The following is a 72,089-nucleotide window of genomic DNA, read 5'->3' as shown; positions in this document are numbered from 1 at the left end:
GAGCAGTTTACTTACTGTAATCACTAAGAAAGGGAGAGATTTCAGACTTAAGTAACAGTGGAGATAATTGATGGGTCAGGTCCTTAAAGAGGCTAGAAGGGAAGAGATCTTTAGGTGAAGGAATTAGTTTTGGAAATGAGAAAAGATATCGTCCTCTGAGACTAGAGATAAATAGCTGAGGATGGTTGAGAAGATAATGTAATTAAGTCTAGAGTTTTATTACAAAAATTGAGGAAGTTATACTGCCAAGAAAACATTCTCACCAGGTTTTGATGTAGGATGCTCAGTGCCAGGAATTAAAGAATGAGTCCAATACTATGGGCAGAATCAGAATACTTCTTGGAGGCATCTTGGGAGGTCTCCAAGATGAGCATTCCCAGCTTATCTTTTCAATTCTCTGTGTCCCAGGCTCCTTAGTGGTATCTTTCTCCCTACTCCTTGTTTCATTATAGCTATGAGATAAAGTGAATTGGGATCCAAGAAAATTTATCAAGTAGACAGTGTCCAGAGAAACACAACAGCAAGAACTGGGCTCTGTGGTAGCCTGCTCCCGCATTGAATGGCTTGAGGTCATCTAGCCATAAGCAAGAATAATGGGTGTCATGGGGGAGAGCCAAGATCGTGAAAAACAAAGAATGGCCAAGCACACACTGAGGTCAAGAAATTGTCCATGCTTTATTTGTAACAGATTGATCTGTGCCTTTTTAATGTTATCCCAGGTTCTCAAGATATCACCTTTACAGGTGGTGGCACGAAAAGGAGAATAGTTGTTTTACTGCATTGACCAAATCAACCATACATTTTACTTTCATGTATCTGTGACCATTGATGTCAGGTCAACCAGATTTGCTAAATAACATGGCTAAATAACTTGTACACTTCACCCTATGCCTTTATGACTGATCGCATTCACAGGAGCAAGTGGAAAAATGTGGTGTTGGAATTAGGCTAGTCATATTCAACTGTATTGTGAGTCCTTCATTCTCTGCTCCTTCTTCTATGTTCTGTTTCTACTCTTTTCAGCTAATTAGAGGGCTCATTCCTAGGCACATGGGTTAGTCCATTTGTGCTGCTATGACAAAATACCTGAGACTGGGTAATTTAAAAAGAACGCAAATTTATTTTTCACTATTTTGAAGGCTAGGAGGTTCCAGATCAAGGTGCTGGCAGGTTTGATCGTCTGATAAGGGCTGCTCTCTGCTTTCAAGACAGCACCTTGTTGCTGCACCCTCCAGAGAGAAGACATGCTGTGTCCTCACATGGCAGGAAACAGTGAACTGAATGCTGTGTGAAGCCTCTTTTATAAAGGCTTTAATGCCATTCACAAGGGAAGGAAGCCTCACGACCTAATCACCTCTTCAAGGTCCCACCTCTTAATACCGTCATGATGGCATTTAAGTTTCAACATCTGAATTTTGGAGGGTACACATTCAAACCATAGTATTTCCCCTTTTCATAGCCATCAGGACTATTCAAAAATGACTCGACAGAGTTTGACATGGTACATATTAAGTCTTCTGGAGCTGATGTAAACTAATTCAACCTTTTTGGAGCTCTTCCTGTGTGAAAAGCTCCACCCTAGGTACTGGGGGGCAGAAGAAGATTGGATGAGATGTCTGCTCTCTAGGAGGTCACAACATCTCACTGAGAAGGCAAGCATAGATGTGGTAGGCACAAGGTAGATAATGAGTGCTATCTTAGCAGTAGAGTTCCTCCTCATGGATTCAAGTACATTTTTAGTTAATTTTTTCAGATTTGTTTTCCTAAAGGCAGAGGACATGTTCAAAGGTCTTAGAACTACATTTTTACAATCACACACTTTAAAGATAACATAGATAACCTCTTACAGTAATCTTACCCTTTTGTATCAGCAATATTCTTTTTTTCAAAAAAAAAAAAACTTTGTTTTTTAAAGAAGTTTTAGGTTCAGAGCAAAACTGAGAGGAAGGTATAGAGACTTCCCATATACCTCTGCCACCACAGACACACCTTCCCCATTATCCATGTGCCCCACCAGAACGGTAGGTTTGTTACAACTGATGAATCTACACTGACGCATTATAATTACCCAAATGTTTCTTTCAAACAAAGAATCATATCCCTCATTACTTTTTATACCTTCTTAGAGATGAAATTTTGAATAATGCAGGGATTTATCAGATGTTCTTTGGAGATGAATGTGACCATTTAGTAGATTCATGGAAAGGTGAGTGACCCCAATCCCTATATGATACCTTGCTTACTGTCTGACTTAAAATCTGGTTTATGGTCACCAAAGCATCCCTTTGCAAGAAAAGTTGCTGGTATGTAGAGACCTCTGTGCAAATTGCTTTTTGTTGAGCTTCCAGTAAAATACACTCTGTGTTTTGTTTTTTTTTTTTTTTTGAGTATTTTTGAGCTACATTCCAAGTTCAATGAACTATGGCAAGCCTAGGCATGTTTATTTAAATGGATTTTGTTGAAATGTAATACTATATTTCTAACACCTGTTTGCATTTTCATAGATACTCAATAGAAAGGAAGTGCTGTTCTTATGCTGAACATACAGAATAATATCCCAATTTTTCTGCCTCTGATTGAGGTAGGAGGGGCAAGTTGTCTTTATCTTTCTTTTATCATTTATTCATTCACTTAATCTTTCATTCATCCATCATATTTTAGGCACTTGCTCTTTACCAGACCCTGTACATAGTCACTGATTATACAAAGATGACTAATCATACAATAGGTGACGAAAGTCAAATTAGTGAAAGGCTTTATTTCTTTCAAAATTATCAACCATAATGGCCATTGCTGGATTTCAGCTATTTTTTTTCTAAGTGACTTATTCTGTATCGAACATTTACAGAGAAATTGCTGTATTCTAATAATTAAGAGTGTGGACTCATACTGTTTATATTCAAAACAGAGTTCTGAGAATTATTAGCTGTTACCTTGTAAAGTAGCTAAATTTTCTTACCTATAAAATGGAGACAACAATAATTGTATCTACCTCAGAGGATTTTTGAGAAGACCAATGTCTCTAGCAGATAGCAAGCATTCAAGAAACATGAATTTGCTCTTGTTTTTATTTTTTGTGCAGACCTGACATAGCATTTTTGTATATTTGACATATCTGAGTGTGTGTTGTATTTTTGTGTATGGACATATTTTGTGTATTTTTTGAAGATGGTCAAAATAAGGCGGTTTATCCTACTTCTTGCCATCTTGCATCTCATTTCAAGTGCCTCTAGACAGATTCCAGGAAGAAGTCTTGAATTGCAGATGGAGCGAGGAACCCATGATAGTTAAAAGAAGTCCTAGGAGGACTAGCAAGGCAACTGGATCAGAATCACAGGCCGTGAGGTGTTAGCATTCAAAATATCCCATGAAATCCTCTAGCCTAAAACCCTCCCTTTTCAGATGATGAAATATTACTAGAGAGGGTGGTCTTACAGATAATGACCGATATATTTGGGACTTGTGGTTCTTTCCACAAATTGAAGATTCAGAGTTACATAATGATGTAACAGAGAGGTAGGACTAGAGAAAAAGACTAAAAGCTGGTTTCTATCACTTTCTTGGTGGTGGTCTGCTTGCCTCATTTCTTTTTACTCTCTACTTTTTCTTTATCTGTAGCTTATATACTGGCTCTGAAGGCCCCCACCTGTGTTCATCTTTTGGTTTTAGTCAGTGTAAAGCCATCGAGTTGACATGACTCCTGGTTTGCCTTCCTGAGTAACTGAGAAATCCTGTATAGGGTAGACAAATCACTTCAACTAAAACATAAACATTGGATAGAAAAGAAAATTAATGATGTCAGAAGCTTTAGTTATGAGTTTTCACTTAATCCTTATACCAACTCTATGAAGTAAGTATTATACTGTTGGGAACCTTCCAAGGCACAAAGCCCAGTGACCTGCTCAACATCCTACAGCTAGTTAAGTCAAAACTAGGTCTGACCCTGAGAAAATGTTCATGAGTTCTTGATAAGTGAAAAAAATGAAATTATCAAACAGAATAATCCTAGCTTTATTTGAATGAACTACCTTATATATGAAATTATAAAAAAAAAATCTACCAAGTATTATAAGTGTTTATCTGTGGGTGAAGTGAATATAAGTGATTTTTATCTTTCTCTATTATAAGAATTATTTTCAAATTTTCTACAATAGGAAAATTTGCTTTTATAGTAAAATGATAAATATCATCCTGAAAAAGAAATTATGTCTGCAAATGTAGCATTAAACAAAGAGTTCAATGGTAAGAATGTAGGGGTCAACTAGTCTTAATTTTTCTCAAAGTCAAACGGCTAAATTTAATTAACTGGCCTATGTAAAAGCCCTTATATCTTCCACTTAGCTTCAAAAATACAAGACAAAAGACTTCTCATCTAAATTATCTTCAAACACACAAGCGTTAAAATTTTATCTGCCCCACATTTATTCTATATCTAGTCACTAAATCCCATTTAATTTCAGTGCAAACATTTAATCTCAGTGCAAAGGAACTTGCTATCACCTTGATTTTCTCACCTTAATTGTCACAGAGGACTCTCCCTTGATTTTATAGTAAAACATAATTTAATGTAAAGGGTAAGATCATGGATATCACTAAACAAAAACTACAAACTCATGACTTTTAAAAAAAAGATCATTTGCATGGGTTCCATTTCTCCAACTTCCAGAGATCAGCCGTGAGACCTTGACAGAGCAGCACAGCCTCTCTGGGCCTAAGTTACCTAACCTGTGAAATCAGGAGGTTAGACTAGATTGGCACTGTCCACATCAGCTATTGAAATTGAAACTGAAATTAATTATAACTAAATACATTAAAAATTCAGTTCCTCAGTCATACCACATTTGAAGTGCTCAATATCTACATGTAGTCAGTGACTAATGGCTTGAATATTGGATAGTAATATACTACATTATACAACATTTTCACCCTCACAGAATGTTCTATTGGGCAGTGTAAGAATGACAAATGCTAACTTTATGGAGCATTTTACAGGTGCGCATGTAAATCTCATGTGATTCCCTTTACAGCAGATCTTTTACAAGAAAACGATGATAATCCTATTTTATAGATAGGAACTGAAGTCCAGAGAGGCAAAAGGTGACTTGCCCAAGGTCACACAGAACTCAAACAAACATCCTCTTTCAATTCCAAGTCTTTCCTGTATTTTCCACTCCACTATCCTGCCTTCTAAAACTAAATATCCCTAATCCTGACACTGCTTAGGGAGGCCATTGATGTTCACTGCTACCTACAGATTCTGAGGACCCTCAGGAAAGGTTGCCAAATTTGATCAAGCAACAAACAGCAGCTACCTTCTCTGCACCTGACATTGCAGTATAGGTACCATAGAGGACAGAGTACCCCTAGATCTTTGCACCTCAGGATCTTGCAATCGGGTTGAGAGCACAAGTTTTGTGAATAAAAAAATAGATAAGCAGAAGTTTCTAATCCAGACTTGAACATGATATATTACTAAATATAAAAAAAATAGGTAAAAAAAGCAAAAGTATATGCTTTTGATTATCAGGTATCAAGACGTGGGGAGAGGGGGCAGAGAACCGCCGTTTTTCAGTAATTACTATTTGCTTTTTAAAATTAAGTATATGCATTACTTTGATTAAGAGAGAAATTATACAAAAGAAGAAAATCATGGGGGCTTTTATGACTTTATGACATTATATATTAACCTTCCCCTCTATAGATCAAATAATCTCGGTTCTAAAACTATTCCTTCTAAATTTGTCATTTTTCAATTTTTATTCTTTTTATTCCCCTATGTATTCCCAAAGAAAGTCTCAGTCCAACTAAAATACTTCCCACTAGGACCCTCAAATATATGTAATCTAAGCAACTCTTTCCTTAACTTTTAGCTATTTACCATGTCTTTCTTGGTATTTACCATTAACGTCTAATTTAAATGTGTAAAATCAGGACTATACCTAGCATAGAGTAGGCACTTGAACAGTATTTGTTAAGTGAATATGTAAATATGTACTCAAGCTAACAATACACCTAGGCATTGAGGAGGTATTCTGGTGAATAACAAACAGAGTTAATGTAACCCAGAAAAACAAAAGGTGAGAGAAAAAAGCTGTTGGAACTAAGTAGGAGATCTTGCAATCTGGTTGAGAAAACAAGTTTTGCAAATAAAAAATAGATAACCCCAAACAGTTTTTGATGCAGACTTGAGAATGACTCTTTACCCTGTCCCATGCTTATTTCTCCCACCTAAGCTTCTTTTTAGTCTAACTCTATGGTTTTACAAATGGTGAAGTAACTTGCTTCAGATCGCATTTTCTCTAAGCCAAAGATTTTTCTCCTTATATCAGGATGTTTCCCATTAGAATGTAAGGCCATGTGTTACTTCCATTGGGAGAAAGAAAGAAACAAATAGCTGGTCCCTGATTTTAAGAGGCTTACAATCTAGTTGAAGTGATCAGACGTGAAAACATTAAATAACGGATCTGGACGTGCCAACTACCATCCACAAGTAAGTAAATAATTAAGGTAGCTGCTGCCGCCCCCAGTCTCACAATCTTTTGTTTGACAAACAAGATCTAATCTCTGTGTGTGAGCACATGTGCGTGTTTGTGTGATTGTCCTGTCACATCACTATCAAGGAGAGCCCTTCCCTTCATTAACTGCATCCCTAAATTTCAACATTTAATACATGATCAATCAATGTCTCTTCTTTCTGAACAGTCCCAAAACTACAAATTCTGGCATGGATGCAGAGAGATAGGAACACTCATACACTGCTGGTGGAACTGCAAACAAGTATAACCTCTATGGAAAGTAATATGGAGATACCTCAAAGAGCTAAAAGTAGAACTACCATTTGATCCAGCAATCCCATTACTGGGCATCTACCCAAAGGAACAAAAGACATTCTATAAAAAAGACATCTGCACTAGAATGTTTATAGCAGCACAATTCACAATTGCAAAGATGTGGAAACAACCCAAGTGCCCATCAATACATGAGTGGATTAATAAAATGTGGTATATGTATACCATGGAGTTCTACTCAGCCACAAAAAACAATGGTGAACTAGCACTTCTTGCTTGTATTATCCTGGATGGAGCTGGAGCCCATTCTACTAAGTGAAGTATAAAAATGGAAAAACAAGCACCACAGGTAGGTACTCACCATCAAATTGGTACTAACTGATCAACACTTATGTGCACATACAGTAGTAACATTTATTGGGTGTCAGGCAGGTGGGAAGGGGGCAAAGGGGATGGGTATATTCACATCTAATGGGTTCAGTGTGCACTGTCTGGGGGATGAGCATGCTTGTAGCTCTGATTCAGGCAGGGCAAAGGCAATATATGTACCCTAAACATTTGTACTCCCGTAATATTCTGAAATTTAAAAAAAAAAAGAGTAAAGAAAGCTGAGACAGGGTCAAATGACTTTTTCCCACTCAGAAGAGAAGTACAGTAGTCCCCAAGCTTTGAAAAAACATGATGTTATCCTATTCAAAGCTGAATCTGCCCTGTCCTTTAACAGTCAGGATATTCCTTTTCTCCGACAATCTCCAGCACAGATTTTCCCCCTCCTCTCACAGTACAGGGTGGAATGTCAAACCATGTTGGTCAAAATGCTCAAAAAAAAAAAAGATATAGACAACTTAAATTATGGAAGGCAAGCACTGGGATAACCACATTTGTAGGAGTTGTCTTGCCATGGTGATCCTAAGAAAAGAATTTTTCTTAATAACTGGCATTCTCAAATACCTCTGATTCCAAATTATTGTTCAGCCTCAGAAACTCCATTTGCCTGATGTCAAGTCTCTGTGATTTAAGCCTATAAACTCCCTGGAATTCAGAGGGAAGGTGGTTGCTTTTCAATCTTTCTACCTGCCTGTATATCCTGGCACGTGTGTGTTAGTAATGATGAACCAATGGTGTTTCTGTGCATCTCTGTAATCCTTCAGTATAATGGAAAAGCCAATCTGAGCTCTGTACTCTAAATCAAATTCTGAATATTAACATTTACTTGGTCAATCTTGTTTCTTCCACGTTTCCCTCATGGAGAAAAGTAAGCCACCCAACTAAATTATAAATCATTATATTGTATAAATACTTTGGAGGTGCCATGAACTAGCTAATATTGACTGGGCCCAGTAGAATGGCAAATAAGTGTTATAACAATAACAACAATATTCAACAACAGGATCTATCAGAGGTCTGTTTAACAAATATTCCTCAAGACTAAACCTTTTATAGATTTTACTATGTGTGAAAACTCTCTTGATCTCACACCACTCTACCCATCAATTTTTTGCCATTTTTAGGGAGTGAGTTCTCCTGTACTGGAGAACCAAGTGAGAACTGATGGATATGACTCTTGGAGAAAGGCTATATATTCTAATATTCGGAAACATAGCTGGCCCTTTTAAGAATACCCATCACTCAATCAAGAATGATTTTGTTTTTGTTTTATATGGTTCTGAAACAGGAGAGGACAGCAAAAATCCATTCTTCAGAAACTGAAGGCATTGATGTTGGTGAAGGTCTAAATTACTTTACTGCTTGTTATGTGCTTAGGGACTTGCTCTAAAATATAAAACCAAACAACTAGTAGTGCTATAAAATCACAGAAATCATCAAATCTTATAGTTAGTAGGGCCATTGAGAGGTCATCAAGTTTATTCTCTTTTCAAATAAAAATATGAGTCTTTTTAATTTAAGAAGACATTAAACTAAGAAGGTACTCAATAAATGTTAACTGATTTATACCAATGAAAGGGATCCTTCAATTTTGCAGCCCAGCAAAGCATTCCTATAATTAGCAAACCTCATTGCTAAGAAATTATTTCATTTATTCACTTAGGAAATATTTTAAAGGACCTACTATGTGCCTGGTATTGATATAAGGTGCTATTTAATTATTTGACCCTTATTCTACCTATAGTGGAGAACAAGAAGAGGTTTTCATTTTCTTTGAAATAGTTCCTTACGTAAAGTCCACTCTAACTGTTTTACCGAAAGGTGCTCAGTTAATGATTATTAACTCCATTTGGCTTTTTTCATGCATGCAGATAGGAATGCATATACCATCTCACTGAACAAAGGATACGAGGTGTCTTAGTTGTTTCATGCTGCTATAAAAAATTCCTTGCGACTGGGTCATTTATAGAAAAAGAAATTTATTTTCTTACAGTTCTAGAGCCTGGGCAAGATCAAGGCATTGGCAGGTTTGGTTGTCTGGTGAGGGTTGCTCTCTGCTTCCCAGATAGCACCTAACTGCTTCAGTCCTCAACCCCCAGGTACCAGTCTCCAGCCTGTTAGGAACTGGGCCACACAGCAGGAGGTGAGCTGCCAGGGAGAGAGGGAAGCTTCACCTGTATTTACAGCTGCTTCTCCATCACTTCATCGCTTGCATCACCACCTGAGCTCTCCCCCCTGTACCCCCATCTGTGGAAACATTGTCTTCCATGAAACCGGTCTCTGGTGCCAAAAAGGTTGGGGACCGCTCCTCTAGAAGGAAGGAATGCTATGTCCTCAAATGGTGGAATGCAGAGGGAAAGAAAGTCTAACCTGGCATGAAACCTCTTTTATAAGGGCCTTAATCCTGTTCACCAGGGAGGAGCCCTCACCATCTAATCACCTGTTAAAGGCCCACCTCTTAATACCATCCCATTGACCTTTAAGTTTGAATACCTGAATTTTGGAAGAGACATATTCAAACCATAGACTGAGGCATCTTGAAAAAAAAACCTTATGCAAAATGTTTGAACTCAAAGATAGCGAAGATATAAGAACATAAATTTATGAACAGGAGATGAAAGAAAAAGCCTATAATTTATAAATATTTAGTTAAAAATCTCACATTTGATTGTGAGCTTTCTGGAAGCCTAGGTGCAAAGTGAGGCATAGTAAATTGTATAGTTTATACGGGGCAGGATATTTACTCTTCAGGAGAAGCAAAGATTTTCTGAGAAATTGAAGGCAAAAATAATTTCTGTAGAGACTTATGTGTTGAGTGTTTTCCTTAACAACCTTCTTACAGCAATGGCAGAAATGAGTTTCTCAAGAGGAGACTGTTTCTTGCAATGTACCTAACGTCTCATTCAGCTTGGTAGAATGTCTGTCATGTAGTGTAGGTGTTGAAAATGTGAGTGAACAATAATAAAGAGAAAACAAAAACACTCCTCAGCATATACAAATCTATCCTGGAGGATGAGCCAAGGCAGAGAGAATTAAGAACAAGAATCTTGAAATTATGGCAGACAGACATGTGCTTTTACTTCTATTATTTCTTAAAATACACCTGAAATCACAGTAATGATTAAAATGATTTTAAAGGAAAGATCGAGCAGCATGGGCTAAGAGATCTCAGCAAAAAAATTCATGAAAGCAACAAAGCAGATGATTTTGAGCAGTTCAATTAGAGGGCCAAAGAGAGCTGAAAACTATACCTGGAGTTCTTCTGGAGACCCAGAAGCTGGCAATTCACATTGCAGAATCTAGGAAAACTCAGGAACTGGAAATATCAGGAATCTATGAGAGTAGGAGTGTGGGTGGGCTTGAAAATAGAATTAATTTAAAGTCTATATATGAAGAAGTTCTCTTTCCAGATCCTCTCTCCAACCCACACAGCAAGGAACTGCCCCTTCCCCCAACCCTGGAAGATGCCAGGTTAAGGATTTGGACAGGTCTGAAACAAAGCTATTCTTATCAGTGGCTGGTATATCAAAATGTAGCGATAAGTAAGGCAAGAAGCTAGAAAAAGGAGTATTGAGTAAGACCTGACACCACCAGATCTCTTCCTCTTCTGGACTCCTCACTACTTGGCTCCTTCAAGCATTGGCAGCCAGGCAGGAGAATGGAGGATACTTTTCTAGAGAAACGGACAGGACCAAGAGATTCTGGCACCCAGTAGTCATTCGAGAAAATGGCGAGGCTCCTACCTGATAGCCCTGAAGTGAAGCCCACCAATCCATATCTGTCTAAATATGGAGACAGAATTTCCAATCAGATGAACAGTCCCTCATTCTTAAATATGAATGACTACTCATGAATCACTAGACATTTGAGGAAAACATCTAACATAAAAGACAGAAAACAAAACAGACAAACATAACAGAGGAAACTGAAGGAAACACAGACTATGTGAGGAGAGAAGAAAAGTAAAAATATATATAACTGTAGCTCTCAGATTAATGAAAGAAGATGGAACACAAGGAAGGCACAAACATAGAAACACACCAAATTCAAAAACTTAAAGTTTGGAAATTGGAATTAAAATATGATAGCAGAAATGAAAAAAAAATCCAGTAGAATATTTACAATATAAAATTGAGGAAATCGCCTAGAAATTAGGGGAAAAAGTCAGAGATAGAAAGTAGATGAGAAAACATAAGAAACAAGAGGCATCATGTAACACATGAAAGATAAGATTTCCAGGAAAAAAAATATAGAAAATGAAGGGGAGAAATTTATTCAACAATGCAAGAAAATTTTCTAAGAATTAAAGAACATGAGACTACAAATTCAAAGGGCTCAGTGAATGAGCACCACAACGGACACATACCAAGGAATGGACACATACCAAGGTAGATGACTGAAGTTTCAATACCTCGGGCCAACATAACTGAGAACAAGATAAAGATCCTCTGAGCTTCCAGGAAAAAAAAAAAAATATATATATATATATATATATTTTAGAGGAATGAGGAATCTGAATGGCAGTTGACTTTTCAACCACTCTACTGAAAAACGAAAAGAACAAAGTAAGATTCCCAAAATTCTGATAACCAACACAAAATTCCATGACCCATCAAATGATTAATCAACTATGAGAATGGAAAAAATAGCATTTTCAGACATGCTAGTTCTCAAAAAAAAAAAAAAAATTACTTTTCATGAGCCCTTTCATAGAAAGCTACTGCAGAAGGTATTGTACCAAATGGTGCAGTAAACTAAAACAGAGAAAGGCATAGGATCCAAGAACCAGAGGCTCTAACAAAAGATTCAAGTGAAAGGAATCCCAAAGATAGTGGTAAAAGGAGAGCATCACAATAGCTGTAGAACAAGTCTACAAACTAGGAATAGAAGGAAACTACCTCAACATAATAAAGGTCAAATATAAGAAAAAAGAACACAGCTAACATGCTACTTAATGGTGAAAGACTGAAATCTTTTCTTCTACTATATGGAGTAAGACAAGGATGCCTGCTTCTTCTGTTTAACATAGTCCTGGATGTCTAGTTAAATCAATTAGGTAAGAAAAAGACAGAATGTTCTTTTTCTAATTTTCTAATTCAAATTAGAAAATGTTGCGGTAGTTTCCTTATATTCCTAGTTTGTTAATCATTTTTATCATAAAGGGTCTACAATTTTGTCAAGTGCTTTTTCTGTATCAATTGAAATGATCATCTATTTTTTATTCGATTATTGTGAAGTGGTTACATTGATTAATTTTCATTTATTGAACTATTGCATTCTAGAAGAAAGCACAGTTGGTCATGGTTTATAATCTTTTTAATATGCTGTTCAATTCAGTTTGCTAGTATTTTGTTGAGGATTTTTGTGTCAATATTCATCAGAAATATTGGTCTTTAGTTTTCTTGCATTGTCTTTGTCTGGCTTTTGTAACAGGTTAATGCTGGCCTCATAGAGTGAGTTTGAAAGTGTTCCCTCCTCTTCGATGTTTTAGAAGAGTGAGGAGAATTGGTGTTAATTCTTTTCTCAATGGTTGGTAGACTTTACCAGTGAAGTCATCTGGTTCTGGGCTTTATCTTTTGTTGTTGCTGGGAGGTTTTTGTTCACTCAACCAATCTCCTTACCAGTTACAGGTCTGTTCAGACTTTTCTGTTTCTTCATGATTCCATCCTGGTAGGGTGTGTATTTCTAGGAATTTATCCATTTCCTCTAGGTTATCCAATTTGTTGGTGTACAATTGCTCATAGTTTTCTCTTGTAATTATTTTTTATTTCTGTGACATCAGTTGTAATCTGCTGTTAGTTACTTGAATTTTCTGGGTTTTTTTTCTTCAGCTAATCTAGCTAAAGGTTTGTTAATTTTGTTGATCTTTTCAAACAACCAACTCTTAGGTTTGTTTATTTTCTATATATTTTTTATGCTCTATTTTTAAAATATCTGCTCTAATATTCACTATTTCCTTCATTTTGCTTTGGGTTAAGATTGTTCTTTTTTTAATAGATCCTTAAGGTGTAAACCTAGGTTGTTGATTTGAGATTTTTCTTCTCTTTTAATGTAAACATTTACTGCTATAAATTTCCCTCTTAGAACTATGTTCATTGCATCTCACAAGTTTTGGTATGTTGTGTTTCTATTTTCATTTATCTGAAAATATTTTCAAATTTCCCTTGTGATTTCTTCTTTGATCTATTGGTTATTTAAGAGTATGTTATTGAATATCCAGATATGTATAGATTTTCCAGTTTTTCTTCTGGTATTATTTCTAGTTTCATTCCACTGTGATCAGAAAAAAAATACTTTGTATGATTTAATATTTTTAAATTTTTTAAGACTTATTTTGTGGTCTAACATATGTTCTATCCTGGAGCATGTTCCACGTGCACTTGAGAAAAATGCATATTCTGCTGTTATTGGGTAGAATGTTCTTTATATGTCTATTAGGTCCAATTGCCCTATAGCATCGATGAAGTCCTTTACTTCCTTATTTCTTCTGTCTCATTGTCCTATCCATTATTGGAATTGGGTCTTGAAGACTCTTACTATTATTGTAGTATCTATTTCTCACTTCAATTCTTTCAATATTTGCTTCATATATTTTGGAACTCTGATGTTTGGTGCCTATACACTTATAATTGCTAAATCTTCTTGGCAAATTGGCCCATGTTTGATGATATAATATCTTTCTTTGCCTCTTGTGATAATTTTGGAACTAAATTTTATTTTTTCTGATGTTAGTATAATGACCACTGCTCTCTTTTGGTTACTATTTGTGTGAAATACCTTTTTTTACCCTTTCATTTTCAACATCTATATGTCCTAGATTTAATATGAGCCTCTTGGGGAAAACATGGTAGCTCATGCTTATCATCCCAGCACTTTGAGAGGTCGCAATGGGAGAATCACTTGAGCTCAGAAGTTCAAGACCAGCCTGGGCAACATAGCAAGACCTCCTTCTCTACAAAATAAATAAATACATAAAAAAAAATAGCCAGGCATATTGGTGTGCACCTGTAGTCCCAGCTACTTAGAAGGCTGAGGCAGGAGGATCTACTTGAGCCCAGGAGCTCAAGGCTGCAGTGAGCTATGATCACACCACTGCACTTCAGCCTGAGTGACAGAGCAAGACCCTGTCTCTAAAAATATCTATCTTTTAATTAAAAAATAAAACATAAAATGAGTATCTTATAGTGTAGACAGCATATTGTTCGATCCTGTTATTTTATTCATTTAACCACTATATATATTTTAATTGGGAAGTTCAATTCATTTACATTTAAAGTAATTACTGATAGGGAAGGACTTACTATTGTCAATTTTTTAAATTGTTTTCTGTATGTCTTATAGCTTTTTTGTACCTTATTTTTTCCCTTCCTTCCTTTTTTGTGTTTAGTTAATTTTTTTGTAGTGACATGCTTTGACTTCCTTCTTATTTCCTTTTGTATATAATCTGTAGATATTTTCATTGTGGTTACCATGGGGATTACATACAACATCTTAAGGTTATAAAAATTTATTTTAAACCAATAACAACTTAACTTCAACTGCATACTAAAATGCTATTTCCATATAGTTCTGCTCCCCCGCTTGTAATAAATTATATCTTTATATATGTAATATGTGCCCATTCACATAGATTTATAATTTTTTAATGCTTTTTTCTTTTAAACTCTACAAAAGATTAAAATTTAATGTGACACAGGCATGATATTCAGTGATGTTGGTATGAAGAAGTTGACCTCCAGGGCATAATAATTTTAAAAACTGGGTAAAAATATAAATAATACAATTATTTGAAGGCACTGGAAGATGATCAATGGCAGGCAGACAATGGAGAAGAGTATACTCATGACAGACTTTTTAGTGCTTTGAGTGAGAACTGTGATTTTGTGGCTTTGCTGCCTAAATATCTTTTCAAACCCCCATCCCAGCTCTGGGGACAGAAAATTGTAGCCTTGTCAACTTGTGGTGGCAAACAACAAAGTTCAGATCATCAGAGCAGTAGGAAATTTAAAGGAGCAATTTTTGGAAGTGAAAGAGGCCCAGAAAAGCTGAATTCCAAAATACAAGGATACACTCTGCCCAAGTCCCTGGCTGACTGCTAAACTACACATGTACACAAGAGACCCCAGGGAGCTCAATGAAAAAAAAACAAAAACAAAACAAAACAAACAAACAAACAAACAAAAAAACAGGCAGAAACTAAAGGATTTTCTACAATGGAAAGACAATACTATTCCTGATGAGATTTGTAAATTTTCTATGCCTTTGACTGAGTGCATTCCCTACACACATACAGTTTGAGTGGCAAAAGGTGGAGGCTTTCCAGGCTTAAGATGTCAGAGGGAAGAACTCTGGGTTGAAGAAGGAAGTAGAAATTTAGGAGGAACCACAGAGGCAAGGGAATTATAAAGAGAATGAGCCCCAAAGTCTTAGTGTAAATCTGCCCAAATTCCTGATTGTTCTTGACTGACTGCTAAACTATGCAAGAGGTGGAGAGATAACTAAGGGGGCAGGGGAGCAGCTTAAAAACCATCAGCAGATGGAAGCTGGAAAAAAAAAAAACAGTTGTACATGAGAATTCAGATTTTGTAATTTGAGTCTAGGTAAGGTAACTGTATATTAGAACAAAAATCCCAATTATCTTCAGAACAGTATAGAATCCAGAATCACTATAGTATATTATTTATAATGTTCAGTTTTCCACCAAAAATCACTAGAGATGCAAAGAAACAAGAAAGACTGACTCATATCAAGGAAGGAGGGAATAAATACAGACATCAAGTGGCCCTAGAAAAGCCACTTTTATTTATCAGAAAATAGTTTAAATCAGATACTATAAATATGTTCAAAAATTCAAAGAAAATATGGCATTAATGAGTGAAATCTCAACAAAGAAATGGAAACTACATATAAAAAAAGAACCAAGTAGAAATTCTAGAGCTGAAGAGTACAATAACTTAGATAAAAAATTCACTAGATAGTCTCAACAGAAGATTTGTGATTTCAAAAAAAAAAAAAATAGTATGGAGATACCTCACAGAACTAAAAGTAGAACTACCATTTTATCCAGCAATCTCACTACTATTTACCTACCCAAAGGAAAAAAAAAACACATTCTATAAAAAAGGAAACTTCACTCAAATGTTTATAGCAGCACAATTCACAATTGCAAAGATGTGGAAACAACCCAAGTGCCCATTAATATATGAATGGATTAATAAAAGGTGGTATATGTACACAATGGAGTACTACTCGGCCATAAAAAACAATGGTGAACTACCTATTGTATTATCCTGGATGGAGCTGGACCCCATTCTTTTAAGTGAAATATCACAAGAATGGAAAAACAAACACCACATGTACTCACCATTAAATTGGAACTAATCAATCAACACTTATATGCACATATGTAAATAACATTCATCGGAAATCAAGAAGGTAGGGGGGAAGGAAGGGATAGGTAAATTCACATCTAATAGGTACAACGTACACTATCTGGAGGATGGGCACATTGTAGCTCTGACTTGGGCGGTGCAGAGGCAATTTATGTAACCAAAGTATTTGCACCCCTGTAATACTGTGAAATTTTTTTTAAAAAGACTCAGTAAACATGAAGATCAATAAAATTATGCAATCTAAAGAATAGAAAAGATTAAAAAATTTGAAAAATAAACAAAGTCTTACAGATCTGTGGGGAAGTGAAATGCTGTCCAGCATGCATGTCACTAGAATTATAAATGGAGTGGAATGAAAAAAAGGGAATCAAAAATATTTGAAGAAATAGCCAGGCACAGTGGCATGTGCCTGTCGTCCTAGCTACTTGGGAGGCTGAGGTGAGAGGATCACTTGAGCCCAGGGCCAGCCTGGGCAACATAATGCCCCCTCATCTCTTAAAAAAAATTGAAGAAATAATTTTTGAAAACACAAAACCTGTATACAAATGTTTATAGCAATTTTAGTCATAATCATCAAAAACTGGTAGCAACCAAGATGTCCTTCAATAGGCAAACGGATAAGCAAACTGTAGTATATACATACAATGGAATATTATTCAGTGATTTTTTTTAAAAAAGCTATGAAGCCACAAAAAGACATAGAGAAAGCTTAAATGTACATTGCTAAGTAAAAGAATCCAGTTTGGAAATACTACATATTGTATGATTCCAGTACATGACATTCTGAAAAAGGCAAAATTATAGACAGGATTATGCATTTGTCAAAATCCATAGAACTGTACAACACAGTGAATCGTAATGTAAATTTTAGACTTTAGTTAATCATAATATATCAGTATTTGGTTCATTAATTGTAACAAATGGACCACACTAGTAAGATATTAATCATACAGGAAATTGCGTGTGAGAGAGAGGGTTATAGGGTACTCTTTATATTAACTGCTCAATTTTTCTGTAAATCTGAGACTGTTCCCAGAACTAAAGATAAATAAAAACTAAAATTAAAGTCTATTGAATTTTTTAAAGCTTCCTAAATTTGATGAAGAATAATATAAATTGTTCAGTAACACAAAATTTTCCTTAGTCACCATGTGCGATTGTAAGTATTGTGCTGATTTGTGATTACTTACAGAACTATGAGTTGGGAACTAGAAAATGGACACTAGGAACTCCTGGGAAATGAGTCTTCCCTATACAAAAATCTGAGAGGAAGGATTTGACAAGTGAATTAATTTGTTCTTTGTCTTTTCTAAAAGCTTCTGCCACTCAAATCATTGCCACACTATGAGGTGTTGTGTGTGCATCGGTAGCGTCACAACCCACCAAATGTCAGGCTTTTTTGATTTTAAGACACAGGGAAAGAAATGTTGAGAAGTACTTCCCTAGGGCTTGAGTAGTAGCAGGCATGGGTGCCAATGTTTAGAATAATAGTTTGTTCTGTGTGAATACTGAGCAACAGATCCTGAGTGATGGAGGTGCCTGTGTGTTTTATAATAGGTGGTTGTTGTGTCTTTGTGACATGTGGGGCCCTCTAAAGTATGAGGCTATTTTTGCTAGGGTTTAAAGGAAAAACCAAGGAGCAGTAGCATAAGCATGTTATTTATAAATATCACACTAAATGTCACAAGAAGCAAGTAAAATAAGCAAAAGTGAATACTTCTGGTGATCAGGTGTCCAGACACAGGAAGGGTTGGCAGGAAACTGAACTGCTGTTTATTAGGAGTGATTACAGTTTGACTTACTGAGCACATGTACTATTTTGATGAGAAGAGAAATTAAAGAAGAAAATAATTGGGACTTTTATGATTTTGTGACATTATATTTTGGCTTTACCTTCTGTAGTTTGAACTGTCCCAGTTCTAAACCCATTCCTTTTAAATAGGTCATTTTCCAATTTTTATTCTTTGATGTGATTCTTCCTATTTATTCCCTTAAGAAAATCTCAGTTCAAATAAAATAATTCCCACTAGGACTCACAAATATATGTGATATGGTACATGTTTTATTAACTTTTTATAGTTATCACATCTTTCTTGGTATTGACCACTGTCTAATTAAGATTCATAAAGTCAGGGACCATACACAGCACACAGTATGCACTTTATAATTATTCACTGTGAGCATTTACATATGTAAATACATAACTAACAATGCACCTAGGCAGTGAGAAGGCATTTTGGTAAATAATGAAGAGAATTAATATTGACCAGAAAAATGAGAGAAAAACATGATGGGGCTAAATAGAATTAAATATTCTCCCAAAAGATGGGGAGCAAAATGGCAACTCAAAAGATCTACAGAAACTTGTCCCCATGTCCCAACATCCCCATATCTGTCCCTAAGCCTTGGAAAATACAGATGTATTAGAGTGTCAAAGATATGGGAGTTTAGAACTCACAGCAGGGTTTCTCAGCCTTGGCAACTGTTGGCATTCTTAGCCAAATATCTTTTTGTTGTTGGCTGAGGGCTGTCCTGTACACTATAGAATGTTTAGCAGAATCCCTGGGCTCCACTCCCTAGATGCCAGCAGTGACATTCAACCAAAATGTGTCTAGAGATTGCCAAATATTCTCTGGGGAGAAGAATCTCCGTTGGTTGAAAACCACTGACCTGGTGAAATGTGTTACATTTACTCCATTGGCTTTAACATGCAAATGTGGAAACTGGCCTGGGGTAGCCTTCATACATTACTTTTATTTGTATTTTATATATATGTGTGTGTGTGTTTGAGAAATATACATGCATAAACCATTTGATCTATCTAAATAAAACTTTCCTATTAATTCACCTCCCTCATTTTATTGGGGTAGGGGTAGAAGGCCACAGTTCCTTAATATTAGGAGGGTATATGTGATGGTCCATTTCATTAATTGCCATGTAGATACGGTTGTTTCTTTATCGCTTTCTCACTCTTTTGCGCTCTCTTTTTTGATGTCGAAGTGCTCACTGTGGATTGGATGTGATATGAGTGGTCTCATCAGAATGAAGTCCAGAGTTTCTGGCCAGACTCAGTTTGCATTGTCAGAATAGTGGTGAGACAGCTTATACCCCTGTAGCAGGAGCATGTATTACAAAGCTGTGAAAACTCAGGGCATTTAAAGTTAGTAAAGCCATATATGATGGTCCATATATCATTAGTGCATATACTGACTCCACGACCTCCCACAATCTGGTTGTAGGTTTCATGTATATGCAAATTAGGCAACACTAATATATTGCTACTAATAAGATATGGCATTCTTCATGGGGCAAAGGCAGTTTTTATGATAAAGTGCTATGGCCAGAATGAGATTTAAGAGTGACCATTAATCAAAACAAACATTCTACATAGAGAAATAGAATAAATTGTTAAGGATTTTGAGTCCTCTACATAGACAATTCCTTTACTTTCAGTGTGTTGGGGCAAAGTTGTCAAAGACAGGCTGATAACTCAAACTTTTAAAATTTATTGTGATCAGTGTGCTGCTGAGAAATGCATAATTTGGGGATTTAACACCTGATTAGCTATTAAATGGCTGTCAGGAGAAAATTCTGCAGTAATCGGTTTAGCTTTTAGCCCCTAATTATCACTTCACAGTGGATTTGGGGTGAGATAATTGAGAACTGCAACACTTAAAGTACTCCAATTGGGCATTTTTAAAAATACAATGAAGTGAATTATTTCTCTATTAGGATTGCATTTAACAGGTATTGGTAACAAGGAAGGAAATGTTATAGTGTACGGGATTTTGTAAAGTGATTTAAAGGAGTTGATTCATTCATTATGCAATTAAGTGGAGCTCAGCTGTGTATAACTTCTCTCGTGTCTAGGTCAAAGAATGCCTTTCAAAACTCCCTAAATTCATTGGAAGGATTTCATTTTAATGGAGGATTGGAGAGTTGGGGTGGCTGTCTGGGCTATGTAATAGATTCTATCTTAGGTAATATGACCTTGGGCTGGCTCATTTATTATTCTTTGGTTTTCTTTTATGCCCAGTGAAGTCATTCCATATCCTATTTGTATAAAAGCTTTTAAAAGCTCAGCCCTTGGTAGATAGTTCCTCATTTATTACCAACATGGACTTTCCAGCAGAGCTAGGGTGTTACATACTGCCCAGCCCTTACACACCCCACACTCACACAGTCCTCACGACTGCCCTTCCCAGCACACACACACACACACACACACACACACACCATACTGTTGCATTCCCCTCTAGAACTATCTTTGGACAGTTCCTCTCTAATACTTAAAGTTCCTTTCAACAAATGACAACTGAATACTTTCTATGTGACCACATATTAGCTACAAAATGATATAGTCTCTGTCTTTATTGAACCTCGTAGGGCACACAAATAGACATGTAACTCAGTTAAAAAAATAGAAAGACCAATTGGGCATACTTATCTGTTGCTCCCCATTCATGCAATCTAAAATGGATATCTTGTCATTTATACATTATTTATTTATTCAAGGAATCAGGCGCTGACTACATAGTATATTCCTTTGTCTCTATTGTCACCTGTTTTAACTACAATGAAATAGAATGTGATTGTCCACCCAAAGGTCATTCCATATCACCCTGCTTCCCTAAGAATAGAACCTTGATCTGGAATGGGGTGATAAAATGCCCATTCCTGGAAAATAAACCATGATTGATGTAAATCAACAGTGACAATTTCATTTCCCTTTTTGAGATACTTTTCTAGACCCCCTCATAACCAGAAGTAGGAACATGTGATTTAGTTCTTGTATTTGAGATATGCAGAAAAGCATGTTTGGAGGCTCCTGAAAGTAAAAGAAGGATTCTTTTCTATGCACCCCATTCTATCATAATGGGATACTGGTATAAGTAGTATCTCAAGTTGCAACCAGGCAACAAAAATCACAGGGTAGAAAGCTCTCACCCTGAGATGGACAAAGCAGAAGTATATAAAGGACCTGGAAGGACTTCCACTTTGGGATGGTTGGAATAGCTTGTATCAGACCAATGTTACCACTTATGACAGCTCAAAATGTCAGGGAAATGCAGCAATCATCTGTTTAAAGGCATTGGATAGCTGCTGAAGCTATGAGAGCTGTATGTGTTAAAGATCTGGAGAGGAGAAGATCTCAAAGAGGTGAGTTGAATTCTGCAACCATTTTTATTCTGGCGGCATTTAGTGATTCTGGGCTTGGGCAAGAGGTTTAGATTCTGGGATTTGTACCAACTGCTGCTAGGGAATAAAGAAACTGGCAGAGTTTTTGGCTGAGACTTGGGGTGAGGTGGTGGAGTGGAATTTAGCATGCAACTCGTTTTTCCTTAAGAACACTTGCTGAATTCTGGGACTGGGTGGAGAAAGAGGCTAAAGAAGTAACCAGAAAACCTCTGAAAATAAGAGTAGTATGTTGAATAGTTTCATAAGACAAATATTAGAATACAGTATGCACCAAAAGGAAGGATCTTAATACAGCAGGATTTTAGTTGAAAACCTTGGAGGGCCAGGGTGAACCAAAGATAGTCAAACTTGATTCAGCTCTGTCTCTAACTGGATTAAAGGCGCAATAAGTCACCACTCTATCTGCCTGACAAAAGATAAGACCACATGACTTAAAACCAAGAGGAAAATACATACTTGTATATGCATGTGCATGTGTGTGTGTGCATGCACACGCATGCACATACATGCACACAAAAGACCCACAGGTAATTTAGACATTGTCGTTAGCTGAAAAGAACTTTAATATAATCATGGTATGTGATTCATGTAATAGGTGAAAAAATGCAGAAGATAGATAAAAGTCTATAACATTAACAGAGAATTAGAGTCTATAAAAAAGAAACAAGTGTAAATTTTAGAACTGAAACGTACAAAATTTGAAATTAAGACTTCATTATGTGGGTTGAATACCAAACAGGCATAGCAGGACATAGCAGAAGACTGGATTAGTGAACTGAAAGAGAGGTCAACATAAATACAAACTTAAACCACACCTAGGTACATCGTAGAAAGAATGCCAAAAACCACGGTAAAGAGAAATCTCATAAAAGCAGTCAGAAAAATGAGATCCACTACCTCCACTAAAGTAACAATAAAACAAGATGATTTCTCAACTGAAACAATGAAAACCAGGAAACAATGGAATGACATCTTCAGTGCTGAGTGAAAGTACTAACAACTTAGAATGGTATCCTTCAAAACTAAAAGTTAAACCAAGGCATTTTAAGGCCAACATGAACTAAGATAATTCATCACTAGCAAATCTTCTCTAAAAAAAAATAGCAAAAACAGTTATGTAAAGAGAAGGAAAATGACCTCAGAAGGAAGCACAAAGCATAAAAAGGAAAGACGAGCAACAGAAAGAGTGAAATGTGGGTAAATATAAATAAATCCTGACTTTACTAAATAATAAGAGTAATATTTTGTGGCATTTAAAATATATGTAGAATTAAAATACCTAATAGTAATAACACAAAAGGCAGGAGGGGATAAACAGTAAATGTTAAGTAACAAAAAGAAGTGATAATCATGTGTTTTAGAACAGCGGTCCCCAACCTTTGTGGCACCAGGAATAAGTTTCATGGAAGACAATTTTCCACGGACCAGAGTAGGGTGGATGGTTTCAAGATGATTCAAGCACATTACATTTACTGTGCAGTCAAACCTCTTTGCTAATGATAATCTGTATGTGTAGCTACTCCCCTGCACTAGCATCACCACCTCAGCTCCACCTCAAATCATCAGGCATTAGATTCTCATAAGGAGCCACAACCTAGATCCCTCATATGCACAGTTTACAGTAGGGTTCACGCTCCTTTGAGAATCTGATACTGTCACTGATCTGACAGAAGGCAGTACCTAGGCGGTGATGTGAGCAATGGGGTGTGGCTGTAAATACAGAGGAAGCTTCCCACACTCACCTGCTGCTCACCTCCTGCAGTGCAGCCCAGTTCCTAACAGGCCACTGACAAAACTATCAGTCTGCGGTCCGGGATTGGGGATCGCAGTTTTAGACTATTATAGGTTAATGATAAATGTTGTAATCTCTAGTGCAACTACTAAAGGAATTGTAAAAGAATATATAATTACACATCTAGGAGAGGGGAAAATGGACATTTAATATATTTGATTATTCTAAACGAAACCAATAAAAGAGAGGAACAAGAACATAAAGCAGGTGAGTCAAAAAGAAAAAATATTAAGATAGTAGATAAAATCTTAAATACATATGTAATTATATTATACCCAAATTAACTAAATAATCTATATAAGATATTAATATTGCCACCTGGATAAAATGATAAAACCTAATTATATGCTGTGTAGTAGAGATATGCCTTAAATATAAAATGCTAGATATAAGGCAAAAATGAGACTAAGGAAGGTCATTTCATAATAATGTAGATGTCTGCCCACCAGGTAGATACACAATACCTAATCTGTCTGCACCCAAAACATAGTTTCAAGAACGAACAAAATGTTTTGGATCATGACGACAACATTGATTCCACAGTCAAACCTTACCTTCCAAAACCATCTCATTCCATGTTTCCTATGAAGAAAATAATTATATCTTCTTTTGAAAAATTTCTATTCATGTCCTTTGCCTACTTTTTGATAGGGTTGTTCGATTTTTTTCTTACTAATTTTCCTGAGTTCTAAATAGATTCTTGTTATCAGTCCTTTATCTGATGTGTAGTATGTGAAAATTTTTTCCCATTCTGTAGGTTGTGTGTTTACTCTCGTGACTGTTTCTTTGGCTGTGCAGAAGCTTTTTAATTTGATCAGGTCCCATTTATTTATTTTTGTTGTTGCTCTGATTGCCTTAGGGGTCTTCCTCATAAATTCTTTGCCTAGGCCAATGTCTGTAAGAGTCTTTCCTACGTTTTCTTCTAGAATTCTAATAGTTTCCGACCTAAGGTTTAAGTCTGTTATCCACCATGATTTGATTTTTGTGAGAGGTGAAAGCTGTGTGTCCTGTTTTAGTCTTCTACATGTGGCTATCCAGTTTTCCCAGCACCATTTATTAAATAAGGAATCTTTTCCCCAGAGTATGTTTTTGTCTGCTTTGTCAAAGATTAGATGGCTATATGAGGATGGTTTTATATTTGGATTTTCTGTTCTGTTCCACTGGTCTGTGTCCCTGCACTTGTGCCAATACCAAACAGTTTTTATAATCACAGCCTTGTAGTATAGTTTGAAGTCTGGCAAATTAATACCTCCCATTTAGTTTTTGTTGCTTAACATTGCTTTTGCTAAACGGGGTCTTCTCTGGTTCCATACAAAGCGTAAAATTATTTTTTCCATATCTGTGAAAAGTGATGTTGGTAATTTAATAGGGATTGCATTGAATCTGTAGATAACTTTGGGCAGTATAGACATTTTAACAATGCAAACATATGAAAAAATGTTCAACATCTCTAATCATCAGGGAAATGCAAATCAAAACCACATTGAGATATCACTTAACTCCAGTGAGAATGGCTTTTATCAAAAAGTCCCAAAACAATATATGTTGGCATGGATGCAGAGAGACAGGAACACTCATACACTGCTGGTGGGACTGCAAACTAGTGCAACCCCTGTGGAAAACAATATGGAGATACCTTAAAAAGATTCAAGTAGACCTACCATTCGATCCAGCAATCCCATTATTGGGCATCTACCCAGAAGAACAAAAGTCATTCTATAAAAAAGACACCTGCTCCCGAATGTTTATAGGAGCACAATTCACAATTGCAAAGATGTGGAAACAACCCAAATGCCCATCAATTCATGAATGGATTAGCAAAATTGGTATATGTATGCCATGGAATATTACTCAGCTATTAGAAATAATGGCAATATGGCATCTCTTTGGTTCTCTTGGAGAAAGTTGGAACCCATTCTATTAAGTGAAGTATCCCAAGAATGGAAAAATAAGCACCACATGTACTCACCAGCAAACTGGTTTCCCTGATCATCACCTAAGTGCACATTTAGGAATAACACCAATTGGGTATCGGACAGAGGTGGAGGCTGGGGGGAAGAGATGGGTGTATACCTACTTGATGAGTGCGATGCGCACTGTCTGGGGAATGGACACGCTTGAAGTTCTGACTGGGGGGGATGGGGTGGGGGGAGGGGATGGGTGCATACCTACATGATGAGTGTGATGTGCACTGTCTAGAGAATGGACACACTTGAAGCTCAGACTCGGGGGGATGGGGGGCATGGGCAATATATATAACCTGAACTTTTGTACCCCCATAATGAGCTGAAATTAAAAAAAAAGAAAAAGAAAATAATTAATTATATCATGGCTTAAATCACATTTAGTTGGACTTTCTGTCACTTTCAGGGGAAAGTATTCTTTACTATTTACCTAGTTACTAGGCTGGAGATCAGGAATCATCATTATTTCATCTTTTTCCCTCAACCATTACATCAATTTCTATTTTCCAACAATTTTTATAAATGTTCTCTCTTCTAAATCTGAATTGTACACATTACATGGCAATAACTGAACCTATTTCCCAATTTTCTATATGGCTGGGCATGATGTAACCCCAGTGTATCTTTTGCCAGCATCATGGCCCACCCTTCCCTCTTTGGTTTCTGTGCTGTCTTGTAAACATGCCATTCTATACCTTGCTTATGTCCCTTTGCACCTGGGGTTTCTCTAGCCTGGAATGATCTTTTCCCACCCCACTCTTCTTAACTGGTGAACCCCCTGCCTATCATCCAGGCAAATGTTATTTTGTCTGGCAAATCATGGCATGATCCGCTCCCTCCACCACACAGCATTAACCACTCTGTCCTTGGTGTTCCACACCTTGACAGCTATTGTGCTGTAGTCCTTTTCATACGTGTTTATATCAATCTCCCCACTGCTGACCCTCCTGAATTAGACTGTGAATTTTATGGAAGCAGGACCATAGATGATTTATTCCTGAATCTCCAAGATCTAGCACAGTATAAGGCACATAAGAGTAGGGAAATATTTGTAGGTGAGTAAAAGATTTCTGCAAAATGATGGTGATCAGAATCTGCTGAAGTAGAAAGAGATCTTGTAGACCACCTGCAATTCTGTTCATTTTGCCAGTAAATAAACAGGAACACAGGGAAGACAAATGACTTGGCTAAAGTCACATATTGGTACAGTGGTAGCATGAGGACAAGCCCTCAGGTTCCTGACTCCCAGTCCACACTGCCACCCACCATTCCAGGTGCGGTTGAGCCTCTCTCCAAGCTGCTTTAATATTCTAGCTACAACATAACTCAGCTTTATTTCCACAATGCCGTTTATCCCTGCAACATGCCAAAACGCTTACCAATGAAAAAGTATAATTTCACAGTTAAATAAAAGGAGAGAGAATTTAAATACTGTAGGTGCATACAGAAAAACATCAAACCAAACTCAGTTTGGAGGGAGGGTTTTAGATTCATTACCCACAGACACACACACACCAAAGCTCTGTGCACCATGACCACTTGTACTGTTCTCAGATAATGTCAGGTTATCTCTATCTTAAGAGAGCCAGGATTGGGAACAATGTACAGTGTGCTCAAGTGCCATGTCTGGGGCAGAAATGCTCCCTTTACCATAAACCCTGGGGCCCAGTGAAATCATGACCTCATTTCGACATGGCTCCTTCTTCTTAATGGCTGATAACTCATGTTCGAAAATGGATTTCTTGTTTAGCTGCTTCGCATATGCTGGTGACAGGAATTCAGGCTTCAGTCCACCAGAGTACCCTGGGGCCCCCTACTGCGGACATATGGGTATCTAGACACACTCAGTTTCAGATTGCATGATTGCAGGCAGCCAAACCCCCAGATGAGGGATTTTTAAACAAGTTGGTGATTTTCAGATGAAGGATACCAGCCACAGAAGTTTAAAGTGTTCCTGTGCAACTTGGGCTGCCCGTGAAATACCAATTTTTCCTTTTTTTAGAACAATTATGTCTTTTATTTTTCCCCAGACAAAGCCGCAGACATTCTTCTCCTCCCTTCTGAGGCTTCTCTCTGAAAGAGCCAGCGCAGTAGATCACGCAGGGTTACTCCCCAGATAGGACTGTCGAACACAGGTGCATTCTGGGGCTTCAGTGTCGGGCTTAGTCTCTGATTTGTTGCAGGAAAAATACTTGCTGTAGTTTCCCAATTCCCAAATGTGGATACTTTGAAGATGGATATGATGTATTAATTTTGTGTTTTTACAGATTTATGCTCTGCAGACGCAACTACATTTTTCCAAGAAATGAAGCAAGAACTGACTTCAGAGTCTGTATGTCAGCAATGGCACGACAGTACTTGTGGGTCTTCCTGCCTCTTTGTGTCTAAAATAAAAATAAAGAGCCTCGGTTTAACCTAGAGCTTGGAAGATCCCACTTCCAAACTTCTCGTTGTCAATGTGAAAACTGAAACAGGCAACATGTAAAGCATGTGGCACAGTGTCTGGCAAATAGAAATAATTCACTTGGAGGTAAACGAGGATGTTATATAGGTAGAAAGGAGCTCACGGACTGGTGCAATGTACCAGACTTTTGAAAACTGTGAGGGGAAAGTAACTATAGTGACAATAGATTTCAATGATTAATACTAAACACAGCTTAGATGACATTCCGGAAAAAGATAATGAAAGGCTGAGAGCAATTAACAGGCAATGGGAAGCCAAACGTGAAAGTGAGAGGGCTACCTTGCTGACACATGAAGACACTCTCTTCTGCAGTGAAAGGGCAGAGAAAGCTTAGGACCAGGCTCAGAACTTAGTTATAAGAGCAGCCAACCTCCAAAGAATGTTAAATTCTGAGCCAAGGTTGGTCTGCTATTTCACGGTCAGGACCCTGGTTGGGAAACCCTGGGACCCTGACATATGGGATGGAAATATCTGCATTGGTGGCTCTGCAAATCCTGAATATTTAGGTTCTCCTAAACTCCCTGAGTCTGCAGATATGGCCTAGCACTCTCTATTAACATCTAGCACCACTAATCTGGAATGGGATCTTGAGGTAGGTATTTGATCAAAAGGCCCAGAACATTAAATTGAATTAGGGAGAGTTTAAAGATTTGGGAGTGCTCTCCTGAGAAACAGGATTTAACACCCTGGCAAGAATCCCAGGAGACAGTGTGAATATGCTGCTAGGAAGACTCTAGAAACTCAAAAGACCGTGCTGATCACTCTGAGGTTCAAACATTGAATTCTCATGTGGTTGGTGGAGGAAGGGAGTGAAAGGCAGAGGGAAATGGGCAAGCTGGAGTGGGTACGTTATGTAAAGCCAGACAACAGCAGGTTGATTATGCACCACAGGAAAACCCAGGACACACCAGTTGGTAAGGCCATAGAAATGCCCCTGCAAGAGGGACATGAGCACCACTAAACAGCTCAGGGGAGCCCTTGTCTACAGATCTGAGATGTTGGTAGGTGAAGTCATTACAGAACTAGGCTCACTGAAGCAATGGAGATGTTAAGACTCCAAACAATAGAAGTCAGGTGGTAGTGCTTGCAGTTGGAAAATAAATGTATGTGTCATTGTAATGAAGAGGAAGGTCAGAGTGGTAACCAAGGGGGACTGATCTACAGAGAGTTATTGAGATGGTATAAAGAATACAGCATTTCTACAGGCAAGATAGTCAGGCAGCCAATGGGGACACTATTCAACTTCCACCATTAGAGGAAATCAGGGATAATCAGGAGTCTGGGTGCAGTCACCTCAATAAAATGTCACAATCCCTTGCCCAGTTTCTAGAACTGATGCAGTTTTTGGGTCTAGAATCCATTGATTAATTCCACAGGAAGAAGGACTCTACTACATGATAACAAGTATGCATAATAATTATTCTCCAGTCTCTTAAAAAAAAAACCTTAGCCATTTACCCAGGTAACTGAACACTGGGGAAGGGAGAGATTCAAACATTTTTAGAATTGTTGGATATAGGTTTGGTGTCTTAGTACATCAGGCTACTATAAAAAATACCTTAGACTGAATAATTGATTAACAGAAATGTATCGTTCACAATTCTGGAGACTGGGAAGTCCAAGGTCAAAGCACCAGCAGATTTGGTGTCTGATGTGGGCCTGTTCCTCATAGATGGCACCTTCTTGCTGTGTCCTCACATGGTGGAAGGAGTAAAAAAGCTCCATCAGACCTCTTTTATAAGGACACTAATCCCATTCATGAGGGCTCTGCCCTCATGACCTAATCACTCCCCAAAGATCACACTTAATATATTATCACTTTGGGGGTTAGGTTTCGACATAGGAATTTTGGAGGGAAACAAACATTCAGATCATAGCAGTCAAAGTGGCTGGAGACCTGAAGTATCAACATATCCCCTTTGTTATAGGGGCAAGTTAATAAATTGAATCCTGGTAAAAGTTCAGCTCACAGAGGTTCCATTAGGTCCTCAAACCCATATGTTTAGTCTTTTTCCCACTCTGCGTATGTGTAATTGGGATAGATATAGCTTGTGGTCAACACAGCTCCCACAGTGGGTCCTTTGGCTCATGAGGCCTTACCTTAATGAAAAGGCCAAATATAAATCTTTGAAACTTCTCCTCTATCCACTCTCCTTGAGAAGATAATAAATAAAAATAATGTTCTATACTAGGGGGATGGCAAAAATTAGCACTACCCTTAAGATCTAAAAGATGCAGGAATGGTGGTAGCCATCACATCCTTATTTAATTTACCAGTGTAGCCCCTGAAAAAAAACAGATGTATCCTAAAAGCTGGTAAGAGGCTTCCACAAACACAACTAAATAGTATCTCCAATTGTAGCTGCTGAGCCAGATGTGATATCTCTGCAAATTAACATGACCCTGGGTACATGATATATGGCAATGATTTTACAAATGCATTCTCTTCTTTCTACATTAAATAGAATACCAGTAACAGTTTGAATTCACATGTAATGAACACTAACATACACTTATATACTCCTATAGTTTTGTTCTAGGATTATGTTAATTCTTCCCATCATCTGTCATATATAGTTTGAAAAGATCTGAACCACCTGGACATCCCACAGAATATTGCATTAATCCAGTACTTTGGTAACATCATTTTTATTGGGCTAATTACACTTATATACTCTTATAGTTTTGTTCTAGGATTATGTTAATTCTTCCCATCATCTGTCATATATAGTTTGAAAAGATCTGAACCACCTAGACATCCCACAGAATATTGCATTAATCCAGTACTTTGGTAACATCATTTTTATTGGGCTAATTGAATAAGAAGAGGCTAGCACTTTGTAGACCTTAGTACATGTGCTCCAGTATTTAGATACATTCTACAAAGATCAGTTTCAGTACATTAGTAAAACTGTGAAAGGTCCAGTGATTGTGGCATGCTAAGCCATCCAATCAAAAGTAAAGTCAAATTATTTCATCACGCTTTTCCTACTACAAAAAAGAAGGAAGAACAGTGTCTGTTAGAACTCTTCATGTTCTGACGGCAGCATAATCCACACCTTGGAATGCTACTTCGGTCCATCTAAAGAAGGCTGTTCATTTTTAGGTAGCCCAAAGCAGAAAGGGATCTTGAGTAGCAAGTTCATGATGCAGTGCAAGCATCCTGAAGACCTTACTGTATTAAAGGTACCAGTTCTGGGAAAAGACATCTTATGGAACTTATGGCAAGCCCAAAGGGGAGAACAGCAATACAGATGCCTAAGCTTCTGGAATGAGCCCATGCTATTTGCATTGGGGAATGATCCACTTTTTGAAAAACAACTTCTGGCATGCTTTGATCCCTGACAGATACAGGGCATTTGAACACGGAACATTAAATGACTATGCATCCAGAATGGCCTACCATGAACTGGGTTCTGTCAGGTCCAAAAAGTCATAAAGTCAGGCAGGCCCAGCAACAACACATGATAAGATGGGAGTGACATCTGGAATAAAGCACAAGCAGGAAAAAGGGAAGATGTAAGTCAGCTGCATGGAGCCCAGACTTCAATACCATCCACCACCATTGCGCCATTGAGATCACGGCCACAGCTGTATAGAGCAGGTAGGAGAGGTCCCTTATGAGCAGCTGGCTGAGAAGAAAAGGACTTATGTGACACAGATAAATGGGTTGGCTCATTCCATGTGTCAAAGCTGGAAGTGGATGGCTTTACTACACCTTCACTCAGGTTGGCCTTGGGAAAAAGTTGTGAGAGAAAATATTTCTAAAGGCAAAGTTTTGGAAGTGCACCTGATCATCCACTCTTCTCTGCCCTGAGAAGGGCTCCAAGATCAGGTGCTAAGACACTTCCTGCTTGAGGATTTAGGTCAGCATAGCAGGTAAGCAAGCAAGAGCAGCAGGGGGGAGCTAGCCAAGGGGAAGGGAATATGAAATGGATAGTGGAGGAAGAAGAATAACAATGTCAGAAAAGAAGTGGCCTGAAGTCTGAATATATAGACTCACAGAAAGTATAATAGTTAATAACTTGGGTGGCCGGTGAAGGATTTGGAAGGGAAAGTAGAAGACAATGGGGGTGGCATCCACATATGCCTGGGAGTAGATTCAGAGTGTGAAAATCTTTATATTGCCAATTAATGCCCATCAGAGAGTTTCTACAGCAGTAGAGACAGTAAACAACCAAATAGACAAAATGACTTGGCCAGTTCATGTCAGTCACCCTCTGTTTTTGGCCAATCTAGTTTTGGTATGATGCTCAGTTGAACAAAGTGGCAACAATAGCAGGGATGGAGATTGTCTGTATTCCAAAAGCATGGTTTCCTTTTATAAAAGGTAAACTAGAAACTAATGCCACTGAATGTCAACCTATCAAAAACTGAGACCAATGCTAAGTCCCTTATACAGTTCCATTCCTTCAGGAAATGAATAGGCCACTCGGTGGCAAACTGACTGCATTAGACCCCTTCACTCTAGGAAATGGCAGAGATTCATTCTGACAAAAATAGACACATATGTCAGGTATGAGTGTGCCTTTCTTGTCCCTGGGGACTCAATAAAAAGCACTATCCAGGGGCTTACAGAGTGATCCATCAGCATGGGGTCCAAAAAATCTGAGAATTAGACCAGGGGACCCTATACAGTGAAGACAGTGAGAGAATGTGGACCATGAAATTCACTAGTCATGCAACATAACTCACCATTCAGACACAGCTGGCCTGACAGAGTACTGAAACAGCTTGCAGAAGATACAGCTGAAGCACCAGCTCAGAAGTGGTTCTTTACAAGGATGCTGTGCCAACCTTCAGGACATAGTAGATACCTTGAACCAAAGATCTGCATATGAGGCTCTGTATCTCATAGTCAGAATACACAGGCATGTGAATCAAAGGGTAGAGGTGGTCTGCTGCTCCAGTTACCATCACTCCCAATGACTCAGGAAATTTATGCTTCCATCCTCACAACATTGGGCCATGTGGGTTTAGCAGTCCTGGTCACCCACAGCGGAGCACTTCAGCCAGAGAACACAGCTAAAGTACAATAAGTACATAGACTAAGCTACAGCTTTCATCTGCTTAATTCAGGATTTTTGTCCCAGGGACCAACCCTTATTAGAGGGCTGCTTTTATACAATAGGGGCAGGCAAAACTACTTTGGTGCCGAGGAGATCCATTTGGGTGCCTCTTGGTATTTGCTTGCCTAATGATGTAAGGAAACGGGCAGGTAAAGCAAGCCTGGCCTGAGAAGGGCACTGGGACCAGGTGTTCAAACCCATCAAGCTTGAGGGTCTGGGTCACCATACCAGGTCAGCATCTGAGACAAGCAGAGGTGCTAGCAGAGATGAGAAGAACCCTAAACAGACAGTGGAGGAGGGTCAGCAAAAGTATCTATTGTAGGCCTAAGATCAGTTGCAGCAGCAAGGACTTTAGTTTGTCCTTTTCACCTCCCTTTTCAAGTTTCCCCCAAGAAAAAGAAGCTCCTTAAAATCCTGGAAGAGCTGTCCCCTCAATGTATATGAAGATGTGAATTTGGACAGTGCAAGGGGTAGACCATGGTAGACATTGGGATGCACTACGAAGTTCTCTTTTCAAGGAAAGAATTTTGCCCCAGCTGCTAGGAATGCAATCAGCAGACAGCCTTCACCTATCAAACCTCAGCTGCAGAGAGCCACCTAGCCTGAGCTCACACCCCTTCCTGAGGCAAAGGACATCCAATGACTAATTGATGCCAGCTGTAAAGGCTTGGCCATTTCAGCAAAAGTTGAGACAATGCTGACAGGCCATGTTAGCTCTAGATCTTATCATGGGGGTGGCTGAAGTTGTCACTGGGCCTGCATAATTACCACATTTCTCCCTCTGTTCAACATCGCCTCCTTCTCTTCTAGACATGTGATCCCAAGGGCACTCTCCAATAAACATCCTGCACTCTAAAATCTGTCTTAGTCTGCTTTCTGAAGAGCTAACCTGCTCTCAAAATGCTTTCATATACGTTGTCTCATTTGCTCTTCATCGTAACCTTGTGAGCTAGACAAGGCAGATTTCATTTCACAGATAAAAGAGGCCCAGAGAAGTTCAGTGGGTTTCCAAAGTCTAACAGCTAGCTCATCAGCGACAGACCCACCAGTGGCACCCCAGACAGTTGCCTGTCTCTTTTTCTTATACCCCCATATGTGTTTTCCCCATGGAGAAGAGTCAGGCTGGGCTGCAATGTCATCCTTCTGCTGTGACAATGACATGCCTGGATCCTAAGGCTCATTCTGTCAAAGGTGCTCTGGGAGATGTAGTCACAGCACCATCAAGGCAATTTATAACCAGTAGAGAGGAAGGTTTTAATGATGTTTTTATGATATATTGGTCCTGTAAAGGCTTATTAAAAAGTGGACCATGCTAATAAAATGCAAAGGTTGTCACTTACAATGAAAAACCTGGTGATTTAGAAGTAGCGCCCAACTTCTGGATCATCTTTTAGACAATAGATAAATCAAAACAAGCAAGGGGCCATGTGCTGGGACTTGCACTGGTGACTCTGATCTCAAACTGGATGTATCTTGTCATTGAGGTTGATTGCCCCATGATGTCTAGGATCCTTAACTGAATGACGTGATATCCTGAAGCAGTGCAGTGTCTGAATTATTTTTTCTCAGCATGCCCTCAAAGGCTACATCCACACCTCACCTGAGGCTTGGAGACGGGAAACTGGAGCTGTGTGGAAGAGGAAACTCTGGGCGTGGTTGTAGGGGTGTGCCTTGAAGCACCAGCCTTAGAAGATCTGGATTCTAAACTGAGCTTAACTCCTTGTGTGACCCTGTACACATCAGTCTCTCTCTGGGCCTCAGGGTCCCTTATCTCCAAAGTGGGAAAAAACCAAAATGATCATCAAGTCCCTCCCAGCTCTGTGACTGCACGTTGCTGATTCATAGCTTTTCTGGTGTTTTCCTCTGACCTGAGCAGTTTTGTAGCTTGGGATTAGGATCAACAATGATTTCCAGAGTCAGAAGCAACAATATGCTACCCAAGGTGACTGCTGTAGAATCTAAGTTCCCTCCAGTTTTCTCACATTAAGTAGATAACCAGGAAAGTCTGGGACTGGGACTGAGAATGTCAGGGGTGATGGTACAGGGAGGTGGCATAAGGGGGTGGCTCATGTCACAGCTCTGCCATTTACAGTGAGTGGCTTGAGTAAGTTCAGCACAATGTGTGGGACTTAGTATACCCAACTGTATAATGGCAATAAAAGGATTTACACTGGAGTATTATTATGAGGAATTCAGTGAAGTCATTTCTACAAAGAACCAAGTACATAACTCGTGCTCAGTGGATATTATCTTTGTCAGTGTCTCTTTCCAGTTCTTTCAAAACTTTCAAGAGAGTGAAACAAAATGAAAACCTCTTTTTCCAAGCTCCCTGAAGGAGAATATAACAAACAGCAACCCAAGGGAAGGCATGAATCATCCCTGTAAGGATGATTTTGAAACTGTCCTCATAAAATTAATACAACTAAATTGTTAGGATTTTAGTAGAAGCATGGCTAAGCATGAACCACATTGCCCTATAGCCCACTTCCTTATAGCTGCTTCCTGCTTAAAAGTCATATAGCCCCCGTCACAAGATCCTAGCTTCTATAGATAACATCTTTAACATTAAGAAAGCTCAAGTTTTCCATCTGAGATATTTTCCAGATCTTGCATTCCAGTGGGGCCACTGATGCAGCCCGTCTGAAGACCCTCTCTGAGGAACCAACTCAGCACAGGAATGCGGTTTCTTCACCTCCCTGTCCCGTGACTTCACCCCTCACTTCCTGACTAGTCAGCAACCCCTAGCTCCTCAGCCCCCTACTCACCAAAATTCCCTTAAAATATCCAGTCCAAAACACCTCCGAGAGGCAGATTTGAGGTTCCCTCCCATCTCCTTGCTTGGCTGCCATTAGATCATTAAATTCTTTCTCTGCTACAACTCCTGCTGTGTTGGTGTACCGGCCTGTTACCATGCAACAGGCACAAACCTGGTGGTCCTAAAATAATTTAAATGTCAATGGTACCTACTGTTTAAGGGAGAAATTATTCTTGCAATCTAAGCAAGAATAGCCTCAAGTTAAATGGAGTAGTTGACTATTTGCTAGTGTGATTTTAAAACATGAAGATCACCAACTCCCCTTCTCCTCCCCCCTTTAACAACTTCTTGAAGCCTAAACATCTATCTTCTGTAATTTTCTTATTTTGGTTGAAAGCAGGGATTTATAACATTCTTTTAAGGGGCAACTATTTCATTTATTTATTTTCATTTCTGCAATTGTAAGACCAGTTGGCACTCGGTTGCATATAAAGAGAAATGGCTGGGTTTGACTAGATTAGGAAAGAGAGCCTAGCCTAATAATGGTTTCTCTCATTTCTGATGGAAATTCCACAAACCATAGAAATAAGGCATAACAAGGGACTGTAAGAGTAGTCTCATTTGGGTGGGCATGAAGGTCCTTGCTCTTCCTTCTTTCATCTTTTCTTCTTGTGAGCAGTGCTTTTAACCTTACACTTAGGCCAAAAGACAGCATCAAATATAAAGATACAGAAGAGGAGAATCTGCAAATAGAGTCAGAAGCCTGCCTATGGATGCAACAGACACACTACAGCATTCTTCCCTGGTGACAATATAAATCTAAGAGCCTTATTCTAGAAGCAGCCACAAATGGAGACACCATGCCAAAAGTGGGCTTTAAAAAAAAAAAAACCTGGCAGGAAAACTCTTTCAGGTAAGATTCTAAGGTTTCCAGACAGATGCCAATGGCTGATCAGGGACTCTAGGTCAATGCTTAGTTCCCTATTAAAATACAGATGTTCTTGAGAGGGTTGAAACCAAAAAAGATTCTTGGGAATTTTATGCCCTGACATGAAGCCAGGATTTGAGGGCAGGTTTTTGAATGGAAGGAGAAGAAGGCTTGAGAAGAAAACTTTTTAGGAGAAAAACAGAAGAGTTGAGGAAAACTGTCCATGTCAGCATTTTGTTTAGGCCAGCAGAGCCTGGAGGCATTAGGACTAGTTCTGCTGTGGTTTGAATGTGTCCCCCAAAGTTCATGTGTTGGAAACTTAATCTTCATGCAACAGTGTTGAGAGGTGAGGTCTTTAAGAGGTGATTTGGTCAGGAGGGCTCTTTCTTTATGAGTGGGTTAATGCCATTATCGCAGGAGTTGGTTCCTTATCATGACAGTGGGGTCCTGATAAAAGGGTAAGTTCGACCCCATTCTTCTCTTGCATGCATGTGCTCTCTTATCTTTTTGCATTCTGCAATAGGATGATGCAGCAAGAAGACTCTCACCAGATTCAGGCCCCTCAAGCTTGGACTTCCCAGCCTCTAAAACTGTAAGAAATAAATCGCTGCTCTTTATAAATTATCCAGTCTGTGCTATTCTGTTATAGCAACACAAAATGGACAAACACAGGAAACTGGTACTGAGAAGTGGGGCTTTTGCTATAACAAATACCTGAAAATGTGGAAGGGGCTTTGGAACTGGGTAACAGGTAGAGGCTCAATGCGTTTGGAGGAGCAGACAATTAAAAACATAGATTGCCATGAATGGTGTGTTAAGGGCAATTTTGCTGAGGTCTCAGAATAAGACATGAAATATAGGAAAAGTCTGGAACTTCTTAGAGATTACTTAAGTGGTCATGATCAAAGCGTTGGTAGAAATATAAACAGTAGAGACCATTCTGATGAGGTCTCAGATGGAACTGAGGAATAAGGTATTGGAAACTGGAATCAAAGACATCTTTGTTATAAAGTAGCAAAGAACTTGGCTGAATTGTGTACATGCCTGAGGGCATTATGGAACGCAAATTTTAAGTGTGATGAACTAGGATATATGGTGGAAGAAATTTTTTTTTTTTTTTTTTTTTTTTTTTTTTTGAGACAGAGTCTCACTTTGTTGCCCAGGCTAGAGTGAGTGCCGTGGCGTCAGCCTAGCTCACAGCAACCTCAAACTCCTGGGCTCAAGCGATCCTCATGCCTCAGCCTCCCGAGTAGCTGGGACTACAGGCATGCGCCACTATGCCCGGCTAATTTTTCTATATATATATTTTTAGTTGTCCATATAATTTCTTTCTATTTTTAGTAGAGACGGGGTCTCGCTCTTGCTCAGGCTGGTCTCGAACTCCTGACCTTGAGCGATCCACCCGCCTCGGCCTCCCAGAGTGCTAGGATTACAGGCGTGAGCCACCGCGCCCGGCCTGGTGGAAGAAATTTTTAAGCAAAATATTGAAGGAGAAGCATTGGTACTTTTAACTATATATAGCAAGATGCTAGAGGGTAGAAATGACTTAAAGATGAAATTTATAATTAAAAGACAAACAGAATGTAAAAATTTGGAAAATCCATGGCCTGGCCATGTACAGAGTGAAAAGGCATCTTTAGGAGATGTAAACTAAGAGTTTGGCCAAGAGACTGTTTGTTAAAGAGATTAGTATAGCCAGAAGATAGCCAGGTGCCATTCATCAAGAAAATGAGAGAATGACCCCAAAGGCATTTCAGAGAGCTTCAAGGTAAGCTAGGACCCTGAAGGCAAGTTTTCCAGAGAGGTGCTTACAGGAACTTAGCATTTGCTGCCCTGTACTGCCTTAGGACTTTGCTCCTAGAAGAGCACCCCTCAGCCACCCCAGCCATGGCTCAAGTAGGCCGGGTTGGGGCTCAACCCACTGCTCACAGAAGAGACAAGCCATAATCCCTGGTGGCCTCCACAGAGTGCTAATACTGAGGCACACAGAATGTAAGACCTGCGGGGACAGGGCTTCCTCCCTCTAAATTTCAAAGGACATCATGGACAGCCTAGGGGCCTAGGCAGAGATGTGTCACAGGGGCAGAGCCACCACAGAAAGCCCCCACTAGGGCAATGCCCAGTGGAGCTGTAGGAGTAGGGTCACTGAGGAGAGTCCTCACTAGAACAATGCCCAGTGGAGCCACAGGAATGGGACAACCCTTGAGACACCAGAACTATAGGGCTACCAGCATGCAACCCCAGCCTGGAAAAGCTGCAAGCACAAGATTCCAATCTGTGAGAGCTGCTGGGCAAAATCAGGGCTGTCTGGGGCCCTGGGGGCCCAAGCCCATTCTGGTGTGCCCAGGATGCACGACAAGGAGTCAAAGAAAATTAGTTTCTATATTTAAGACTTCATGTTGTTTTCCCTGTTGGGTTTTGTACTTACTTGGGACCAGTTACCCTTTCTTCTTGCCTATTTGTTTCTTTTGGATGAGAGTGTCTATCCTATGCCTGCCCCACCATTGTATTTTGGAAGTATATAACTTGTTTGGATTTCACACGTTCACAGTCAGAACTGCCTCATGATGAATCATGTCTTGAGTCTCACCTGTATCTATTAATAATTTAGATGAGATTCCAAACTTTGGCCTTTTGAGTTGGTGCTAGAATGAGTTTAAGACTTTGGAGATATTGAGATAGTATAAATGTATTTTGCATATATGAGAAGGACATGAATTTTGGGGGTCAGGGGCAGAACGTTGTTGTTTAAATGTCTCCTCTAAAGTATATGTGTTGGAAACTTAATCCCCAATGCAACAGGTGTTGAGAAGTGGGACCTTTAAAAGGTGATTAGGCTATGAAGGCTCTGCCATCATAGATAGATAGATGAATAGATTAGTGCTATTACTATGTGAGTGGGCTAGGTATCACAAAAATGGGTTCCTGATAAAAGGATAAGTTCATCACCCTTCCTTTCTCATGCACATGTGCTCTCTTACCCTTCTGCCCTCTGCCATGAGATGTAAAGCAAGAAGGCACCCACCAAATATGGCCCCTTGACTTTGGACTTACCAGCCTCCAGAACTGTAAGAAATAAATCTCTATTCTTTATAAATTATCCCATCTGTGGTATCTGCCATAGCAACACAAAATGGACTGAGATGATTTCCTTAGTTGTTGTTTCCATGGAAGCCATTTACTGCAATGGCTGCCATCTGGCATCCATATGGGACAGTGGGATAGGGAAGGACTTCCAAGTCCAGTAAGGTTAAGAAACATTCAATAATAACATAGCTAGTATACTGGGGAGGCAGAGTTACGACCCAGGTTTGTTTCCTCATCTGTAAAAATAACATCTCCTTCACTGAGCTTTCACAAGGATTAAATGAGGTAACACAAAATGGCACCAGCACTGAAACACTGCACAACTCCACATATACTACAATGTAAATGGTGTCCCCTGCAAATAAGCATCAACTTATTTGCCCAGAAGGCTTCTCTCAGTGTTTGGCACATAGTATGTGCTCAATAAATGTTAGTTTTTATTTCTTTTTAGGAAGCTTTTAGTTTCTTTATTTCTGCCAGAATTTGGAAGAGCAATTTGTCTTCTCAACATAATAGAATCAAATGTGTTGAAACTTATCTTTTTCTGAAGAAATTTCTTTTGAGTTCAGTCTTACTCTTCCCCTACTGGTCAAACCATGTGAAGTCCATTTTATTTTTGGCTGTCTTCACCCTGACAATGTGTTTGACATTCTTTAATTAATTAGTTCCCTTCTAACTCCTGCATGTTGGGACCTGCTGGCCAACTTTGGCACGTCTTCCAAGCTGGTGACCCTTGGGTGTTGTGTGTCTGTTTTGTGATGGGTGTAACCTGTCAGCACTTCCCTTTCAGGAGCTTTTTCTTCACCTTTTGTGTCTGTTTTCTTCTTCCATGACAAGATCTGGCAGAACCTCATTCTTTTTCAATGGGATTCCAAAAAGCACACTAACTATCCAATTACTTTTCTGATTACTGCAAGAATAAAAGAGGTTTAATCCCACATTGAAAGCCAAGCTATATACTGACTATTGACATTGGAACTGCAAACATTGGCAAAGCTATTAAGAGAATAGCAGATTGTGGGTAATATTTTATCTTTGCCTAAGGGGATCCTTAAAAGATATTAAGAGAGGGTGTATTCATGAGAATGTATCAGGAGAGATCAGGTTTAAGAAAAAATGCTATTTATAGCAGCCATCCTGCCATAGATATAGCAACCTTTTCTAAATTCTTCTTATACCCCAGCTGCCATGTTGGGGCAACATAAACACAAAAAGTAGATCATGAAAGGGGAAAATCAGGAATTCTGTTACTTATGAATTCATTCTTCAAGATTGGCTCAAAATTAACCTTCTCTGTGACATTTTACTTCTCACAGTCAATAAGTGACCCTAAAAATCCCATAGTTCTTTGTACATATCTCTATTTTGGTTTTTAAAGGTAAATTATTTTATTTTAAGTATTTGTTAACATGCCCATGTTTCCTACTGTACTATAAATGCTCTGAATCACATGTTTTATTGATAACTATATTTCTGGCACTTAGGAGAGTTCCTGACACATGACAGGTACATAATAAATGCTGAATGAATGGATGGATGGATGAATGGTGAATTGAATTCTGGGTACATACTCTGTTCCATTTATGATCTGCTATGGACACAAATAAGTACCACACTCTAGTCAACCATTACTAGGGCCATTCTGCTGAAATGCAGCTGGACTTTGGGAGCCTGCAGGAGAAAAGCTGTAAAGGTTCCTCAGGGCTGTGATGTGGTGGAGTCTCTGCAGCATGTCACGTGACTTGGACATTCAACCAAATAGAACTGGATCCTCCAGCAGGTGGCAAAATAATTTTATTGCTAGAAAGGACTGTCAAGCATTTACTCCAGACTTTTCACTATATGTACAAGAAAACTGAGTCCCAGGAAAATAGAGTACCAAGTTTAATTTTATATAGTTACTTGATGGAAGATCTGAGACTAAGACTCATATATCCTGATTACCAGAATGCATTTGTTGTTGTTGTTGTTGTTGTTGTTGTTGTTGTCATCACCATAATCTGTCCAGGCTGCTATAACAACATCCCATAGACCAGGTGGCTTATAAATAGCATAAGTTTATTTCTCACAGAGGTTGGGAAGTCCAAGATCAAGGCACTGGCAGATTCAGTGTCTGGTGAGAGCCCACTTTCTGGTTCGTAGATGGAACCTTCTAGTTCTGTCCCCATGTGGTGAAAGGGGAAAAGCAGCTCTCTGGGGTCTTTTTTATAAAGGCACTGATCCTATTCATGAGGGCTCTGCTCTCACATCCTAATCACCTTCAAAGGCCCCACCTCTAAATACCTTCACAGGAGTGACTGGGTTTCAATATATAAATTTGGGGGGGGGAAACAAACATTCAGACCACAGCAATTGTGGTAAAATATACATAATGTAAAATTTACAATTTTAACCATTTTAAGTGTACCATTCAGTACCATTAAGTACATTTACATTGTTATGTAACCATCACAACCATTCTTCTCCAGAACTTTTTTATTATCCCAAATTGAAGCCCTGTATCCATTCCTCTTTCTCCCTAGCCCCTGATAACCACTACTCTACTTTATTTCTCTCTGAATTTTTACTATTCTAGGTATCTCATGTAAGTGGAATCATATAACATTTGCTCTTTTGTGTCTGGCTTATTTCACTTATCATAATGTCTTCAATATTCATCCGTGTTGTAGCATGTATCAGAATTCCATTCCTTTTGGAGTCTGAATAATATCTCATTGTATGTATGTATACACCACATTTTATTTATCTATTCATCTGCCAATGGTCATTTGGGTTGTTTTCACATTTTGGCTAATGTGAATAATGCTGCTATGAATATCAGTGCACAATATTTGTTTGAGTCACTGCTGTCAATTCCTTTGGACTCAGAAGTAAATATACTCAGAAGTGGAATTGCTAAAGAAAAGTGCTTTCTTGATTGCACCATGCTGTCTCCTCTCCCAGGCAGGCTGGAGCCCATACTGATTTCAATATGTGATTTATCCTCCTTTATCTTAAACATTTAGTAGAAGATTTCTGGATCTAGGTCTGGGTTGCATTTCAGTGAAATTATTCAAGTATGTCCTGAGCCTCTACTCTGTATCAGGCTCTGTGCTAGGTGTCTAGGGCACACAGGTAGTAAGACACAGTACCAAACAAGTGGGAGAGAATTCAGGTAAACAAACATAACACGTGAGATATGGGCAATAGTACAATACACTGAATGGAAGAGAGGAGGGAATGATTGATTACATTGAGTTGTGGTGGGAGCATTTAGCAAAGTTGGTCAATAAAGTCTTCAAAGTCACAGAGATGACACTTAAGTAGGATTTTTAAAAAATAAATAAGAATTCACCAGTAAAATAGGTTGAGAAACTGCATTCTCAAATAAGAGAGTGTGAAATGCCATGGTTTATAGTTTAAAATGTCTAAAGCATAAAATGGGAAAAAGTAAAATCAGCAGAAAATGAGCCTGAAGAGCTAGACAGAGGCCAAGCCATGAAAGCCCTTAAATGCTATGTTAAGGAGCTTAAATTTTACATTTTCCACTTTAGGCAAGAGGAGCTACTGAATGACTTTAACAAAGAATATGCCACAGTGAGACTAGTGCTTTAGAGAGATCACTCTGGTGTCCATTTGGGCTGATCAGTGGAAGAAGGGCCAGTCAGGTGTAAGGACTGTTACTCTTTATAAGAATCCAAGCAACAGAGAATGAAGGTCTAGCAGTTGCAGAGACGATAGAGAACCCTGAGATCTAGGATTTGGTGACTTATTAACTGATTGTGGAAGAGAGGAGGGAAATTGGGAGGGAAAATAGTTAACGATGATTCCAAGTCTATTGGCTTGGTAAATATGCTATTGGGTAGAGCTACTCACTGAGATAAGAAAATCAAGAGGAAGAGAAGGTTGATGAATGAGAATAATGAGTTCATTTTGGGGTATGTTGACTATGGGATGCCTTTCAAGATGGGAGAAGATTAGTAAGAAGTTGGAAGTTAAAAATATAAATATTGAGCTCAAATGGGTTCATTTGTAAGAAACAAATTGCTCTAGCTACTTTACTCAGCAAGGGAATTAATAAAGGAAATTAAGTGTTTATAAAATCATTGGAAAGGCTGGAGGAGCAGGATCTAAGTTGGATTTTCAGGAATAATGCCGAGAAAATGGCTGTAGAAATAATGTGCCAGGAAAGCTACACTTGCCATAATAATTAGGAGGCTCAATTAAGTAACTTGGAAGCCACCACTGCTGCTGCTGCAACTGCCTCTTGCCATATAAGAAGTCAGTAACTGGATACTAAAAAGCTGCTGCAGAGAAACCCAGTGCTTCCATGATTGTGTGTGCCAGCAGTGACAATCAAAAGTGGCAAATAGATGGCCTTGGCCTCACTTTTCCTTTTAAAACTCACATATTTTCTTGGCTGTAGTGGTGGTTACACAGCTGTGTGAATATACTAAAAGTCACTGAATTATACACTTTACATGGGTGAATTATATGGTGATGTTAAAGTCGTACATATTTTCTAATGGGCAAAACTTATTCTATACCCTGAAACCTAGCTGCAAGGGAGTCTGGGAAATGTCATCTTTAACTTTCCAGCTTCTACAGTATAGGAAGACACAATAGAAAGACATTAAAGTGAATGTGGAACAAACTAATCTTTGGTTTCTAAAGGAGGTGGATGAGTTTTTTCAATGACAGCTTACCAAAAAAAGGAGGAGAAGGGAAAGGGCAAACAAAGATCTGGAATGCCAGTACTTCAACAATATAAAAAAAATAATATAAGGAAAAATGATCAAATGGTAAATGAAGAACCAAGAACACACTGTCCTGTAAACCAAAAGTAGAGATTCAGAAGAGAGGAAGGGCACAGAAGTAATGAAAGTAGCACCAGTTCTTAGGCAGGTAGACTGGGCAAGCCACTTAACCTCTTTAAGTCTCTGTTTCTTCATCTTTAAATGGAGATGATAACAGTAATACTTGTTCTACCCACTTAACTGTTTTCTGGAAGATCAAATGGACAATGTATATAAAATTGAATTGGAAACTGTATCTTATTCAATCATTGTTCATTGTGATTATTTCAAAAAGAGATGTGTAGCAGCTACTGCCAATACATTCCTTAAGGTTAAGATATTTTCCTAATATCTAACTGAACAAAAAGCCCTCCTACACTAATTTGACCATTTTGTCTCAGAAGAAATGAAGAATGACTGCTCACAGTTACCCATATGCCATCCAAGTTTGTCCATGAAGACTGTCATAGAGCATTCTTCTCAGCCAACAGCTCACTGCAAAGATCTGAGAATTGATTGACAAATAGAAACTAACTGCTTCCCACAACAGTCCTCCACGGTCATGATTAGGTGAAAGACACAGGTTCACAAAGCCAGCAGACGCATGGAGCCTGGCTCCCACTCTCACCCTCAGGTCCCATCATACCCCTTCCTGCTATCTCATTTACCAACTCTCAAACATCGACAGCCTGTGTGCTTAGGAGTGGGATTCCAATCATCCCACTTCTTAAGGCACTCAGTTGCATTTGTAACACACCAGCTGTTTCTGAGAACACATTCTTAATATAGGAACAGCAAGAAATTCTGCTGTAGCTGTCCCAAGCCATACCAGAGTGCTATCATGGCAGTAACATCTTGAGGAAGAATAAAAATCAAGACTGAGTCTTTAGGGAACTTGTCTAATGTCTCTCTCTGAATGTCCCTTTTTCCCTGAGTTTGCTCTCATCATAGAACGCAGGCTTGGGGGAACAGGATCAGGTAAAGTGGGATTTGGCCACAGTAGAACATGGTACAGAAAAATCACATAAATCCCAAGCAACATGCCCATGAGGAAGAAAAATCAACAGTGGGGATTCAGAACTGATTATACAGTCTGTGTGTCAGAAGTCCCGTATAGAGTGGCCACAATGCATTTGCTATTTCAAAGGCCCTCGTTATGAAAAGGAAAGTAGAGTAGATTTTTGGTCTGGAAATATGGATTTTTTTCCCATATAATCAGAATGCACTATTCATCATAAGGATGACTTGACATTTGTTGATCTTTCATTATGGGAAATATGGTATTTAAGAACGTGGACTTTGGAGCCAGGCTGTCTTGGATTATTGGATTCCTGGATCTGCCACTTTCTACCTATGTAAATTTAAGCAAGTTATATGACCTCTCAGGACTCCATTTCTTCATCTTTAAAAGAAATAATTCATGTAAAGTGCTTAGCACAATGTTTGTCCCATATTAAGCCTACTATAAATGTAAGCTCTTATTATTCATACTTGCAATTTTGCCTTAAGAGTGCTGTATAGTATCTTTAAAACATTTTATTTATTTATTTATTTATGTATGGCATATAAGCAAAGAGGAGATGCTCTTCTTAAGATTATTAATATTCTAAACCAAATTGAATGGTAGCAAAAGCATGTCTAATTTAATCTTACTTTCTACTGTTGAACACTTACTTTGTATTAGTGTTCACAAATTGGCATATCCTTCTAGGGGGTCCTTATATAAACTGATGACCCTGCCTGTCTTCTTTGGCAAGGTGAACCTGTTCAACCAAGAAAAGCATTGGTGATGTGGGGAAAAAAAGGCTTGCTAGCAACAAAAGATGAGTATCAGGGAGGGATGGGAAAAGTATGTTGAAGTTCTCAAGATATGAAATTCCTGAACTGTTTTTAACCAAAAGAAAAAACTTTGACTTATATCACCTTTGTATGAGATAAATGCTAAACCAGTAAGGTATTCCATTAAAGTTTCTTTTCTGAATTTGGTTAGAGTAAAATATTAAGTAGATTACTCTGATAATGAGGTGTTTTGTTTTATTTTAACTGAGAGTTATCTTTTGAAAGTTGCTCTTTTGATTAAATACTTGGGATATCAAAGATTTGAACACATTTCAGACTCTGGTCATTCACTTCATTCTCCTAAAATTTGAAAATTGAGAAAATTTGAAAGTGTACATAACAGAGTTCCCATCTCTTGAAGTATTTTCAATTTCTGGTCCAGCATAAAATAGCATTCCCTTGCTGGACCTGGACCCAGCTGGCCTTGCTGTGCCCATTCTCCCCACAGCTGGGTCTGGAAGTCCACAAGGAGCTGCTGTGTTCTCTACAGCAGGATCAGGCTCCTCAGGGAAGCCATGACCGGCTGACTGGGTATGATCTGAGAACTCACCTATTTCCTAGGCCCACTCCAGAAGAAACAAATGTCCTAGATTTACATCAAGAGAGAAGGTCTGCTCGGATTACAAAGATCCTAGAGGGACTCCAAATACAATTTCCACTTAGTTATAGATATCGAGAGCATTTCATAGAAAGAAGATCTTGAAATCACAATTCATATACAGAGAACTTCAGATCAATTCCACAATGCACTTCCAACCCATTGGAAGAAGGGTGCTGCTCCTACCCCTATTTCCAGCATTTTTTATCACATTGCTTTATTTATCAAGCTGCTTTACTTCGTTCACAACACTTACCATTTTTAAAAATTATTTATTTATTTACTTTTCAAATTATTGGCTTTCCCTATTAGAATGTAAGCACCATGAAAGCAGGCTCCTACTTTATGATAGTCACCATTACCCCATCCCTGGCATTTATAACACTGCCTGGCACAATGTAGGCAGGCAATACACATTTTTTTAAATAAATGGGTAATATTCATCCACGTACCTGACTAAACTGGAATGGTTTTATTTTTATGACCTAATGTAGCTTAAGAGTAGAATAAATTTACGAATGTATAAAAAAGATGTAGTGTATATACATAATGGAATATTATTTAGCCATGAAAAACAGAAGGAAATTTTGTCATTTGCAGAAACATAGATGGATCTGGAGGACATTATTTCAAGTGAAATAAACCAGGCACAGAAAGACAAATATTGCATTTTGACACTCATGTGGGAACTAAAAAAAAATTGATCTCAAGGACATAGTGAATAGAATGGTGGCTACTAGAGATAGGTAAGTGTGGTGGGAAGGGGTAATGAAGAGGTCTTGGTGAAGGGGTAATTATGTTAAATAGAAGCAAAAGGTTCTAATGTTCAATAGTGCAATAGGGCAACTATAGTTAACAATATTATATTTCAGAATAGCTAGAAGTTGTCAAATGTTCCCAACATAAAGCAATGATAAATGTTTCAGGTGAATCATGTCCCAATTACCCTGCCTTGATTATTATATGTTATATACTTGTATCAAAATATAATATGTACTCCATAAATATGTACAATTATGTATCAATAAAAAAATTTTAAAAAAGTACCACTTGGAGAGATTTTTCAAGACAGAGCTAAGTGTCATATTAACTTCCTAGAGAATTAGTTTTGAAACTAATATACTAGTTAGTGTAGATGAAGATCATTTTGGCACACCTCTTAGATAATTTAAAAAATACCTTATATTAATTTCTTTCTTTCTTTCTTTTTTTTTTTTTTTTTTTAGAGAAAGACAGGCTCTCACTCTATGCTCAGGCTGGAGTGCAGGTAGTGGCACAGCATGATCATAGCCCACTGTAACCTGAACTCCTGGGCCCAAGTAATCCTCTTGTTTCAGCCACCTGAGTATCAGAGGGGACTACAGGTGTGCACCACCACACCTGGCTAATTTAAAAAAAATTCTTTTTGTAGAGAATCAGTCTCACTATGGTGCCTGGGCTGGTCTTGAGCTGCTGGCCTCAAGTGATTCTCCCACCTTAGCCTCCCAAAGTGCTGTATTTCAGGCATGAACCACTATTTTAATTTCTTAAACTAGTCTAGTAGATTCTTAATCTTTGAAATAGTATTCAAAAATAAGTACCAGTGAAAAATTCCGGCATAGAGAAAATTATGAGTTTTGTTTACAAAATCTTTCAATACTAGGCTGATTGATTTTTTTATCCTTTTCTGTTAATTTTTTTTCTTATTGGCATTTGGGAATGGCGGTATCCATCTACAAGATTTTAAACAGACTATACAATGCATGCACGTTTGTAATAAAAATTAAGAGTATGTAAAAAAAAAGTAGAATAAATTTAAAAATTTCATATTTAAAGAAAATGATATTTTTCTAATACAACATTAGAAACAATAGCTTAGAAGGCCATGGTGTGCAAATAATTTCTGAAAATAAAAATACTTTATGTACTTTTCATGGTCCAGAATCCAGAGCCCAAAAAGAGAGATGTATTAATTAGGATAAATAGTGCTAATTGCTAAAAGGTATAAACCCCCAAATCTCAGTGGCTTGACATGATAAGAGTTTTTTTCACACCCATGTCAGAAGCTACAATGGGATGGAGGTGTGTGTTCGGGTAGAGGGGAGAAGGGCACGGTGAGGTCTCTGCTCCATGGGGTCATTCAGGGACCAGGATCCTTAGTCATGTGATTCCACATCCATTAGGGCCTGGTTCTCCTCTGCATGCACCCAGTGGAAAGGGAAAGCACACAGATGTAGGACACGACATCAGCGCTGGAAATTAGCCAGAAGATAATCATGTGGCTCCACTTAACTGCAAGGGAAGCTGGGAAATGTGTTTCTAGAATGCAAAGGAAAGAGGGTTTGCTGAGCCCACTTAGGGTGCTGGACTCTTTCCGTTGCTCACCTTGACATTTACTCTTCAGCCTTCCTGAAGGTAATATTTCCCTTTAAGATCCTGAAGCTTTTGGCTGGTCCTTCAGAGGGCTCCACTTTTTAAAAAATAATAACTAACCCTAACTGAAAGGTTAAAATTTAAAAGGTCATTGATGTTTTTCCTTCAGTATCCCAGATCTTGTCTAACGGTAAGACCAGCACCAATTAAAAAATTATTTACTGAACTTATAACGGTGGGCACCGCTGACACGTGGGCATCAGGGCAGGGGCAAGGTAAATATTGATGTCAGAGCTCATCATGTTCTTCCAGGCTTTGAGATTATCACTGGGCTTTGGAGGACACGGTCTCCTAAATTGTAAGCAAATTTTTGTTATTAATAGGCTGCCTTTAACTGTATGGATAAGTGTAGGTTTCTGTCCGATGATCCAAACACGCCTTTCCTCACCTCGTGAACATACTGACTGACCTGAGCAGCTCACAGTGAGAGCCAATAGCCCCTCTGGCACCTTAGACAGCACAGCAAAACAAGAAGGGGAGGGTGCAGAAGCAAATTAGTGTCTCACTGCATCAGCTACCCTTAGGAAAGCGAGAGCAACACAGACATGTCAGGAATAGTGAATTGAACTCAGACTTGATCTTTGAGAACAAGGACAGTGCACCGTGAGGAAGGACAATGAAGCCTTTGGATCTCTATGTTCCAGAGCCTGTGCTGGAGGCAAGCTGTCCAATAAACCTGGCTCAACATTTCAAATGCCCATTGGCCCCTTTGGTTTCAGAAAGTGATTTTGTTGTGATTTTGCTTCTTAAGTGGGTAAGGAGCTGAGTGGCAGCAGCCAGACCCTCAAGGAATCTGAATTCCTACCAGAGAATGACCAAGATTGGCACCTTGCAGGGCGGGGCTCATCACTTCCTCTCACTGGGCTTGGGGCCCTGCAGGCACCCATTTGACGACACCCCACCAGGCTCAGCTTAACGCTGATTCTACCCTGTCTTAGCAAGGATGCACCAAATTGTAAGTGAAATGAACGAAGGAGAGAGGCAAACATTTGTAGGGAGCTTCTGTGTTTGCTAACAGCAACCACTTTCCCCATCTCAGCCTTGTGCAAACCCTGTCTAGTTTCTGTACCGTACACCTGAACTCTCTCTGTCATGTCCACCGTCTGCGGTGTGGCTGCTGGACTTTTGTTAGAACTACACATTGAAATTATCATTTTCCCCCAACACACACCCCCCACATCTCTAAGAACCTGAGTGTTGTGTGTCCGTGAGCAGGGAGGTAGTGAGAGGCTGAGGCTTGTCCAGCCAGCCTGCATTTTTTCAGTGCTGCAGTGCAGAGAGAGTCTGCAGTTACTGGGGTAGCCAACCTCCGCAGCCCCTGACATGCTTTGCTCCTCTAGGAGACAGTAATACATTACAGGTGTTATAACTTTTCCTCAGAATCAGACTGCCTGGGGAACTGTAAATCTAAATCATGGCTGCCCTCAGGAAACCTGTGGGCCTGTAAACACAGTGAAATGAGTGAGATGAAAGCATCCGAGGGAGAAAATGAATTTCAGGCATCCCACTGAAGTCTATTTCATTTTTACAGTCTGGTCACCCCCCTGTGGCGGGGGCAGCGCCTGGGAGGAACGGGCTGCCTCCTGACTGACAGCTGACAAGTGAGGCTCCTCCTAGAAGCCTTGGCTCTGGGGCCTAATAAAGACACAAGAACCGCAGCAGATTCTGTGTCCCTGGCACCACTCGAAGTGCCACCTGAGATGCCGCCAAGGCCATGGCAGGTTTTCTTTCTGAGAGGCTGGGCTTGCCTGAACAGGCATTTGTAATCAAGGCCATTCTTAAAACCAAAAGCAGAACGGAGCGTTTGGGGGGGCGGGGGGAATATGTGAAAGGGAGCAGAGGGGGAAGAGATAGAAACATAAGGAGGAAAATGAGGGAAAGAGAAATGAAGAGAAGTGCCTCCCCGGAGAATCCCCAGATGCTGGTGTTTCAGTGCAGAGTCCCAGGCACCCGCAAAGGGGTGGCAGCTGGCCAGAGCGAGGCTGCTCGGAGTAGTGAGCTCACCACCTTGGATTTCAGCAAGCATAAAGCAAGACCTAGGAAGTCATTAAATAATAATAATACTATTTTCAATATGACAAGCTCAATGTCACAACAGGCAAACCACATTCTTCAGCTATAAATGGGGCAGAGAGCTCAAAAGCTGTCACCTAGGAGAATGATGTCACTCTCAAAGGGGGAAAACATTTGGACCCAACTTCCCTCTGATTTTCGCAACTGTTAATTTTTAACATAAATCCAACCAAATTGCCTTCTGCAACATGGACTATTGATTGATTGACTAAATGGCTAACTGAAGTCAATAAGAAAGAAATTAGCTCGGTGTCCTCCCTATTATGGATGGGTGAAATGCCAAATGCTTATAATAATGAACCTGGAGTCTCTTTTCCTGTTCCCATGGAATTCTACAAAGGATCTGAAAGTGATTTTCAAATTCTTAGTAAACCTCCCAAACTAACATTTTACATGCTTTGGCAATGACTGCAAAACTGTGAAGGCCTGTTTTTAGAAAATCACCTAGACTAGTTTGTAGTGTAAATAATATTTTAAAGCGTTGGAAATAACGCCTTGGTATTTCAACTTCCAGATTGTTGCTGTAGAGACAGTAGAGTGTAATGGATACGAGCCTAGACTTTGGAGCCAGACGGTCTTGGATCAGATCTCTGCTTTTTCACTTTCTAGATGTGTAATCTTTGGCAAGTATCTGCACATGTCTATGCTTCAGTTTTCTCCTCTGTCAAATGGGTATAATAATAGCAGCATCCTCAGTGAGTTAAAACATATAATGTACGTAGGAAAAAGCCTCATATTGAGTAAGCAATAAATATTACCATTTGTATTGGAAGTGAAATTTCTAAACATTTTTATTTTGCTTTTCCATAATACTGACACTATCTAATTATGATAGATGGCTTTTTGTCTAAGCCAATGTTTCCTGCTTAACAATCCTGCTAGGAAACAGGTACACACAGGTCTCAGTTTTGCATTATGCCTTATTAGCCAATGAAATTTTTTCATTGCTGGGAGAAATTTCATTCATTCCTGAATGAGAGGAGGATTTCTGTGGACCCTCCTCCCTGAAGCTTTCTCAGACTGCTGCAGGCAGCTTCAGCTGCACTCTTTCATCCTCCAGTGTTTCCTTATACATGTCTAGAACAGAGTTCTTCTCATGTCAGAATGTGAACTGATTCCCTAGTACTCAACAGGGCAGGAATCTCATCTGGTGCACCTTTAAATTCCCAAGAACTCCTTGGGTAGGAGGAAAGGGAAGAAAGCTACTGAAGGAAAGCACATTATTTCACAGGGGAAGATAAACTAATGGACTAACAGACTTGTTAAAGATTCTAGTGAGAGCAAAGACTTGAAGTCAAGTCCTTACTAGCTACCTTTCCAGATGATTCACTGATTTTTTTTCTTATCCTTCAAAAAACAAATACTATGCTTATGTCATAACTGATTAAAATGTATCCATTTTAAAGCATACCTAGTTTTCACATTTGTTTTCATGTTATCTTTCCTCCAACCACAGGGCAATTATTACCATTACACAAATGATACTACTGAGGATTACACATAAAATAGCTGCCCCAGTCACAAAGGACATGACAGGGTTTGAGTGTGAGTTTGTCTCTAGATCTGATATCCTTTTCTTCATACCTCTAAGCTAATATTCATTTCACTGAATATGAATCAGAAATGAGATCAGAACACATGTAAACTTTGATTTTCAGTATGGGAAGATAAAACTTATTTTTGTCTCCTGGGACAATTTAATCATTCAGATTCCTTTTAAATTCAACTTCTTTTTCCAGTTTCTTCTAATATCTATAAACATGAAGTTTCTAAAGCAAAATAGCATTTGACAAGAAGAGAAAGTCTAGATAACAACAATGATAACTAAGGAACACTTACTACATGCCACACTCTGTTCTAGTATTTCCCATGGATTAATTAATTTAATCCTCAGGTATTTTTTTCAGATGGGTATATCAAACTTACAGTAATTATAATTCATCTCTATTTCCACGATCATATTGCATGTCACATATTTTCAAATACTTCAACAGAGCAATAGCAATATTCTTTAATTATCACCTCATCTCACAAACTGGTCACTTGCTGACAAGAGTAGTGTTTCACGCAGAGTGGTAAGAAAAAAGTTCAGATGTACAAAAGTGTCATTTCCAACAAGTTGTTTGGTCTGAAAGTTATTTTCCACTTATTCTACAAGTCAAACAAGGGGAAGGTGAAATAAATGCCTAGAATCATCCAGGGATCACTCTCCTTTGCAGACACTAATATTAATTCCAGGTACTTGTTCAAATGAAGGAGTAAATACATCATTGGGACAGAGGCTGGGAACACATAGTGTTGGTACAGTGTTTTTCTTTTTCTACTTTTCCCTTATGTTCATTTATTGTCCTTTCTCTGGATTTCTCTTTCTTGGTGCCATGAAACAAATCTCTCCTATATTTCAAATGTAAAAATGATGGGGGAGAGTTTTCTGATGAACTTATTACTTCACATTCTTACATGAGAGAGAGAGAGAGAGAGATTACTTACTTCAGTGTTTACAACTTCAAATCAGACCAGTTCCCAGAATCAGCAAAAGTCTCGATCCAAAAAGGGTTTCTCCTCCTTCCAAACCCATTTTTCCCAACCACTATGAGAAGCAATTGCCTTCAGACTGTAATGTTTCAGAGAGTAAGCAAAGAACGAAGCTTGTAAATACAGAAAGCAAAGTTTCCATTAAGTTTTCACAGGGTGAAGTGTTAGTCCAGAACCAATATTTACTTTCTCTGAAATATTTGGGAAGGGAAGCACCAGGAGATGAGGGAAGTTGGTGAAAACTACTAGGAATGAAATGCAATGGTGAGTTTCCATGATTGTTTTCATTATTTTAAATCATTCTTTTGTGAAGAGATTTGCTCTTAAAAGCTGGCAGATTTTTTCTGACTCACTTAAAATCTTCAACACTGGACACTTTAATATTTCATCCTTGTTTGCGTCACCCCCAGGGCCATCTAGAGCATACTGTGATGCAAAAATTCTCAACACATAATTTGAAGATGGGTGGAAGTAAGAAAGAAGAAAGGAGCATTCTTTGCCTCTGATTTCAAGGATGGCAGAAGAAACATAAAAGAAACATGTCAAATCTGTAATAATCTAAGTCAAACAATAAATGCTATTCTAGGTTTGATTCATCCCAAAATATAGAATCTATAGTATTCAAGTAGGCAACACAATTTTTTTCCTTGAAATTTCTACTCAGAATAACTCCATGTCTGAACACCTCAAAATGTCGTATTTGAGATCCCGATGAAAAGCGTACACCCCAATGTTACAGTTTGTCAGGTCAAAAGCAGTATTTTTTTGTTTCTTTCTCATTAAAAAAAAAAGATCTGCCTTTAACAGTATTAAAGTCTGATTGGAAGAGTGTGTTTTTAAAACGTTTTTCTACCTTTAGAGAATTCCAGACACTAATGGCTTTGAAGTAATTCTTACATACTTTAGAATAAATGACATCCTTAAAAAATGTCTGACTTGGTATTTACACGTATTCATATTCCCCAAGCTTCCTGTCTAGTTTGTCAACGTTCACATACGTCTTTAAGAAGAATGCTTTAAAAGAAGAAAAATTGCAGTGCCGGAAAATGTAAAAATGACAAGAGGAGGCCCCCGGTTCACCTTTACATATGCACACCCGTCGAAGTTAATGGAATTTATCTTTATATAGGTAGCTTTTTCATAGCTTGAGTTGACAAACTCCCTGAAATTTAAGCCAGGACTAACTCTTATCCTGTCGATTTCTATCTTGGTCTCATAAATGTCAAGGGTTGTCCCAGTAAACAGTGTGTTGCAAAATCATCACGTGTTGCAACTGGTAGGATATGGGTTTTTCCTCTGATAGGTAGTCCTGGTTGCTGCGACCCACAGGGGCTCTCTCACACATAGTTGGCAGGGTTTTCAGAGTTTAGTATTTTTTGCCATGTTCTGGTTCATCAGTCTTGACTGGCAGATTTATAGTCTAGGCCCAAAGGCCATGCAGCTCCAACCTCCACACCGTCCAAGAGCATCATACAAGCTAATATTTATTTAGTTCTCACTGTGTTCTAGCCACAGTGCCAAGTGTTTTAGGTGCAATATTCCCTTTAATCTTGTTACCAGAAAAATACCCCAAATTCTGCAAAATAATTTAAAGAGGTTTATTCTAAACTGAACATGTGTGACCATGGTCCGGGAGCCACATTCAAGAAGTCTTGAGCAAGTGGTCCCTAGGCTGTTGGGTGACAGTTTGATTTTATCATCTTAGAGAGACAGGGATTACAGGTAAAATCATAAATCAATACCTAGAAGGTGTACATTGGTTTGGTCCAAACAGGTGGGATATCTCAAACTGGTGGGTTTAAGAGGTTACAGGTAGATTCAAAGATTCTTTGTTTTGTAATTGGTTACGGAGATGAAGCTTTGTCTAAAGGCTTGGAATGTTTTTAGTTAAGACAGGGAAGTCTGTTAATCAGAGACAAGCCACAATATAAGAGATTCAAGCAATCTGTTAAGCAAATTGATGGCCCGAAGGCGATTTAATCTTTGCTCTGCATGGCCTTAGGTCCTGTTAGTAATTTAGTGTCTTATTGTCTGAGGTATGTCCCCCTCCTTTCCCTTAATGCCAGGAACTCAGTTTCAAGGTTTTTCTGGGATCTCTTTGGCCGAAAGGGGGTCTGTTCAGTCAGGGTGGAAAGAGGGGGAGGGTGTGCTTAGGATTTTCAGTTCACTATCTTCACAAGAGTCCTAGGAGTTAGAAACTATTATTATGCCTATTTATGTATAAACAAATAGCAGCTTATAGAGTCTAAATGTGAGGAGACCCCATGACAGAGCTGGAGACAGAATCTAGCCCATCAGAATCCAAAGCCCCTTGTTTTAACCACAATACTCAACTAGTCCCTTTCCTTTCTGTGTCTTCAACAACCTTCTCTCCACGGGCTCTGTCCTCTCAGCATGGAAACATATCCAAGCATTCTCCTTCGCCTCCACGGCTTGTACAAGACATTTTCTACCATGGAACCCTGCCTACAGTGGCAATCTCAGGTGAGAGAAGACCTTTTTGATGAATAGCTAGAAGTTGGGGCTTCCATCTGCTGAGGCCCTAGAATAGGACAGCAGAGCAGGTCAGCAAAAGCCTTCACATCTCCTCTGAATCCCAGAACGCCCCCAAGTGCCTGCCCTGCTGCCACCCCGTGATGCAGCCCTTGGCCCCTTCACTCAGCTTAACTCTTCTCTTTGACTCTGTGCTTTAACGAATGGAATCCAAAAGATATGCATATATTAAGAGGCTGGTCTGTGCCGTGTAATTTCATATACAAGTCCCATTTATCTTTACTATAGCCCTGCAGGGTGGTTTTTGATAACCACATTTTACAGACATTAACTATAATAAGAACTTTTCACCACGCACCATTATGAGCTAGAACCCGATCCACAATTTGACTTGAGAGGTCATACAGCCCATTGGTTAGGGATGTGAGCACTGGAACTAAACGCCCTGAGTGTGAATCCTGGCTTTGCTATCAGCTGGGCAACCCTGAGCAAGTTATTAAATCTTCTCTGAGCCTTGGTTTCTTCTTCAGTGAATTGGGGAGAATAACAGTACTTATTAAAAGGGGATGTTGTGAAAATTAAATTAAACAATTTACCTAAAGGACTGAGAACAGCACCAGACACAGTAAATTTTCACAGTAAAAATGCGATTAGCTCACAATAAATATGAGATAGTATCATTACATGAATTATCCTGTTTGATCTTTACAACAACTCAATAACCATTATTACCCATATTTGCCAGATGGGAAACAGATTCAGGAAGCCTAAGTGACTTATCCAAAGTCACACAATTGGGAAGTTGGGGAACAAGGATTTTTGTTATTCCCAATAAATCACCTGAATCATATTCTGCCCCCTCTTGCCCTGTGCCACAGCTGCCCTAACAAGTGACTGATCCCTCCTTTTGAGTGGCAGTTAAAATAAACATAGGGCCATGCATACATTTATTGTTGTTACTATTACTATTATCTCAAAGTGAAGGTTAAGATTATAAATTAAATGTGCTGAGGATAATTAATATATTAACTAAATACATTAAAGTTAATATGATCATCTTTCAAATCAAGCTATTTAAAATGGTCTTTGTGATGCCAATTCTGCCCCAGAATTTTTCTTTTTCTCTCAGAAGTTTGCTTTTTAATGACACATGGCACTTTCTTTTCTTAAAGCAAGGCTAGGATATTTTAAAAATATAAGTAGATAAGAAAGGTTACAAAACACAACTAAGAAAATAGACCTTCATACTAATACCCACAAAATGGCAGTGATATTAAAAGTGGAAATCAAATAGAAATTAAAGCAATAACTAAATTCAATGGTTCTAATTCAAATTTCTAAGATTGCTCTGCAGAGGGTTTCAACTACCATTTCCTGACTCCTTATTGCAGTAAAGGAACAGTGCTGTAAGGGCACATTATACATTTTCCTATGAGGACCATTTTGTGTTTTCCTCTGTGATGCTATGGTGCCACTGCACCATAGATCCTCCACTCCAGTCACTGGTGCAAGGGAAGATGTTTTAGTTTTGTGCAGTGTTGAAAACTAAATAAGGCAAATCTTTGAACTTAGAGAATCCAGCTACCCGAGACTCTGGCAAGATGTAAAATATAGCTATGGAAATCAATATATGAAAGGTACACCCACTTAGCCAATAATGGAGAAGTATAAGCACCTAGTATGTATATTATAAGGAATGGTCTATGCCAGACATCTTTTTGCAAAATGACCTGTAGGTGAGAAGAGTACCTTCAGGCTTTAATGTAGACTTCTCAAAGATAGAGCAAGGTCCTATTAATCCCTCTGCTTCCTGTCCTTAGCAGAGTGCCCAGGCATGGAGTAGGTATACCAAAGTCTTAGAAGCTGAAAGAGAATCCAGTATCTGTAGCCAGTGGTGCAGAATTCTTAAATTCAACTCTTCCATTTGCTAATAAGTATGTCCTTGGCAAGTTATTTCGTCTTTTTGAATCTCCATTTCTTCATTTGTAAAATGAATAATGATTGTGATACTCAATCTCACAGTAGGATTTTGATGATTAAATGAACTGGTGATATGAAAATTGCTTTGTCTATCATATATTACATTATGATAAGTTTGATTATTTTTGTTATTTGTTTGGTAATGGGGCTCCAATATGAAACTTAGATTAATTGCATAATTATCTGTGGGTCAAGAGTGGGAATTTCTTAATGGCAGGACTCCTGGATGCCAATGCAGTGACAAATGTATATTTCTAAAATTCTAATGAAAACATAAGAAATAAATTACTAAATAATTAGAAAGTTATATCTTCTTATATTATAGATTACTTGGATTATACTTTTTTGTTTTCAGTTCAGAAAAACATCTTTTGCTTAAAATTATGGTATTAAATGTGTATTATAGAGAATTTAGACAATACAGATAACAAAGGTAAAAATAAAGAACACTTATAATTCCGTTACCCAGAGATCACCTTATTAACAATATTATCTATAGCCTGCTAATTTTTTCTCTACATATAAATGTATTTGAATATTATTAATATATGTAATAAAAGTGAGCCATACAATTTTGCTTATAAAACAATATGTTGAATACATCTTTTCATGTTAATATATGCAGATTTGTAGTATTATTTTTAACAGAGGAATAGTTTTCTCTTATGAGCATGTGGGGCAATTTATTTACCAATGACTTCTTTTAGACATTTATATCCAATGGTCTTATCATAAAAATGGGCATAGTTTACATAACTATTTTAATGCCTTTATAACTTTTCCTTAGGGTAAGTAACTCAAGGTGAAATTTTAGGGATAATAAATTTTTAATATGGATTTAATATATAAAATTTTAAGGATATCTAGATTTTAAGGGTATTAAGACATACTACCAAATTAAACTACAAAATATATACTAATTTATACTCCCATTAGCATTGCTTGAGGTACCTAGTTTCTCTCTATTCTCATAACACTTGACATTAAAAACCTTTGTCAATCTGATAAGTAAAGATTTTTATCTAATTGCTATTTTAAATGGCATAGATTACTAGAGAGTTGTACCATTTTCATATATTTATCTGACTAAGTTTCTTCTTTGAAAAAAATGGCTATCCATTTTCTTAATATTTTTTCCACTTTGATGTTCACTTTTTAAAAGGCGAAAGATTTATACGATCTGAAGAGAAACCAGAGTATGACGTTCACTTTTTAAAAAGATTGATTTATAGAAGTGAGGTAGGCAGTGGTTCCCGATGATCCTTGCCTCCTGGTATTCACATTGTGTAATCACATTACCCACCCCTGCCCCCACTGAGTATGCGCTGGAAAGCGTGACTCACTTCTAATGAAGAGAAGATAGCAAAAGTCATGAGATGTCACGTCTGAAATTAGGTTACAAAAAGACTGTGACTGCCATGTTGCTCACTCTCTACTACTTTCTCTCTCTTTCCCTCTCTCACAGCCCTTACTCTGGGAGAAGCAAGCTGCCATGTTGTGCGTTTTGCCCCTTGTAGAGAACTACATGGCAAGGAACTAATGTCTCCCACCAGTAGTCAGTGAGGATGTGAGTGTTGCCAACAGCCATGTGAGTGAGCCCTGAAGTGAATATTCCATGTTTTGCTCAGAAGCAGATCCTTCCCCAGTTGAGCCTGGAAATGACTGAAGCCCAGGCCAACACCTTTATTGCATCCTTGCAGAGAGATTAGCTGCACACAAATACCTGACCCAGAGAACTTATGAGATAATAATTGTCATTTGAATATGCTAAGTATTGGGATAATTTGTTATACAGCAATAGGTAACTAATACAAAGAGCTTTATAACAATATGGTAAGTAGGTTTTTATAGATCTCACACCTAAAGATGCTGCGTAAAATATAGATGACATAATTCTTAATGCACATGAGCTGCCAGGAAAATAAAGGAATCCTCAGAAATGACAAGAAGTGAAGACGTAGTAACTGATAAGCAAATACTAGAGTCTGTTTTGCCCTGGAGACATCTACCAGTCCCTGGTGGCTTACGCCCTGGGTTTTAATAGACTGATGATAGAGGCAAAGCCTTGGGCCTAAGAAGTTTGGGAAGTCTGTTTGGAAATCTCCACCTGCACACACGTGTCATCGAAAATGTGACATGCTCAGTAGGTGACCTAGGAAAAAAATCTACCATGCAGAAGGGGATAGCAGTAGTGTCTCTGCCTTACCCCTGGATAGAGCAGAGAAAAGAGTAAAAAAGATTAAAGTCTCCCATTAAAATCCCTAATCACAAACTCACAAAAACCAGAGGTTTGGGGCTTCAACTAATACTAACTATGTGACACACAAAATCCTAAACTGAAATTCAGCTTAAAGTCTTTCCTGATTAATAATTCTCCAAGGTGCTTAGAAGAAGCAAATGAAAATTCTTTCTGGAGGAACACACTTCATACACACGCCTAAAAGAATTTCCATAAATCCATAGATAAAATTTCCAAGGCACAAGAGCTTAAAAACTCACTGAGCACAGGAGGGAACAAACCACCATGAGCAAGAGTCAGGAGAAACAACAGAGCACATTATTAGATCTATAAAAAGTGTAGATAATGGAATGATTGAACACAGAATATAAAATCAGTATGTTTTATGTTTGCATAAGTAAAACAGCATATTGAATGTATGATGAAAGAACACAAGGCTATCAAAACTGACTAGATGTATATGAAAAAGGACCAAATAGAACTTTTAAAAGTGTAAAATACAGCAATTTCCATTAAAAAGTCAATGGGTAGAATAAACAGAGGATTGGATACAGCTGAAGAGGGACTATGGAAAACAGATTTGAGAAATTAAAGAGGATATAGCACACAGAAACAGAGCTGTGAAATAAAGGTTTTATATTTACAGGGGAAATAGAGTGGAAAAGACCTGCAAACATAATTGGGTTTTCAGAAGGAGATAACAGAACAGAGGATAAATGATATTAGAAGAGGCAATCGGTGAAAATTTCCCAGCAACAATCAAAGACACCAGTGAGAAAACCCAATGAATATCAACCATGATAAATAAAAAGATATCCAAAATTCAACATCAAAATAAATTTGTAGAATACTAAACAAAAATTGAGGACCTACAGTATAGTCAGAGAGAAAAAAACAAATGATCAATAATACAACTATAATTATACTGACAACAGATTGCATTAGTTTGCTATTGCTGCTGTGACAATTACTGTAAGTTTAGTAGCTTAAAAAAAAAACACATATTTATTCCCTTACAGTTCTGGAGGTCAGAAGTTCAAAATGAATCTTGCAGGGCTAAAATCAAGATGTCAGCAGGGCTGGTTCCTTCTGGAGATTCCAATAGAAAACCTGTTCCTTGCTCCTTTCAGCTTCTAAAGGCCACCAACATTCCTTGGCTGCATTGCTCCAATCTCTGATCACATTTCCTACTACTGACTTTGATCCTCCTACCTATCTCTCATAATGACTTTTGTGATTATTGGGCTCATGCAAAAAAGATACTTGACTTAATCACATCTGTAAAGTCCCTTTTACCATGTAAGGTAACATATTCATAGGTTCCAGGGAGGAGAATGAGGACATTTTGGTGGGATCATTATTCTGCCTACCACAGCAAATTTGGACGATGAAAGACAGTAGCATGGTATGTTAAAAATACTGACACCTGGACTTCTATATCTGCTAAAACCACTTTTAAGAAATGAGATGAAATAAAGATATTTTTAGAGCAATTAAAATAGAGTTTGTTCTCTAATTTACCAGAACTCCTAAAGGATGAACTTCAGAAGAAAAAAAAAATGATCCAGAAAAAAAGGTATGAGTGCAGAATGATAAACAAAGAAGTCTTTAATGCATGGGAGAATTTAAACAAGCATTGGCTGAATAAAATGGTAATAAATCTCAAAGGAAATTAAAAAGTATCTTCAGACAGGCTTGGTGCAGTGGCTCATGCCTGTAATCCCAGCACTTTGAGAAGCTGAGGATGGAGGATCACTTGAGGTTAGGGGGTTCAAGAGCAGCCTGGGCAACATAGTGAGATCTTGTCTCTACAAAAAATATTTTAAAAATTAGTTGGGCGTGGTGGTGTAGGCATGTAGTCCTAGCAACTTGGGAGGCTGAGGTGAGAGGATCACTTGAGCCCAGGAGTTTGAGGTCACAGTAAGCTAAGATCACATCACTGCACTCCAGCCTGGATGACAGAGTAAGACCCTATCTTTTAAACAAAACAAAACAAAACAACTATCTATCTATCTATCTATATATATATATATCTTCAGACAGATGAAAATGAAAAACAGTACTAAAACTTACAAAATGTAGCAAAAGCAGTGCCAAGAGGGAAATGTATAGCTGCAAACCCTTGCATTAATAAAGAAGGAAGTTCTCAAATCAATAAACTAAACTTACACCATAAGGAATCAGAGAAAGAAAAATAAATTGAACCCAAAGTTAGCAGAAGGAAAGAAATAATAATGATTGCAGCAGAGATAAACAAAATAGGGGAGAGAAAAACAATAGAGAATTAAAAAAAATGAAGATTCATTTCTTTAAAAACATCAACAAAATTGACAAGGCTTTAGCCGGATGGACTAAGGAAAAAAGAGAAGACTCAAATAACTAAAATCAGAAATAAAATAGGGGACATTACTGTCAACTTAACAGAAATAAAAAGAATTACAAGAAAAAAATATGAACAATTGTAAACCAACATGCTGTCTAGCCTAGATGAAATGGATAAATTCCTAGAAACATACACCCTACCAAGACTGAATCATGAAGAAATAGAAAGTCTAACAGACCTCTAACTAGTAAGATTGAATGAGTAATCAAAAACTTTCCAACAACAACAACAACAACAAAAAAGCCAGGATTCAATGGCTTCACTGATGAATTTTACCAAACATTTAAAGAGGAATTAACACCAACCCTCCTCAAACTTTTCCAAAAAAACTGAAGAGGAGGAAACACTTCCAAACTTATTCTATGAGGCCAGCATTACACTGATACCAAAGCCAGACCAAAGTAATACAAGAAAATGAAAAACCAATATCCCTGATGAATACTGATACAAAAATCCTCAACACAGTAATAGCAAACTAAATTCAACAGCACATTAAAAGGCTTATATGCCATAACCAAGTGAGATTTCTTTCTGCAATACAAGGACAGTTCAACACATGAAAATCAATGTAATATACCACATTAAAAGAATGATAGAAAAGATATACACATGATCATGTTGATGGATACAGAAAAAGCATTTGACAAAATTCTAAACTCTTTTATGATAAAAGCATTTAAAAAAACTAGGAATAGAAGGAAGCCAACTCAACACAATAAAAGCCATAACTGAAAAGCCCACAGCTAACATCATACTCAATGATAAAAAACTGAAAGTTTCTTCTCTAAGATCTGGAACAAGACAAGGATATCACTTCACTACTTCTAGTCAACATAGTACTGGAAGTCCTAAGCAGAGCAATTAGGCAAGAAAAAGATATAAAAGGCATCCAAATTGGAAATAAAAAAGTACAAGTATCTATATTTGCAGATGGCATGATTTTATATGCAGAAAATCCCAAGATTATACACACACCCTATTAGAACTAATAATAAACTAATTTACCAAAGTTGAAAGATATAAAATCAATATACACACCTCAGTTGCATTTGCATACACTCACAATGAACCATCCAAAAATAAAATCAAGCAAACAAATCCATTTACAATAGCATCAAAAACAATAAAATACTTAGAAATAAACTTAACCAAAAAGGCAAAAGATTTGTACAATTAAAACTATACAATGTTGCTTTAATAAAGAAGACACAAATAAATGGACAGACATACCATGAACATGGATTGGAAGAATTAATATTGTTAAGATGTCAATACTACCCAAAACGATCTATAGATTCAATGCAACCCCTATCAAGACCCAAATGGTGTTTTTGCAGAAATAGAAAAATCTATCCTAAAATTTATATGGAAAATCTCAAGGGATCCCAAACAGCCAAAACAATCTTGAAAGAGGGGAACAAAGTTGGAGGTCTTATACTTTCTGATTTTAAAACCAATTATAAAGCTACAAGTAATCAAAATAATGTAATACTGGAATAAAGCCAGGCACATAGATAAATGGAATAGTATAGAGAGCCCAGAAATAAGCCTTCACATATATGGTCAAATGATTTTTGACAAGGATGCCAAGACCATTCGTTGGGGAAAGAACAGACTTTTCAACAAATGGTGCTACAAAAACTGGATGTACACATGCAAAAGAAAGGAGTTGGACATATACTTTACATCATATACAAAAATCAACACAAAGTACACCAAACACCTAAATGGAAGACCTAAAACTATAAAACTCTTGCAAGAAAGCATAAAGTAAAACTTCTTAACATTGTACTTGGCAACAATTTCTTAGATATGACACCACCAAAGACACAAACAACAACCAAAAAAATAGACAAACTGAATTTCATGCAAATTTTTAAAATTTTGTCCATAAAAGACAATATCAACAGAGTTAAAAGGCAACCCACAGAATGAGAGACAATATTTACAAATCATATGTCTGATAAATGGTTAATATTCAGGATAGATAGAAAACTCCTATATATAAAACCCAACAATAACAACAACAACAAAAACCCCCAAAACCCAGTTCAAAAATGGCCAGAGGATGTGAATAGACATTTCTCTACAGGAAATATACAAATGTCCAATAAGCACATGAAAAGATGTTTGACATCATTAATCATTAGGGAAATGCAAATGAAATACATCCATTAAAATGGCTACTATAAAAAAAAAAACCCATGAAGTAACAAGTGTTTATGAGGATGTGGAGAAATTGGAATCCTTGTTAGTGGGAATGCAAAATAGCACAGCCACTATGAAAAACAGTATGGTGGTTCCTCAAAAAATTAAAAATAGAATTACCACATGATCAATCATTATCACATGATCAATCAATTCTACTTCTGGCTATGTACTCAAAAGCATTGAAAACAGGATCTCAGAGAAATATTTGTATATTATCCATATTCATAGCAGCATTATTCATAATAGCAAAAACATGGAAGGAACCAAAGTATCCATCAATGGATAAGCAAAATGTGGTATATATGTACAATGGAATATTATTCAGCCTTAAAAAGGAAGAAAATTCTGACATAGGCTACCAGGATGAATCTTGAGGACATTATGCTAAGTGAAAGAAGCTAGTCACAAAAAGACAGATACTATATGAGTCTATTTATATGACATACTTAGAATAGTCAAAAATCATAAGATAGAAAGTAGAACAGTGGTTGCCAGAGCTGGGGCAGAAGAGGAGAGAGTTTTAGTTTAATGGGTACAGAGTTTCAGTTTTGCAAGATGAAAACAGTTTTAGAGATGAATGGTGGTGATGGTTGCACATTATAAATATATTTAATACCACTAAATTGTACATATATGTATGACTATATATTTTTCTGTTTTACTTTATGAATATTATGGATAGTATCACTAGATTTCTTTATGTTGAAACTGTCTTTATATTCTTCAATTAAAGCACTATATTGTCATGTATCATTCATTTAATATACTGATGGATTCTATTTGCTGACATTTAATTTTGGAATTTTACACCTATACTCATTGGTACAATGATATGTTTTGTTGCCATTTCTTTATCTAGCTTTGGTTTCTAGGATACATTAACTTTGTAAAGTGAATTGGGAAGTTTTCTCTTTTTCTGTGTTCTGGAATAATTTATATATAGAGAAATATCTATTCTTCAAAGGCTAGAAAACTCTTTTGTAATATCATTTGGACTATGAAATCTCTTTAGAGTGGTTTTCTAACTATGTTTAATATTTTTCCATGGTAAATGGTCTTTTCAGATTTTTTTAACCCACATTTTATATTTTTCTACCTAACCCCAGGGCCAGAGAGCAAGGAAAGGACATGGCTGCTTCACCTCTCAAGTCATGGAGAGAAGCAGGCTCAGAGGCAGAGTGAAGACAATTCATGGAGGCGAGATACTCGTGAATGTGTGTGTGTGTGTGTGTGTGTGTGTGTGGTATGTGTGTGTGCAGGGTGTGGCGGGGGATATGGGTGGTGTGTGGTGTGACTGTATGTGGGGTGTGTTTGCAGTGTGGTCTATGGTGGTGGGGAGTGTGTGGTGTGGTGGCAAAATTCTCTATCCTGAAGGCCTGATCTTTTCTGCTCTTTGAATCTTCAGGTAACTCTATGTGCCACTTAAACACTGGGATTTCCATTGGAAAGATTATTCTTAGCCCCTACAGATTGAAAACTTCATGCAAGTATGTATGTGTAGCCCCCCCAAACTCTAGGGCTCATATTGTGGAAACTGAATCACTCACGTTTAAGGAAGATTCTCATGTCTTGTTAAACTAATAGCCAAGAGTCTTCATCTTACCAGAGAGAAACTGAATGCTTACTTTGTTTCATACACATACAAATCACTTATATCTAGGTTATCTCAGTCCCCATAGAATTTACGGAAATATTAATAAATAAACTATCTCTGTTCAAGATCTACAAAGTGCATAAAAATAGATGTAATATCACACAAGAATTACTGGCACACTGAATTGTATTAAAAAGCATTCAGTGAATAGGATGGACTGCAATGTTTTCAAAACAAAACCCTATAGTATGAGTTTATAAAATTCTGCATAAAATAAGTTTCTGCCTGACTATGCTGTGTTCTCTCACTCTTTGCCAAGTAGCTTTGTCAGACATCAGCACCTCCAGGCCTCCATGGCACCAATCGGAGACAATGAGCCTAAACAGAGGTGGTCACAGTACGCAGCAGGCCTCAGCAGAACCAAAGGGAGGAGGCCGGGGGCAAGACAAGAGGCAAAACATTGTTGGAAGTCACACGATAACTGAATAGACTTAATCGTCATGTGGAAAGAAACCCGAGGCCCTGCAGAAATACTTGGGGTGGGATATCAGATGGGTAAGGTCATGTATTAACAAGCAAAATCAAAGTCCAGACTCAAACATGGGTCACATGTAGTGATAGACCAGTGGTCTGTAAATGTCACCATGCATCAGAATTACCTGGAGGACTGTTAAAACACAGGGTGCTGGCCCCTTCCCCAGAATTTTAATTCAGTAAGTCCGGGGTAGGACCTGAGAAATTGCATTTCTAACAAGTTCCCAGGTGATGCTGATGCTACTGGTCCTGGGTCCACACTTAGAGAAGTGCAGATTTTCATAATTAGGTCATTCTTAGTACTATTACTTAACTAGGGAATCCAGAGCTGGTCCTTGGTCCTGGCAATGGCCGTTAGCTTAGTAACAATCTCAAGACTCTGGCTTTTTAAGAGATGAAGCTCCTTGGTCTCCAGATCTTGGAATCATTTCAAGAGGGAACCAGTATTAGGTCTGTTAATGTAATTCAAACTTTTTTTTTTTTACTACAAACCACAATAAGCAATACAATCCATATTACCATGTAATTGTATACACACACGCATCACTGAAATTTGCCTGTGAAGCACTCAGATCTATTCTATTTTGTTAGATACTGTATGAAATTCACTAAATTGTTTTCATGACTCACTAAAGGATTGCAACAGACACTTTGAAAAATAATGTATTAGGGGCTGGATGAAGAAAGATCTGTCTAATTGGATATGTGAGTGTTACTGTGGTGGAGGAATGTGATTAGGATGGGAGTAGTTAATTCATCAAACAGAATGGGTCAAGCCAACCCACCACATCAGTTGAACTTACAAATGTAAAGTGCCACCTTATATTTTCCTGAATTTGCCAGTCTCATAGACTATTATTTGTTCTAGTCAAATACCTTCTCATATGGACCTTGTGGAGTACAAAATATTATTTAAAAGCTAAAATAATATAAATAACAGGATATTTTAATTTAATGTAAAATGATATATTACTAGAACATAGCCAATTAAGAGCTTTATCTTTGCACTCAGAGCTCCCCAAATTAATTTAGTAGCCTCTAAAACAAATCCCAAATACTTACTGAGCTAGCCCATAGGCATAAATAGCATGATATATGCCTCCAAAAATGAAATTGCGGGAACTACATATCATCTGGGCACACCTTAGAAATGTTGACACCTCTTTCCAATTGCATTGAAGGTACGTGGGCGGGTGAGAACTGACACTCACTTAATAATCCACAGGCATCTTGTAGTAAAATGAAAATAAGTGGTGAAATTGCCATTGTGAAGGGAATTTAATTATCAGTGAAGTCAGTTTTGCTTGTGAAATGACTGGAATAAAAAATACATAATTTTAAGATGCCAAACAATATGCACTAAAATAAACCAAAATACCATATCTGCAGGAAAACAAGCGAGGGCGGCTTGGTGGATTCTCTTTAGCTACTGTTGAGTGAATGATCTATTGTTGTACATATCAGATGCAGCTTTTATTGACTTTCATTCCCAACGTAATTGTGGTTTGCAAAGTAGAATGTCTTTCATTTAACCAGTTGGGTTGCAACAGAAATATAGACAGGGAGAAAGGCCAGAACCTGAAAGGCCATTCCAAAATGGCAGTTTCTAAAGAGAAAACTGGGAGTGGTGTCTGCCAATGTTGCACTCTCTTCACCAAACTAGCAGTACTCTCTACATGTGTTCCCAGCCTCCCTCCTCCCACCCCAAACCTAACATACTAATAAACGTTGCTCCAGAGAGCCCTGCACCACTGAAGAGCCAGACTGAAGATCAGACGACTCTGAAATGGTCAAAGTAGCCCTCAAAGGTCCACCTGAGTCTGCCTCGTTGGCCAGATTTCCTCTCTCAGCGGCCAGCCCAGTTCTAGAGTCCTCTCCCCTTAGGCGAGCCTGAGTAGAGCTATTTTCCAGAGTGGGAAGAAGAGAAAATGAGAAGGGACAATTGTAGCCAAAGGGGAAAAGTGAAGAATCAGGAGTGAGTTTCATCATCTCTCAGATCCTGGAATACAAGAATTCTCATTGCTGAGGCAATGAGTCAGAAGGCCAAGAGATGAGGATCAGATCTGGAAATCTGGGTATGGGCAAAAGGTGATGAAATTCAAGGAAAAGCTTGTGACCATAACCAGAGTTCACACTAATGGGGCTGGATGCATGGTATGGCTTTAGAGCCACTTCAGACTCAGACCTTTGCCTGACAATGCAACAGTGTGATCCTAGTAACTGATTTGGCAGACTGGCAGTGAGGAAATGATACTGAAATCTCTGTAAACTAGATCCATGGGTACTTTCAATTCTCAGCCATCATTTCATCATCCTATGAGGGTCCTCATCACACTTTAATGGACACACAAAACCACTTGGGCAGCTTGTTAAAATTCAGATTTTGATCTGGTAGGTTTGATGTGGGGCCTGAGATTATGTTTTCCTATCAAGCTCCCAGGAGATGCTGAAGCTGGTGGCCTGAGGACCACACTTTGAGTAATAAGGTCCTACAGAAGACACCATGTCTTCTTTGAGTCATCATCATTTAAAAAGAGACAGAATTCAAAATTGTACTTAGACATCTTGGTCTCCTTCAGAGGGATTTGGTTACTAAATACCAAAGGCCCCACTTATAAAGGTAGAGGTCAGGGTAAGGTATAGTAATAGAAGGAAGGGAAGGAAAAGAAAGGATTAACATTGATATAGAGTCTACCCTGGGCCAGACACTGTGTAGGCAGTGCACAGAGTGGCTAAGGCCTGCTGAACTCTTATACATGCCAAGTACTAGTCTAAGTACTTTTCACATATTATCTGATTTAATGCTCATACCAAACCTGTATGTTAATACTTATGAAAATCTGTATTTTACAAAAGGGAAATCCAAGGCTTACAGAGGTTAAACAGTAGCGTAGAGAGTTTAAGCAGTAACAGGGGTTCCAGATGGGGAAGACATGATCCCATCCAGGGAATAATAACCCAGAGAAGTATTAATTGTTAGTTCTGTTTTTTAAAAGATGAGTAAACATGGTCAGGATAATACAATTAGTATAGGATGAAATGTGCTTTCAACCTGTCCTTACCAAGTAGTGTCAACCCTTAGGGCAAATAGGAAATGCCTAGGGAGCTTTAAAAATAATAATCCTTCTACCCTCAACCAATTAAGTCCCAGTCCCTCAAGACAGAATCTAAACAGTCATGTTCTAAAAGTTTTCCAGGTCATCTTAATGGGCAGCCATGGTTAAGAGCCATTGCTTCTATACCAGACCCCATACGAGGTCCTAGAGAATGCTAGATTACATATATTTTAAAATTTTGATTTTAACATGAGCCTTCCCTCAGAGCATACTATGCAATGGGAAGATAAGCCAGGTAAGCCCCCTTCATCAATAAGGAACTGAGGAGTGCATACCTGTAAAATGTACCATGGTTGTGCTTCAATGACAGGGCTCAAGCGAACTGGTTATATTTCTAAGTGGGCTTGTGATAATGTGGGAAGATTCCTCATAGGAGATGGCTACTGAAATGAACTTACAAAGAAAAAAGAATACAATGTGAAACTGATGTCAAAGGAGAAAGTTTGACCCCCGATCATTAGCTCTTTACGCTGCTGTCTTTATTGTAGAAGAATCTAATAAACCCAGTTTTAAAAGTCAGGCCTTGTCAAGTTCCATGGTATACAATGTTTCTCAGCACTTCTTTTCCAAGAGTAAGTAGATTTTGCTAATACCAAAATTGCTGAAAAGAAAATTGTTTTCTCTTCCAGGAGTTTAATTAAGATGTTAGATAGGGTAATACTTCAAGATTCGGGATAAGCTTGTTTGGACTCTCACCATTATGTCACAGCGTTTTGCAGGAAGACCTGGACTTCTATTAGCACCAGATGTGAACATATGTGCACAACACTTGTCCCAGCAATTGCCTGCAAGTGAAAGTTAGCTGTTGTGAGTGTGTGGCGTGAAGGGGTGTGTGCGTGTGTGTGTGTGTGTGTGTGTGTGAAGGTGGGGAGGGGTCGATTGTAAAAAAACAGTCCAACAATTGGAGCAACGTTAAAGGCCAAAGAAATTGATAAGCCCAAATCAACAGATTCATTGATGATTCAACAGAGACAACCAGCTGACCTGCCCAGAGGCATTCCCACCATTTTCTCTATGGAGCAATGTCGACAAGATGAATGGATTGGAAGAAAAAAATTGTGTTAATCATCAAGAAATTAGTGCAGAGACTGTATTTGCTTTGTAAAATAATTGTCCTGTAAAGGAGAGCAAAGTATCTACCTGTAGATATATGTTTACATGTATATGTTTTCATACATTGCTTATCATGAGGTTAAACGAACCTTTGATATAATACTACAAATAGAGTAGGATATATATCAGACATATCTACTCTTTGTCCTAAATACCTAGCCACGGCCATTTATTTTAAGCCAGAAAGTTTGGTTACTTTGTTTGAGCATCACATACTTTTTTTGCTCACAGGGAACAAACAGATGTGGCTTGTCTCCCCTTTTACTCCTAACCAGGTTCCTGTTAGACCACTGCATCTCAAAGTAGAGGTGTGTCACTTAGGAACAGGACTTCTACTACTGAGACACTGCTGCACAATTTCCGCCTTCT

The 72,089-nt window shown here is 38.2% G+C and overlaps 1 long non-coding RNA gene across 1 annotated transcript; it reads right to left on the bottom strand.

Moving 5' to 3' along the window:
* Nucleotides 1-26,779: 26,779 nt before the first annotated feature.
* Nucleotides 26,780-54,114, bottom strand: LOC138387238 (uncharacterized). The gene is made up of 3 exons (XR_011233928.1): nucleotides 54,013-54,114; nucleotides 31,390-31,471; nucleotides 26,780-27,906 (listed from the first exon to the last, which is right to left on the bottom strand). It is a non-coding gene; the product is annotated as an uncharacterized lncRNA (long non-coding RNA).
* Between the last annotated feature and the right edge of the window lie 17,975 nt (nucleotides 54,115-72,089).

The sequence above is a fragment of the Eulemur rufifrons genome, chromosome 7 (assembly GCF_041146395.1).
Source record: "Eulemur rufifrons isolate Redbay chromosome 7, OSU_ERuf_1, whole genome shotgun sequence".
NCBI lineage: Eukaryota > Metazoa > Chordata > Mammalia > Primates > Lemuridae > Eulemur > Eulemur rufifrons.
This window is presented reverse-complemented; position numbering and strand designations above follow the sequence as displayed.